Here is a 72,089-nt window from a genome sequence, read left to right as displayed (position 1 = left end):
CTCTGACTGATCAACAATCCGACTGAGTAGAATTTCGACTGAGCAAAGATACATATATCCGACTAAGCAACTATTAGGTAACTATTAGGTATTCTATCTGTAGTTCAACACACTTGCATAGACAAAGGAGGGTTTATACAAAATGGATAAGTCTAGGGCTCATGCAAGTTAGAAGTGAAGTTGTGTCATGGAGGTTAGTTCAGATAAAGGTGACCATCAGTATAGTATGCTCAGTGGGCAAGGTGGATACATGAAAAATTGGATGCAAAGGGTGGGCATTTGTGGACAAGTCTAGGGGTCATGCATACCGGAGGTAACATTTCCATGTGGATGATAGTTTAGATGAATTAGACAATTAGTACATTATGCTCAATGGGCAGGGTGGGATGTAATAAAAAACTTCATGCCAAGGGTAATGCCAAGGACTAGGATTCACTTGGGTCTAAGGTTGTGAGAGATGCAACCATTGTGCCACCTATCATGCATGGACATGAGGATATACTTGATGATGTTGATCCTTTGCCTGGATCTGAGGGTGTACAAGATGCTCAAAAGACTTCACACATCGATAATAAGGATGTAGAGCCATTGTGCCACCAATCATGCATGGACAAAAAGATGTAGGGGATGTTGCTAATTCTATCCGTGGGTGTGAGGGAGTACATGTTGATCCAACAACAGACTACAATTGAAGCATTAAATGATTTGGTTATAATAGATGCAGCCATTGTACCACTTGTGATGCAAGATGTATGGATTCTTGTGATGTGGTCTAAGGGAGTATGTGCAGCTAAGAGCACATGGAGTCTAATTGTATGGTTTGAGGGAGTACATGTAGCTAAGAAGACAATGAGAGCACAATAGGGGGGGCCAGTGAAGTTACACGCAAAAAAGGTGCAGTTAAGGAACATCTAACTAGAAATAGAGAAGAAGCACACAAAAGATTTCAAAGGAGGATAGATAAGCTTAAAGACCTACAAGAAAGGTTCAAAAAGTAGCCTACACTAGGGGAGGCAATACTAATACCTTATAAGAAAATTGCATTGGAGATTGTGCCACTAAATGTGCTCCCAACACTTCCACAGCAACGATCTACACTTGTGCTAGACCTCAATGGTCTACTTATTCACAATATTGAAACTCAATGGGGGGAGAGTCCATTAGACTATGCTAAGTGCATGAGATCACTTGCGTCCACCTCTCGCATTGTTTTCATTCGTGCAGAAATGGAGTCCTTTCTATATTTCTGATTTGAGTGGTTTAATGTAATACTATGGAGGTTCTCCAAGTAGAGGAAGGTGCTAGAAAATTTGAAAGATTGTTTCCAATACATCATTAGAGGTACACACGCATGTTTGGTCAAGAGAAATGTGAGAAGGTAGAGTTTCCTGTCGAACAAAAACCCATTATTTTAAGAAACTAGAAATGTGAGAAGGCAAAGTTTTCTCTTTAACAAAAACCCATTTATTTCAAGAAACTAGAAAGGCTTTGGGAAGAAGAAAAAAAGGTACAATGCAAAGAACCGTTTGATTACAAGTGTCCATGATTCATGCTATAAGCTTTTTAAGAACCCCACAAAGCACATCATTGACAATGCCCAAGTTGAAGAGCTAAACACATGAAATCATTTACCATTATCTAACATGCACTCTGATATTGTGGTTGTGGACTTGGTTGATGTGTCTAGACCATCAAGAGTACATCCCCAAGTTCAAGTTAGACATGCCCATGACATGGGTGGCGACATATGGACAAAGTACAAGGAGAATAAAAATAAGCATAGAAAAGCCAAGGATTTATTGTAGTTTCTTGTCTAAAAAGCTAATGTGCCTAGTTACCTAGTTAGAAACATGTTATATTTTGTATCTATGTCACATTTGAATATCACTTCTTTGTATAGGTAACATTTTGTTAATCACATTTTGTAACTATTTTGCAATTGTCGATAATACAAGACATACAATTTTCTTTAAAGATCTTGTTGGAATTAGGGTTGCAGGAAAGCACACAAAGCTTGGAGAAGAAGAAATAAGAATGCACACAACATACACTCTATTAGATTGTGTCAATGTACAAAGATAAGTTAGCCCTAGAATGATGGGCGTATATACAAGCCGCGGGAAAAAAACCTCCTAAAGAGGGAAAAAGTACCCCGGCGGTCCTAAGTGTGTTCACACACATCAATACCTATATATATGGCAACAAATCCCCCCTGGGAGTGATGGTGTGAACGAGAGTTGGCACTCATGTATAGGGAAGTGCCGTGCCCGAAGTAGATCAGTCCACAAAGGGGAGCAAGCCCAAAGCTTTGCGGAAAGCTTCAAACTTCTCACGAGGAAGTGCCTTTGTGTGAAAAGATCGGCGAGGTTGTCCTATGTTGGCACATATGCCAAGCTAATCTCTCCTGCTGAGAGTCTCTCCCTGACATAGTGATAATGCACCTCAATGTGCTTTGTGCGAGCAAAATTGGGTTTCTCACAACTGCCAATGCACTCTGACTGTTAGTGTAGATAGAGGTGGCAGACTCGTGTCCAACACCCAATTCACCATAAGCCGTCTGAGCTACACACACTCAACCGTAGCTGTGAAAGTTGCCCTATACTCGTTTTCACAACTAGAAGTGGCCACAGTAGGTTGCTTCTTGCTCAACCAAGATATGCATGAGCTACCGAGCATGAAACAAAAACTACTTGTGGACACTCTTGTGTCATAGCAAAACCAGCCCAATCTGAGTTTGAAAAAGCATGTAAATCTGGCGACAAACGATCCCCTTTTGGGATGGAGCAGCATGATAGGAACATTCATCTTTAGAAGCAAGCGATGAGGAGGGTAACCACCCCCTAAGTTCAAACTATTTAAGTAGTCAATTGCATATAATATTTTGTCATTCTTAAAAATAAGAAACAACCAAATCTGCACTGAGGTATTCTCTTGCACTCAAGGCTAATTCATTGATCTCATTGACCTCTTGATCTCATGGCGCAAGAATAGCGCAGTCTGCATAATCCTCCACTCTTTGAAGATATTTGTTCACCCATTCTACCAAACTCATGAGGAGTTTCCATGGATCAACATTTGTGGTGGAATTACCACTCCACCTTGATTGTTTGGATGGTCTTTAGAGTCATCTCCAATTTGTAAAGTCCATTTGACAAATTCTAGTTCCGTACAATCATAAGTACTTTGAATGACCCGCATGGGTGAGCTTTAAAACATTCATAGATCTCCAAATATATGGCCAGCACAACATTGCATCAACGATATCCTCACGTGATCCCTTTGCCACAACAGGTAAGATTTACCTAAATTCACCACCAAATAGCATAATCTTTCCATGAAACACTATCACTTTGCATAATGTCTTTTCCAATGCTTCATATACATACTAATGCATCATTGGAGCATCGTCCCAAATGATCAACCTTGCAAGATTAAATGCCTCGGCCACCAATGGGCTATTACCTTGATACCACATGTGTTGGAAGCATTGAGAACTAATGGGATTTTGAAAGGTGAGTGTGCATTACGTCCATTTGAAAGTAATAATACAGCTATTCCAGACGATGCACATGCCAAAGCAACTCAATTCTCTCCACGTAATCAAGATAGAAAGCCATTATAAAGATATGTTTTGCCTGATCCACTTGGTCTATCTTGTAAAAAAACACCACCATTGTTCAAAGAAATGACCTCAAGGATGGTATCAAATGCTCTTGATGATTGACAACTATTTAGACTCCTTTTCTCCATGGAAACAACCAAATCAGCTTGTTGAACAGAATCAAACATCATTTCTTCCATCAGTAAACCATTGTTGACAATAGCAACACTTGATATATCAGGAAGAGGAAACCCTTAAAAATCATGTAATCATTTTCCATATTGTTGTAAGAGGTCTTGCATGTGTAAAAAAACTTGAATCTTAGCTATAGAATGACAAACACAAACATCAGCACACCTTCTCTACAAGCCATGAAAAAAATCATCTGAAAGTTCGGTAGAGAATTTGTTCCAAAGTTGTCCGGGAGATATAAGCTCACAAAAAACTAGAATAATGAGACGAAAAGTTGATGCAGTCGAAATCTTTTTTTTTGAAAAAATAGCTCCTTGAAGAAACATATACCACTCCTCATCACTCTCTAACATTTCTCTGGCCTCACATATAGCCTTAAACAGGGATACAAGTTTCCATTCACTGTTCATACATCCTCAAAAGATTTATAGCCTTTACACACTTTGAGTAACATCCTTAAAAGATTTATATCCTTTACACACTATGAGTACATGCGTAGGTAGTATTGCTCACATGTACTTGGGCTAACATTATACATACGTCCAATCATATTTTCCTTTTTCTTTTAGTCCATGATCCAAGAGCTGTATTCCACACCCCCACTTGCAAGGGAAATCAACAGATAGCAAGCTATTTGTATATGCATGCAATAGATTAGCTTTAAACCATTCGATGAGAGTAGTTCTTTAGTTTCTATCACACGGATGATTACATCATGCAAATCATCATGGTCATTGAATATAACATTATTTTGCATCGGAAGATGAACATGCAACCTTTGTATATCACGCTTTTCATCATGCAAGTCATATTGGTATTGCGCCAACTTGCCTCTGTGAGCGTAGACACGTACCATGCATCTAGATAATGACTAACCTCATCAATAACCCCTTGTGTATCTTGCAACTCTATAGGATCTCTATCATGTCCTTTGTATACATACTTATATAAATATTTCACTACCATACTGGAAGAGCATACTTCTAAAAGATACAGGGAGGAAGAGAGCTTGATCTCTTGTTGCAAGCACACACACACTCATACGAACCCTAGAACAAAACACACAAGATGAGAGGCTGAAAAATGTTCTTCTCCATCCTCACAACAAAAAGGTTCTACTAAAAGATAAGGAAAATAAAACATAAGCACTAAAGTACCATGTACATGCGAGAAATAAAACATAAGCACTAAAGTACTATGTACATGCGAGAAATAAAACATATGTACTAAAGTGAGTGATCTAGCAAGATAAGTATGCCATAACTCAGTGGTGGACTAGGAGCTGGTGTAGTCCAGTTGTAGAATCACTGCCGAAGATCTATCATGTCAACATCCTACCAAACATGCCAGTGATGTAAGTAGTAGAAACGGTCACCCAGGCATATCATGAGTGTCAACTCATGTTGAACTTGACATCTCAACACTCCCCCTTAAGCTCAACTCCATCTCTAGGACTCCAAACATAGTCTAAAATATGTGAAGCTTCTCTTCCCCCAAGGCTTTCGTGAAAATGTCACCTACCTACTCCTCTGTGCTAATATACATGAGATCAATGGCTCTTGCTATTGCGCCCATCATCTCAATGGTGGAAGAAGGTGCCAACAATCCACTCCCAACATTGTGAGCACCACCTCAGTGTCACACATGTGGAGGTGGGACGAACTGTAACCACCTGAGAGCCATTGTCAAGAACAAGAAGACTCAGCACAAAAGGGAAACCATTCACTACAAATAGGACAGAAAAAATGGATAATGAGTATCAGGCACAAATAGAGTTAGATTCTTAGAAGAAATCTATGGAGAGTGCCTTTGTTGTATGCGCTCAATTGTTGGATAGTTGTGTTATGAAGTTTGATATATAGTACTCAGGGAATATTAGCATTACTAGGAAATTGCTCTATATTGGTTTGTCATGGAATATAACTAAGAGAAAGCTTGCCATTTCATTGTTGTTCTCCACAATTAAGTCTACAGTGTCTCTGTTCTACTAAATATGATGTCTATGTATGAGTGAGTGAGTGAGATAGTTGATGAAGAGCTGATGAGTGATGACTGAGAGAGTGAGAGTGAAGGGTTGTTCAATGGAGTGATGTTCTGTGTGTCCCCGTGAGACCATCGACGATGAGTTGGTGTTTGTACTCAAAAACTCTGGTGGGTATTAGCGAGAAACACTTGGCGATCTTATTGGGGAACAAACAAGCATTCTGCTAGGAAAAACCACCATTGAATAGAATCTCGCACCATCAGCTAAAAAAAAAAGTGTAGGACCACTTAGAACAAGTTTGAGGAGAAACCATAGCATTGAAGGAATTTTTCGAAGAAGTCAATATGGAGAACTTCCCACCATACAATTAAACCACCTTCACGCATGCTTCATGCATGTTTAGGGATCTAAGGATGAGAAAAAGTAATGCCTTCCAAGAGACCCTCTAGAAAGCTTGCATCTGGGAGTGCCTCACACCGTCACAATCTAGAAGAGAGTGCTGAAACTTTTGCAACCTCGCACGAGCAAGAAGCAATAAAAGGAGTGCTAAGAGCAAGAAGCTGGGCACAATGTAGGTCTAGAAAGCCCAAGAAATTGAGGCACTGGCCTAATGAGAAATTGCTGGTTTTTGAGTATCCATGCCTACATTATTCTATTAGATTAATTGCTCACTAATCTTATCTTAATTATAATCTAATCACTTGCTAATTATGTTGATTCTTGCATTTGATCCACCATAGCCCACTCTTGCTTGCATTTCAACATGGTATCAAAGCCATAGCTAATTATGTTGATTCTTGCATTTGATCCACCATAGCCCACTCGTGCTTGCATTTCAACATGGTATCAAAGCAATAGAGCTTAGGATTCATCTAGTTTTTAAGCAATAAATTACCTTACTAATCAAGATTAAGAGTTAATCACATTTTTTAGTCTCTTTCAACAAGCTTTCTGCACCCCCAGCTGGTGGAGGGGCTTGATCTCACTCCAGCCATCACATTAGCCAAAAAGCTTCTTACCATACCTAGGCACAGGCCCCATGCACCGGCTTGCAACGTCAGCTCGTCGAATCGCCCCTTGAAACAACCGATTTTCATCGATTTACAAGCATCGTTTTTTTGAAGGAAATTGCAGATCTTCTCTCCCACCAATGGAATTAAGCTCTTAGTCCCAAGGGTTTTCAAGGGTTATCTACAAGCCTATGATCTTAGATTTCAGAAATTCTTCTAGGAGAAGTGAAATCAAGCTCTACATCAAATCTGCAAAAGTGACTTTGGTAAAACAATGATTAAGCATTCAATGTTTGGTAGAATCTCTTGTTTTTGGGCTTGATCCTCTACTAGACTAATTGCTATTGATGATCTTGAAAGAATTTGAGCTCATTTGAACTCTAAGGCACCAACTTTGACCTCCCCATACAGTTTATTTTTTGCACACAAAACAGGGGATCATTTCACTAATCAATGTGATTAATTAGTATAAATCATTATATTTTGGTGCAATTGATGGTTAAAAATTACCATTCGGTATCTGATATAGGTATCTATCACTTTAGATTGCAATTCAGAGATGGTTGGATATCCCAACCATTCCTTACAAATCAGTTACCCTTGGCTTTATACATTTTTTGGTGTACTCATGCTTGTAAATATGTTGTAATCATCATTTAACACCAAAAATTTGATTTATAAAAGGGTAGACACTGCCCTTGAATCTTGGATTGGGTCAAGAGGTAAGACCCCCTTCACATCATCATCATCATGAGCACTGCACAAGAAATAGCTAAATTTAACGGCGGGGAGCAGTTCCATACATGGCAAACAAAGACCATGTATTTGCTCATGAGGAAAAATTTATGGGGGTTAGTTGAGGGAAGAGATGAATGTCCAGAGGAGATTGGGGAGAATGAGTGGAAGAGCATGAATGAGAAAGCATTAAGGCTCATTGCACTTAGCATAAATGATGAAATCATTCACCACATTGCAGAGATACAACGAGCTAAAGATGCATGGGATAAACTTAACAAATTATTTGGCACTCAAGCAAAAAATTCAAAGATAACTGGCAGCCATTAGGAAGAAGGTAGAAGATGAAGAGGCACTAGTAGTGCTTCTAAAGAGTGTGGACAAGGGGGAGTATGAGAACATTGTGGCAACCTTAAAGAATGTACCAGATTTGAAGCTGCATGAGATAGAAGGAGCTCTACTAGAGCATGAGAACAAGGTCAAAGAGAAGAAAGGATTGGACCCAACAACTAGAGAGGAGAAAGCATTCTACACCCGAGGAGGCCTTGCATGAGGACGAGGACAAGAAACAGGAAGGGGAGGAGGAAGGACCTTCGCTTGCCACAACTGTGGAAAGCCAGGACATATGGCTAGAGACTGCTAAAGCAAACCAAATGAAGAAGGATCGACATCGGGAAACTTCATTGGAGACTCCTAAGGTAGAGGAGTCAGAACATCTCTTCTGAGAGAGAAAGAGAGAGAAACCCCACAACCCAATGTAACCCACCCCAACAGAGTAAAACCACCTTTGAGCCACAAATGATGTCGGCCATGTGGTAGATGTATGTGTGAGCACTAGTCAAGGTCACAGGCACTTGTAGTAGCCTTGGACACATAGAGAGAGAGTGTCAAGGACTATGAGTTAGGGACTTTGTTGAGGCACTGGTCTCACGGGCTACCAAGTAAGAGGGAAACTTGGTATAGGGTCCAGGTGTGCTAGAATTATTCACTTGAGGGGAGGTGTTGAAATATGCAAGTGAATGGGTGTGTGGGGGAACAAGCCCTTAGCAAGACACTGTAAAAGGGAGTCTGTAATTAAGTGGATAGCAGTGAAAAAGTGAGAGGATTCTACTGAGATGAGAGAATCAAGGGTAGCATGAGTGAATATAGGGGTGTGGAAAGATTCTAGAAAAAGGTGCCCCATATGTAGGGGAGGTGGCACAAATCAAGGAGAAATCAGTTGGGATTAGATGCTTGGCATCTTGTGGATGTAAAACCTATAAATTGAGGCATTGGCCTAATGAGAAATTTTTGGTTTTTGAGTATCCATGACTACATTATCCTATTAGATTAATTGCTAATCTCATCTTAATCATCATCTAATCACTTACTAATTATGTTGATTCTTGCATTTGATCCACCATAGCCCACTCTTGCTTGCATTTCAACACCATGCTGAATAATATGGAAGGAGTGAAAAGAAGACTCCCTAGAATGGGAAGGTATGGAAATAGAGGCCGCAAAATTATTCAGGAAGGAGAAACCAAGGAAGAGCTGGTGGTTCTACAACCTTCACGTGTTATTATTGTCAACAACCTAGACACACCAAAGCAAAATGTGCCATGAAGAAAAATCATGATGAAGAAAGACAAGAAGAATTGATGTAGCTCACAGAGAAAATCTATCAAGCGCCAACATGATGCAAGTAGATGACATACAGAAGGAGATTCATGACATCATGGCAGCCACAAGGGCTAAAGCTAATGAATCTGGCATGGTAATGACCCTGCTGCATAATCAAAACTCACCCCAAGCCTGCAAGAAGGTAGTTGTGGACTAGGTTCAGAAAAGGTGAGAACTCAAACTACTAAGGAAATAGAGAAAAGGCAAGGTAAGCAAAAGGAGGATGACACACAAAATCATCTCGTAATTACCAAAAACAAGTGAAAGCAAGCATGCAGAGAACCTCAATAAGGAATGCCTGGAAGAAAACTATAAGAATACTGACTGGTTACAAACCAACATAATGTCAATGCTGCTGGATAAACAAGTTCAACTGAGACAAGTGCCGAACTTATACTCGAGGTTCAAGGCCAAAATTATAATGCTAGACATTAAAGGACTGAGCAAGGAATTGAAGAACTCAATAGAGGGAGAAACCCTCAAATGCAGCAATGTGCAAGTCGAAGAACCCCCAGTATCCAATGATGATGAAGTGGCCAAAGTCACAATAATCCAACTAAGCCATGTACTCATCAATGATGCACAGTGCTGAATGGCGGATCCAGAGTGAATGTCATCCCTGAGGAAGCTGCATTGGGATTGGGTCTCAAATGGGATCCCATTCCGTTCAACATAAGAATGGCAAATAACAAGGTGTAGTAGTACCTAAAGGAATCATCAAAATTGTCCCAATGAAAAACAAAAAAGTCAACATCAAGGCCAACTTAGTGGTTATTATCACATAAAACCACACCGATATCATACCACGTGTTGTTGGGAAGGCCTTGGTTGACACAATAAGGTAAAGGAGGAATGGGGTAGAAACATAATTACCATCAAAAAAGGAAAGTGGAAAGTGCATGTGTATCTCTCCAACACAAGGGGATCAGTGAAACCTTCTTAAAGACCAGTCCATGATGCTGAAACTTTCAACATGTCAGAAGGCTTTGATGACGACGAAGAAAACGTAATACTCTGTGAGAACTCGGATCTGGTGTCCTTATACATGTTGAATGTGGGTGAAGTAACAAGGCATTACGTAGAAGCAGAGGATGAAAAGAAAGAGGCATCGGATGATCAAATGAAGAAAGCAACAAATTTTGAAAAGACAAGGGGCTCAAAATTGAGCAAAACCTTGCAAGAAAAAGCCTTGGAAGAAATCAAATGGGCCCAGAACAATCGTGTATGAAACCTATTATGTGTATAATATACATATCTATTCAAAGAGGACTTAAAAAATATCTATTATGTGTATACTCTATGCATGCAGAGAGTTTTATGCATAAAATTATACATTGAGCTTTAATGCATAAGCTTAAAAATTGTATTAAGCTCTATGCATAAAGCTTAAACGCATTGAGCTTTAATGCATAAGCTTCAAGCATGCATTAAGCTCTATGCATGAATTAGTTCTATGCTTTATCTAAAATCTTAGGCATGCATAATCTTTAAGCTTAAAGCTTTATGCATGTATTAGCTCTATACTTTATGTATAAGCTTAGGCATGCATAAATATTTATACATAAGCTTTAAGCTTAAAGTTTTATGCATGCATTAGCTCCATGCTTTATACATAAGCTTAGGCATACATAAAGCTTTTACATAAAGCTCAGGCATAAGCTTTATGCACTAAGCTTAGCCATAGAGGCTTAATGCATAAGGCTCATACATAGAGCCTCATGCGCTAAGCTTAGGCATAGAGCCTTAATGCATAAGGCTCATACAAAGAACCTTAATGCATAAGCCTCATGTATAAGCCTCATGCATAGAGCCTTAATGCATAAGGCTCATTGCATAAGGGTCATGGATGCATAAGGGCTCATGCATAAGGCTCATACGTACATAGGCCTCATGTATGCATAAGGCCTACAGGAAAAACATATGCAAGAAAAATAATCCCCAGCACCCGACGCGCTACAAAAATAACAAAGAGCAAGGTCAAGAGGCTTACCTCTTACGCTTGTGAGAAGGCTTGTACGTGGTTGATATACTGGAGAAGAAACCCTAAAACTAGTCAAAAAAAGAAAAGTTTTTAGCTATGCATTAAGCTTTATGTATAAGGTCATACATAAAGCTTAATGAAGCTTATGCATAAGATGTCTGCATAATGTTTTATGTATAGATCTTTAATCTTAAAGCTTGATGCATGCATTAGCTCTATGCTTTATGTATAAGCTTAGGTATGCATAGATCTAAAAGCTTAAAGCTTTATGCATGCATTAGCTCTATGCTTTATGTATAAGCTTAGGCATGCATACATATTTATGCATGAGCTTTAAGATTAAAGTTTTATGCATGCATTATCTCTATGCTTTATGTATAATCTTAGGCATGCATAAAGTTTTTACATGCACTAAGCTTAGGCATAGAGCCTCATGCATAGAGCATTAATGCATGTCTCATACATATAGCGTCATGCAAAGAGCCTTAATGCATAAGCCTCATGCATAGAGTCTTAATGCATAAGGCTCATGCATGCATAAGCCTCATGCATGTATAAGGCCTAGAGACAAAACATATGCAAGAAAACTAATCCCTAGTACCCGAAGGTGTAAAAATAACAATGAGCAAGAGAAAGAGAGAGAGAGAGAGAGAGAGAGAGACATTAAAATCTTACATAAATGATTAGTGAAGTGTAGTGTTGTATTTGATATCATGGATAATATTGCTTAGGATGGATGTGGTAAGGAGATCATTTTTATTTATTTATGGAGATGGACAAGATATTAGAGATATTTATCTTGACGTTTGCTATAATATAGCTATCATTATTTACCATAATCTATGTAATCTACATGGCTCAATTGTAGACCCCCCCTCTTGGGAAGGACAAGCAACAACATCTCTAATGATCGAACTATTAGAGTGCACAGGGTATTATAGTATAAAAACTTGATTTTAATAAATATAAACTATTATTGATATATTTTTTTGAAATAGGAAATATCTTACTTTTTTGAACATAGATTATTGCTAAGTTTATATTGTCGAGACACTTACAAGAGCTTTGGGCTCCTTGGAATTCACAATCTAAGATTGCGGATTAGCTTCATATACATGTAATATTTATAGACTATGAAAAGCCTAATAAGTTAGATTTTAGATGCATAGGCATTGGACATTACAGAATTTTTTGATTTACTATCTACAAGCATGTTTAAACGCCATTCATCTCAAATATTGAGCCATCGAATGAGTTTTGTAAGATTTTATCTTTTAGCTTTTTTTTCTTTAAAAATTATATATTGTCAATAGCTAATGTTATTATCCTATATATATATATATTTTGGACAGACTGAGGCGAGGAGTATAGGCTTCCAAGGAGAGATAATCCAATTGCTCGAAGATTGCTTTAATGCTTTGCTCAAGTATGTTAAGATTGTCACCACTATATTGGGTTGGAATGCTAGATGTATATTTATGTCAAGTTTGGTGCTTTATTTTTAAAAAAAAAGAAGCTTTAAGAGCTCGTACATAGATATATATGGCAAGCATGGTGTGTTCATATAGAGGTTGCCAAGTTGAGGACCATGAGGCCTAAAATGGAATGGCCTGTCTCTACTCTCTCCCCCAAAAAAAAATTGTGTTTTTATGCAATAAGAATACTTTTGCCGGTAGGGTCACTGTAGCCTTTCAAGTACGCTCATCCGTAATAGGGTAGAATTTTCCATACCCAACAAGACGACTTTGTCAGGTATAAGGTGGATACTGCAGATCATTGAACTGTTTTTCTGTGCAATTTTTCAATCCAGCAGAGAAGTTATTGGAAACACCCTTAGGCAGCTAACCTCATTCTGATCCAATCAATAATACAGACCAAATCTTGCCGCCTGCCATCATGAGCTTGTTCCTCGTTTGATTGCTCCCAAGTGGGATGAATCCCCTCAAGAGGAGAGCCGCTCTTCCCCCAGCAAGCACAGTACCAATGAAGATCATTTGCTGCTATTCAAGCCGTCTGAGAAGGACTCGCATGTGGATCATGATCAGCAGCCAATAATTATTGCAGCTCCCGGAAGTACCCCAAGCAGCACAGTTGCTTTCAGAAGCTCGGTACTTTTGGTGAGGACGTGCTTAAATCTGGGTTGGAGCATAATCACAGAGGATTATGATAAAAAGCACCCACTGCAAGAAGGGCCAAAATCCATAGTAACGCCTCTCAATCGGTTGAGAGCGTCGGTGTATTCGATTGTTGCTGTGAGGAGGTTGCAAATCACTCTGCCCACACTGAGGGCCAAGCGCATCAAAGGTTTCAGCTTGCTCAAAAAGTTTAACGAAGTGGGCGGACAAATCCATGCTGCACCTCTTCAGATCAGTCTCATGTCCTACTGTTCGTAATCAAACTTTCGTTAAGAATTAAGCGCAATTATGCCAAATTCATCCCTCTTTATGAGGCCCTTGATTTGGTGTAAGCAGCAAGCGGCTGTAGGTATATTTCGGGGTGCCTGTGTACGTGGCACCTTGTAGGCCCGGTCACCTGATCAATGGCCAGTGAGACGGGCCCATTTGTAGACATATGTCTATAAGGTGTTATGGACATGTGTTTATGTCACAAGAGTGCGTGCGGTGTAATGGATAGGAGTTTCGCCTCCCTTGGCAGGGGCCTGGGTTCGAATCACACAGCAAACACACCGACGTGTGTTCATAACTTTTTTGCACGGTTGTCTGTACCACTGTCTGTACTCCGCTCATGCTGGGGCCCATGGGGTGCCACGTACACAGGCACCCCGAAATCTACCTAGAACCGCAGCAAGCAAGGTGAAGCTGGATGACATGTTGAATGCAGGCAAATGCAAAGCCTTAGTCCAAGGCCTCTCCTTTGGGGGCACTTATTTGGGTATGCTTACGTTCATTTTGGATAATAGCACCACAAATCATTTTAATAGATCACTAGGGATACAACACACTCATATAGTGAAGCTCATATGGTATACCACTAATGATTTTGAAGATGATATCAAAACCACTATTTCTTTGTTAATGGAGCTTATAGATATGGGGTTGGATCATTACCTTGCGCAGAGAGTGCACCTAAATAAGGCCCCTTTGTCCAGATACCCTTTACTTGCTGTGCACTTGATGTTGCAGATTGCAGCAGAGGCCATGAAGTTCTTACACAACCAGGGCATCATGCATACGGACCTCAAAGCCAGCAATGTGTTGGTGCTGCAGCCCTGATTTCACACGAGAGGGCTACTTCACCGTCAAGCTCTACGACTTTGGGCTAGCCAAAGTGAAGAAGGAAGGTGTCAACACGGCCAAAGTGGGAAGGTGTCAACACGGCCAAAGTGGGAACACGGTACTGGGGACGCCTATGATTTTAAGTTTGCTGCTGTGGCACATGTACAGAGATAGGTGTTGTTTTTTTATTCAGCATTAGTGTCTGATATATCCAATAATCATAGCCATGCATTATAAGTGTCGTGCCTTTTTCAACTTGCATTGAGCACCCTCTTAAATCTAAGCTCCATTGGGGCTGGTTTGGGCATGGTTTGGGTATGGTGGATCCAGCACAGTGGGGCCCATTAGTTGATGATGGGTGAATGTTTCTTTCCTAGAGGTTTCTTTGAATAGGGCCTATAGTTACGGCCCGATCTTGGTTTTGGTATCCGGCCTTGTGAGCTTACTGATCTACTCTTTGAAGTTGTGTGCTAGCCTCTAGAGCTTTCACCATCCTGAATGTTTTCTTAGACATGTAGTAAGGTTTGTGTGTGAGGTTGATGTTTTCCTATAGACATGAAGTAGGGTTTATGTGTGAGGTTGATCATCTCTATCTGTCATTCAGCTCAAACTTTTTGCTACTCATATTCTGGGAAAAAGAGAGAGAGATGGCTCCAAGAAAAGCAGGAAAACAACATGCAAAGACTAAGAAAGGTATATGATGTGAATAGCCAAGATTCTTCTGAGATTGTGTTTTAATGTTTTAGATATGCTTACTTGGGCTTGGTTTGTGTGTCTTACAGACAACAGGGGATACTCACTTAGATCTGGGTGTATTTGTTTGACTCTTAGTAGCGAGGAAGCTCAATCACGGATACCTGTGTCCTCACACGTATCTCCTGTTAGAGAGGAAACAGAAGCGCATAATTCTCTTGTTCATGTGAGGAGGAAGAAGCGCTAGTGTTAGAGAACGAAATGAGCTCACCTCCTCCAACTCACACGGAGATTCTTGAATCTAGTACTGGTCAAAGGGGAGACCCATAGAAGGCTTCTTGGAAAATCTATTGAATTGGGATTGCTTGGTGAGTTTTTTGTGCAACGCAATTCCTCTACCCCATTGGTCCCTTTATGCAGGCTGATTCCAAATGAAGCCATCCGTACAGTTTCTAGCCAACTAGAGGTGTTTCGTGATTCCTTTGACTGCCATGGTTATGTCGAAGCATCTCCTCCTTTTTTAGTTTCACTTACATGTCCTGGAAGCTCTATGTATTTTGCGGTCACACAAATAGACTTGCAAGAATGGGGACCAAACTGGGTGGTACAACATGACAGATTTGAGGATGAAATCAGAGGAACTGAGTGGGAGGATCTCAGTGGTGGTAAGAAGTTTCTTGTTTGGGATGGCAATCATCATGTGAAGGCATGGATGTCTCGAGTGCACGAAGGTATGTTCTTTTGAATGCCATAGAGTGATTTTATGCAACATTAAAAGTAATATATTGTAATATCTTTATTTTGTTTTCTCTAGCTTGGTCTCATAGCCCCTCACGCCATGTCCGGGTCAAATGTCAATTTTTGGTTGTGGACAAGAAGCAAGAAGGAGAATTGCTATTGGCTTTGCGATCTCAAAATGAGTAAGTGATCTCTCTCTACTAATTACGAACATTGTGAAGTCATTGTTAAGTTCTTGGCTCATTGTGACACTTTACAACAGATTGGTGCGCACTAGTGTTACACCCACATTGTGAAGTCATTGTTAAGTTCTTGGCTCATTGTGACTCTTTACAATAGATTGGTGCGCACTAGTGTTACACCCACATTGTCACATTAGATCTTCATGTTTCAACGATTTCGAATGGCAGACAAATCATCCATATTGGACTACCTTGGTGAAGACGTAAGGAGGTGGGCTTTAATGGAGCTTAGTTTGGAGCGACGAAGTGGAGAGCAATGGTACAATTCTCTAGCTACAATCTTGGCACAGCTTGTGTGGAAGGTAGTGTTTGCATTTCCCATCTTTTATTAATAAACGGATTATCAATGTTTTTTAATCGCGTGTGTGATAATGAGTCCTTTTCATTATATGTAGACATTGTTTGAAAATGCAGTGAAGCAAGCTATATCATGCATTGATAGACATGCCATGGGGTTGCAAGAATATGAGACAAAATGTGAGAAAGCCAGACGTGGTGTAGAGCTAACATTTCGAGATAGAGCGTACAAGATGCTCATAATTGCAAACCCATCCAATGGTGATGCATTCTTTCAACTCGTATATAACTATGATTGGTCTAAGAAAAAGGGATTGGTTGCTCTGACCAAAGAAAAGCTCTACACAGTCGCCATATCTCGAATTTCAACTCAAAGGTATGTCACATGTCAATAAACCTCCCTTAACATAAACTAACCTTAACATCTAATCTCTTATGGCTTTGGTATGATGCTGAAATAGGAAGACGGAATTGCTTAAAATGCTTATGACCGGGAGAGCAAAGGACAAGGTAATTTCGGAGATGTTTGGGGATAACAAAAAGACGTTGCTGCATATGAAGAAAGAGTTGTATTGGGAAGAGCTAATAGGGGATGTGGACTCTATTTTGGAGGGTTTATTGGTATATGATGATGTTATCTACATCCCACCATTTATGCAATGGGGGTGCAAGAGGAGCGATCGAAACACATACCATGGGCCTTCCATGAGGTGTGTGGGCAAAGATTGGAAAAGTGAAGGAAGGCCAAAAGCAACCTGAGGTGGAGAATGCTGCAAAGAGGGTTGTCTATAGGTATATATCTTCTAATGCCATTACATTTTTGCAGAAAATACATATACGCATTAAAAAAAATATTTTAGTGCTATTTGTTTTATTTTGGATATGTAGGTGGGTGCAGCTACTCATTGGCCAAGGTCTAATGGACAAAGAGATGGAAGCAATCAAAGAATGGGTGGATCCAAATTCCTCAAAAACAATGTACCCGAAGGAATGGGTTGAGAGAGGGGTTTCTGATTGGGAATATAAGAGATGTCCTTGATGGTTGGACTATCCTCTAAATCATGTGCCTCCAAGTGAGGAGCTCCTAGAAAAAGGTACTTTTTTACTTTCTACTAAATTATATGCATGTAAATGTATATGTATATGTATATGCAAACCTTCCTACCTATACATGCATATAATTCAGTAGAAAGCAAAAAAGGTACTTTTTTACTTTCTACTGAATTATATGCATGTAAATGTATATGTATATGTATATGCAAACCTTCCTACCTATACAAATACATACCTATACATACATATAAATATATATAAACTATCCATATGCATATACATATTAGATACATATACATACAGATATATACATATACAAATACATATGTAAACATATATGTACATATACATATGCATACATAAATACATACCTACATACATACACTAAATTATATACTAAATTCCTACATACATACAAAGTTCATGTTACATTTAAGATTTGGCATGTTAGATTTTAAAGAAACATTGTTAAGTTTTGAAGTTTATTTTGGGATATTTTAGAAAATGCAAAGGAGATGCTATCCAAATTTTTTAGAAATTTGTATATACATATATACATACGTACATACATAGTTCATGTTGCATTTAAGGTTTGGCATATCAGATTTTAAAGAAACGTTGTTAAGTTTTGATATATACATACCTACATACATATACATATAAATAGATACATATACCTACATACATATACATAGATACATACCTACATACATATACATATACATATGCATATACACATACACATACATGTACATATACATATACATATACATAGATACATATACATCTACATACATATACATATATAAAAAGGTCTGGGGATTTTTACCTTTTTACTAAATTATCTTTATCTATTTCTTAAAGAATTTAAGAATTGCCAATCTGAGCTTGAAAGAGAGCTCCCAACTCAAGAAGACTCTAGAGTACCTTCCCCGCAGCCAACAAACTTGACCCAGTCTCTAGTAGTCGGATCCTCGCGCGTGGCCCCAAAACCATCCACACCACTGTCTCACGAGTGCCACAATCACACCAAGAGCATACATCTACGTCGTCTCAAGTGCAACGTGAGAGGCGAACAAAGAGATGTCTTGACATTATGCATGATGTTCAAGAGGGAGACCCCACAAATGAAGATAAAGAGAGATACCCTCCAGAGCATCTTCAAGAGGGGGAGGTGTTAGGACAACGTGACATCATGGACATGACTAGTAAGAGTACTTTCCATCGCAAATTTATTTTGAGAAGTGTGTGCTTTTGAAATGCATCTCATTTTTTATCTTGTTTACTTGTTGCAGCAGGTGAGAGATGTTTTTCACACATATTGTTGGTAGACATCCACACTCTTTTGGAGGGCTCAGATAGGTAAAAAGAATAATTTCACCATGTAATTAGTTTTCCAAGCTATACTTACCAAAACCAAACATCATAAATCTTTTATGTAGTGTGGAAGAATTCTTGATGAAGATTTCCAAGGCTCTATCTCATAGAGGTGCTCCCTCATCAGATACAGTGGCTTGCCTCGTATGGGGGGCTGACTTTCCTACAGGTTTACAGATTGTTGATGTAGATACAGATGGGTGTCCCTCATGGAATCAAGTTTCTTCATCATTGATACGTGCCACACTCAGTTTTGTTGGTTTGTTTGTTGGCTAATGAGGGTTGGTTTGTGTGTTTGAGTCTAATGGATCAACTTCCTAAAATATATTCCATGGGAAAGAAAGTTGGATTGGTCATGCATCGAACAATGTCTGTTCATGTGGAATCAAGTTATTTGTATGAGAATGGAGAACGGGTAAGTCCTACAGGTTTACAGGTTGTTGATGTAGATACAGATGGGTGTCCCTCTCATGGAATCAAGTTTCTTCATCATTGATACGTGCCACACTCAGTTTTGTTGGTTTGTTTGTTGGCTGATGAGGGTTGGTTTGTGTGTTTGAGTCTAATGGATCAACTTCCTAAAATATATTCCATGGGAAAGAAAGTTGGATTGGTCATGTATCGAACAATGTCTATTCATGTGGAATCAAGTTATTTGTATGAGAATGGAGAACGGGTAAGTCATAATCTCTCAAATATTTTCCTTTATGTATACATGTTATGTGGTATGGATATCCAAACATAATGTTTTCTTGTTATGGTAGGTGGATACATTGGCGCTTAGTATGTTCTATCAAGTAAATTGCCATGTCCCTATTATTGATCGTGAGGCTGGGTAAAATGTTTCAAAGAAGTTATTCAATGCTCAACGAAATTTCATTTTTGAGAAGAATAAGAAGCATCCATTCCAACGCACGATGGTCTTGGAGTGCTACATTCAAGGTGGTGCAGAAAGATCTCCTATGTTCTTTAGGTGAGACAATTTTCATTCTGTTCATTTTCATAGCTACTTTTTCAAAATACTTAGATGCACGTTTATGATTGTATTTCATTGTAGGTGGCTAGTGGAGACCTTCTCAAGTGAAGGAGATGGTGTCTTAGACGTTTTTGCAGGTTGTGGAGGCTTGGGACGTGCATGCCAAGAGTTAAAAAGGCACTATATGGGGATAGAGAATGACATGGAGGTAGCCAAAACATGTCTGGGAGATTTCTCATTAGGTCGGGATGACACGTAGAAGAATGCTATAATTTGTGGATCAAAACACTTTGTAATCGAGATTATCATGGTTTGGAAGTTTAAAGATCGATATATACATTTTTTATCTTTAAAAGATTGTGTTATATATTTAAGTAAGTAAGAAAGTATGTATGTAATGTATGTATATATGTTAGTGCTGCATAGGTAGCTCTTGTATGTATGTATGTATATGTATATGTATGAGGTGTATGAATTTAGGTAGATATATGTATATATATAATTATATCAATAAGTATGATGTGAATCAAAAGACTTTGTAATCGAGATTTTCATGGTTTGGAACTTTAAAGATCGATATATACATTTTTTATCTTTAAAAGATTATTTTTTATATTTAAGTAAGTAAGAAAGTATGTATGTATGTATGTATGTATATATGTATGTATATAAGTATGTATGTATGTATGTATGTATATATGTTATATACATACATACATAAGTAAGTAAGAAAGTATGTATGTATGTATATATGTTAGTATGTAGGTAGCTCTTGCATGTATGTATGTATGTATGTATGTATGTATGTATGTATATATGTTAGTATGTAGGTAGCTCTTGCATGTATGTATGTATATGTATATTTTGTATGTGTATATGTATGAGGTGCATGAATTTAGATAGGTATATGAATATATGTAATTATATCAATAAGTATGATGTGGATCAAAAGACTGAAATTTATATTGTTGATCTTTCAAAGCTTATTATTTATATGTAAGTAAGCTCTTGGTCCTTTACAAAGCTCATAGTAAGTTCATGGTCCTTTGCAAAGCTCGGACTCCTTGTTCATTGCTCCAAAAAGCTCGGCAAAAAAGGCTCGCAAAAAAAAATCCCCCCTTTGAGTACCTCTCATGGGGTGGGAAAGTGAGCTGCTAGACAAGACATATCCAGAGAATGAGGAACCGTACGGTTGTTGTCAAATTATCAAAGACAAAGCAACCTTGGATGGTATCACCTAAACCTTTCACTATAGCTCCCCGGAGTGCTTCATGGTCTTTTCACAACCATGAGTCAAGGCAAAGCTAGAGGAGGTAGGATTATGGAAGATGACATAAAATATGGGGGGAGAATTCAACGAGATGAAATCATATTTCGATACCTCCATGGCGTCTACTAGAGTTTCTACACTTCAGTGAGGCAACAACTCCCATACTATTTTCCTCACCAAGCAGATTATCCCCAGTGGTATCTCCTAGAGTCTTCCACCTCAAGACATTAACTACCTTGAATTCCACCCACTAGTGATGGGATTCGTATAGTCAACAATAATGGAGTACTTTTTGATGAAATAGAGGATGTGGACTTCAGAATGTGTTGTAGAGCCCTATCATTGCTTCTCTAGGTGTGGGGAACTAATAGTGTTATGAGGATTAACTCATGGAATATTTTATATATTCCCATGTTGTGTATTTATGGATTTTTTTAAAAAAAATTCATGAAATATTTTATATATTCCTTGCTTTTTATGTTATGAATTCTCCTAGACGGGTTTAGATTGGGATGCCTTTATAAATCCAGGCAATTATAGCTTACTTATGCGTACACGGGTGAATCCGTACATGCATGGGAGTATTGGTTGCATCATATGGTTGCTTATATTTTTATTCAAAGGTCTGGGCAAACACCATCCATGGGCTAAAGAATGAATTGTTGGATAGCACAACGGCATTGGCAGTTGCCCAAACTGAATACCAAGCCTTGAAAAACCAAGAAGAAGAGGAAGTTATGTGCCTCCCAATAGACGCCAAAGCAATAGTGCTAAAAACAGGAAAGGCTAGACTTAGTAAGGTGTGGGATCAGGCGTTGCAAGCCCTGATAGAGATTCATGAATAGCTAGCATGCAAGCCGCAAACAGGTCATTTATGACCTGGATAAAGATGATGATGCAGACAAGGAGTCATAGCCTTAATAGCAACACCGAGCAGGCCAACAATCCCCCAAAACAAGTACCTCAAGAAAAGGAAATCAAGTGGATACTGATGACCATGATCTAGCACAAACACTGACGAGGTCCATCACTTGGAAGGTGGAACACTGGGAAAAGGAGGCCAAGAAGTTGGTGGAAAGAAATAAGGCATTACAGCAAGAGTTGTAGAACACCACACCCTCGAGAGAATACGTAGATATATTGAGAGAAGCCCTCCAAGAAAGAGAAGTGCAAAATTTGAACTAGACACCATCAATTAGCTGAATACACTAGAATTAAAGCTGCAACACTGTATGGAAAAGGAGAATCAGCTCTCAAAGAAGAAGGACCTGGAGAGTGGGAAAGCTACAAGACCGCTCTTAAAGAAGAAGGACCTAGAGAGTCAGCTCTCAAAGAAGAAGGACCTAGAGAGTCAACTCTCAAAGAAGAAGGACCTAGAGAGTGGGAAAGCTACAAGACCACTCTCCAGATTCAAATAGAGGAGGCAAGGCAAATTGCAGAGAATGTGCAACAAACACAGAAGGACCTAGAGAGTGGGAAAGCTACAAGACCGCTCTCCAGATTCAAATAGAGGAGGCAAGGCAAATGGCAGAGAATGTGCAACAAACACAGAAGACAAGGCTACAATGGAAAACAGAGCTACGGGAAGCAAAGGAAGAAGTGGCTAGACTTCAAGAAGAACTTGCAAAAGTAAAGACCGATGCTAAACTAGCCACTACAAATACGACAATGCTATCACCCAGAGTACCCATAAAAGAAAGAGGGGAGCTAGTGGTGGAGGTCTGGAAATTGACTAATGCAACCCAACCCTTCAACAAAGAGAACGAGCAACTCAAAGACCGGCTGGTCAATGGGCCAGCCTAGACAACCCTTTCTTTGAAGCTTCTCATGTAATGTTCTCGAAGCTATTAAGAGATAACAAGGAACTACCACCATACTTCCAAAATGCAAACAGGATTAGGCCAATACTTGTTAGAAAACCTCTTCCCTCGGAACACCTGTGCTCGCAATTCTTATTCTCACAGACACCGAAGGGAAGAAGGATGCTCCCACCTCGAGTGCAACCACCCACAAATATCAATGACTAGAAGTGGAGTACCAGAAACCCGAAAGTAGAAAAAGAGAAAAGCTCACCTACCGATGATCCAGCACAGTATGAAGAAGCTGCATAGGTTGAGTGGAGACCCATACTAATGGCAGAAAAGATAATTTTAGGGCAAACTCCACTCAGACCAGTGATAAGACTTTTTGATCAAAAGACACCACAAATCCATAAAGCAGAGGTCTAGGATACACATAAGAGTAGCCAGAAAAAATAAAGAGGATGTAGAAGCATGCAACCTACTCAGATGACATATGCATCATCATAAACAATACTCCACTAGAAATGTTCATAAGGTTTAAATAGAAATTTGTTAGGGAGATTGGTTCAAGAGCAGAGGGACTAGGCATGCCATGTGTTGCACCCTGCAGCTCATAGGTGGCAGAAAGCACCAACAACCCACTCCGCACGTTGTGAGCACCACCTCGATATCACACGTGTGAAGGTGGCGAACTATAACCAGCAAGGATCCGTTGCCAAGAACAAGAAGACTTAGTATAAAAGGGAAACCAATCACTATGTATGGTGACGAGAGGATAGTGCACTGATAGGCAAGAATAGAGTAGATACTAAGATAGATGAAGAGTGCTATTGTTGTACGCTCTCAACTGTAGTTGACAGTTGTGTTATGGAACTAGAGAACTGGAGAGTGCGATTGTACTCAGGGAATGTTATCGCTTTTGGGCAATTGCTCTGTATTGATTTGTCATATTCTGGAATGTAACTAAGATCAAGCTTAACATCTCATTATTGTTCGAAGTTTCTTCTATGTCTAAGTCTGTTGTATCACTGTTATGCTAAATATGTTGTCATGCCTCATGAGGAACAAGGTTAGTTATTGAAGCTTTTAAAACCTCATGAGGAACAAAGTCAGTTCAACGAGAAGATGGACGCAGAAGTCATCACCGACCGGACCCACGAGATGCTAGTTTGCATGCTTTTCAGCTCCATTTGGTGCGTACGTCTTTGACAGGTGCTGCCCTCTTGTGGTGGGAAGACCACCTTAGGCACCACTCGGTTACTTGCCAGGATGATTACCACAAGGTGGTCTTAAAGTAGTTCGTTCCTGTGGACTATTACCATGAGCTAAAGCAGCAATGGAAACACTGTCCAGAATCAGGGTGGGCATGTAATAACCGACTACCTAGCACGTTTATGGAAGCTTCTCCTCATGCTCCCACAGTTGGAGCAGGTTGAGCGCTTCAAGGATGGTTTGAACCGTCATGCAACAAAGATATTCGTGCACATGGACCCCATGATCTCTACGCGGTTCTTCTTGTTATGACCCTCAAGACGTGGGAGAGTCTAGCAACAGAAGGACAAGGAGATTCCAAAAGGAGTTGTTAAGGCCATGGAGGATAAAAATAGTTCTAGTGGGAGAGTGTCAGGGACACGGCTCTCTCAGGAGGAGTTCTAAGCCAAGCAACTAGCGGGTCAATGTTTCATGCTCAGAGGAGTCACAAAAAAGCACTGTTGAACAACCATCTTGGTGCCATGCTCTTCAGGGGTGGGGCAAGTCACTGAGGCTCCCCCACTTGCCGTGTCCTTATCATCCTTGGCCTTGGACTAGCTACCCTTGTCTTTGCCTTTTTGTTGTCCCTATTGTTGAGTCCCAGACTTGGAACTTTCATGAGAAAGTGTGTGAGATGTTTAGTGAAGTGTGCAGAGAATGAGCTGAGAGAGAGAGTGATGGGTGGCTCTATGGAGCTATGTTTAGCGTGACCCCGTGACCATATGGGAGTTAGTGAATGAGCTGAGAGAGAGTGATGGGTGGCTCTATGGAGCTATGTTTAGCATGACCCCGTGACCATATGGGAGTTAGTGTTTGTACCCAAAAACTCTGGTGGGTGAATGTATGTCTCCCATGGCATTGCCTGACGGGTCTGTTACCTGACGGGTCTGTTACCGCAGACTATTATCTTGCCTTTCCGCCCTGCTGTTAAGGAAAACAGCGGGAAACATATGGCATTAAGGAGGGAGAGAGAGAGAGAGAGAGAGAGAGAGAGAGAGAGAGAGAGAGAGAGAGAGAGAGAGAGAGAGCACCACAACTAGCATGAGGCATCATCAAACTCTAGAGAGAGAAATATCATGCATGCAAGACATGGTACCTCTTTCATCTTGTAGATAGGTTATATGGTACCTCTTTAGTCTTCCTCCTAATCCTTCACTAATCAAGATTAGCAAGGCTAAAACATTATGCTCTCCTAATCCATGCTAATCCACTAATAAAGATTAGCAAGGCTAAAATAACATACGCTTACATTATGCTCTCCTAATCCATGACTAATCATGTAAACAGTTATTCTAAGGCATGAGTTGTCTCTGGAAGAAGCTACGAACTTGATATGTGAGTGACATGATAAATTTGAAGCTAAGCTAAAGGCTAGCAAGAGCACCGAAACAATACATCCAATGTTAGCAGGTTGCAAAAGCTTTGGATATACTTAACCAAATTCTAAAACCTCAAAAGAGAAAATGGAAGGAAGTTCAAAAACAAACGTAATGTCCAAGATGTTTAATGAAGGATGGCATGTGTCTCCAAAAGAGGTAATGATACCTAATCTCATCACTAAGTAATCTAATTGATTGTGAGCAAATTAAGAGAGTATACCTAAGAGATATTGCGAGACTTATAACATTTCTATCTCAAAAACCTATTTGGGTCCTTGCTCTAGAGGAATCCAAGTCTTTGGATGGATCTCAAAGATTAGTAGGTAAATAACAACTTACAAGAGCAAGAAACAAAGTTCTTATGGAATAGTTGCCTACACAAGGACCAAGTGTCATTATGAGACTTGAAGGGAAGAAATTGGCCAATATTTTAATCAATATTAAGGGAGATTATTATAAAAAAGGGATGACACAAAGGCAACATTACAAGTTATTTTTAAGAGATGGAGCACTTGGGTAATGTTGCCATTGTGATAATTGTTATTACCAAGGAATGCTCAAAGGAATGGGGTAGATCTTTGGAAAGATTTTCATAGTCGAATTGGTCGATGATAGTGTTACCAAATTGATGGGAATTCTTCATGATTTGAAAGTCAAGATCTTCTCATTTAATTATCATCACACTTGTGTGGTGATGAGCTTCCAGAGCAACCAAACTCTTATAATATTATTCTAGGCCGACCTTTGTTCTACAAAAAATCATGTGCTTAAGGTTGACTTAAAAATAAGGAAGACATGCACTCCAAGGATATAGGACAGTATTTTTTCAAGTTTGCCAATCATATCATGAGATAAGAGAGATTTGTTGCTGTGGGAATCTCATATGAACCGCTTGTAGAACCTAGCTTTTGCGAGAACTATATGCATCTACTATCAATAATTGATGCTATGCCTAAGGTTGGATCCAACTACTTAGATGTGAAGGGAGATCTAAAAATACCAAGTACTTCTTTGAACATGATGAAGGCTAAATTATTGAGTAAAAAAGAAACAATATTTTAAGGAGCATGGTAACAAATGCTCAATGGTTGTGGTTTATTGAAGCTACTGAGGTTCATGTTAAATTCACTAAGGATTAGGGAGATGAACTCCAAAGGATCATGCACCCAAAAATACTAGTGTTTAAATATTACTGAGCAACTACACCAACCAAGGCCAACTGAGAGTGTTAAAATTTGAGCTTAGACACTACAACATGGTGTTGGCTCAAGAGAAAAAAGAAGTTAAGAGAATTTTGAGAAAAAATGAGGATGAGAAAGAACTTGAAATAAGAGATGGATAATAATGTTGAATTATTATTATAAACCAAAGTTACAAACTGATGGCATCGGCCCACCCGTGCGCTCGGCAAGTAGCTTTGATGGTGCTCTAGATAGACTATGGGCAAAAGATGTCATGCACATACAAGGGCACACAACCCAATGAAGATAGATCTAAAGCTATTGATCTTGTTATGAAATGAGGACTACCTAGTCTATATATATTATCCAAGGTTAGTCGTATATACATCTGTACCATCCTAATGAGCTTGTTCAGCAGTGGGTAAAATAACAGCAACAGTAGACCTGCTAGAACCTGCAACATCCTCAATAGATCCTACATCCACAGAACCTGGACGTACATCCATACCCTGCACAATGTTCCACACTCCTTTTGCAACCAAAACATGCTGCATCATGTATGCCCAAAGTGGGTAGTTACTGTCTCCATCCAATTTGTCTCATCTGCAGAGCAGACAACATGCGAAATACATCATTGCTGTTATCAGCCATGGCCACCACTGGCTGAAACTGATGCAAAAGCTACCTGTAATGAAGCAAAGGCTGAACAGAGAACAACTCGTGCTATGTAGCACGGTCCACAATAGAATACGTATGCCTGTTTTGCAGAAAACTGCATTGTCAAAATTTTTGCAAAAAATGATGAAAACACCTATGCAGAACTTGCAACGCAAAAACGGAGCCCGAAACGACCTCAGATGCAATTTTTGAGAACGCTAAATCCTATGGTCTTAATTGCAGAGTACAGGGACCTGCAAGCGCTCGTGAAAGCTCACCTCAATTGGAGAATGTGAGTCGGAGGTTGCCGACGGCGTAGCCCTGGGAGCCGATGCCTGCTCTGATACCAATTGTTGGAATTAAGGTTACAGGAAAGCACACAAAGCTTGGAGAAGAAGAAGCAAGAATGCACACAACACAAAGTGTATTAGATTGTGTCAATGTACAAAAGATAAGTTAGCCCTTGAATGATGGGCGTATATACAAGCCGGGAAAAAACCCTCCTAAAGAGGAAAAAAGTGCCGTCCTAAGTGTGTTCACACACATCACTGCCTATATATATGGCAACAAGGTCTTGGTATTTGAGCCTACCAATTACATGACAAGTACTAGCACCTAGATTTGGTGTGTGATCCTACCTCTGAGTAACACGGCCCTATGATGTTGCAAGCAGTTAAGTAGGAGCTTCAACCCTCAGTCCACATCAATCTCACTCAAGTGGTAGATTTATAGGCAAGGGTCTGTATGTTATGTAGACTTTGCACCATGCTAAGTAGCATATTAGTTCAGTTTGATTGGCCACACTCTTGGGTAGAAGAAAATCTTCTTGGGACACCTAGTCCTTGGGTTGCAGTGCCCATTTGGGCACTCAGACAACCTTAGATGGGTTTGAAAGCTGCTATGTTGTTGTCTAATATGATTCTAGTGAGGTAATTTGGCATGTTTGATTCATTTGGCTCATGCCTTGATTACACTTTCTGTCAAACGTAACATCACCCCACATATTCGTTCAGCTAAAACAGCAAAACAGGCTTGGGATATTCTAGCTGGTTTGTATGCAGGTCGTAACGAGGTAAAAATCTCTTACCTGCGTAAAGAGCTAGAATCGAAGATTATGCAGAAAGATGATGACATGAATGTTTTTCGTGCTGAGATTAAAGATCTCAAGGAATAGTTGATTTCTACAGGTGAGATTATTCCTGATCATTCTCTTGTGCAGACTATTCTTGATGCTTTACCTGAGTCATATCAGACTTTTGCTTCCATGTGGAGACTTGTTTTACTGAGGACAGACCTGATGTTGCCAAGTATGATACTTTAGTCAACAAGCTCTTGCAAGAAGCGTAGTCCAGGCAAAACAGGGCTAGGTAGCGTGCAGTTAATCAGGCATTTGTTGCTGTCCAACAGAGAAGAAGTGGTAAGGCATCTGTACATGATGCATGTTTGGCAGTTTTTCTGTTGACTCTCATGTATGGTATTTTGACAATGGTGCTACAAAGCACATTACCTCGCATCGTGTTCACTTGTCTTGAGGCTGTCCCTAATGGGAATACTGTCACATGTGCCAATAATGCTTCTTACCCAGTGAGGGCTTTGGTAAAATTATGCTTACTGCTACAAATGGCAGTGCTTTCACACTTTCAGATGCTTTGTATGTGCCAGGGATAAAGAAGAATCTATTGTCCGATTATTGTATATGGCACCTTGTTTCGTGGGCTGTATAGGCTCAATTCTTATGACAAGTGTGTGGAAGATTTAGCAAATGTAGTTTCTGATGAAAAGGCAGTTTCAGATGCAAAACTATGGTATGCTCGTTTTGGTCATCTGAACTTTGCTAGTTTGCTGCGTTTGGCAGAAATTTGAAATGGTTGCTTCATTGCCCTCTCTTGAGGCGCCATTGAAACATGTTTGTGAAGGCTGTATTTTGGGCAAAATGCAGCGTTTTGCATTTCCAAAGGATGGTTCTGTGTGGGCCAATCGTAAATTCTAACTTGTACATAGTGATGTATGTGGGCCTATGCAAACTCCGTCATTTGGTAAACACTTGTACTTCGTGACTTTCATTGATGATTACTTAAGGCATGCATGGGTATATCCACTAAAGGCAAAGTCCGAAGTGTTTTTGTGCTTCAAACAATTTTTGCTTATGGTTGAAAATGTATCCAATTGTACTGTGGGCACCATCCGTTTTGATCGAGGGGGGGAGTACATGTCTAAAGAGTTTGATGCATTTTTGGCTCGTCGTGGGATAAAACACCAATGTATAGTGCCGTATACCCCTCAGCAAAATGGTGTTGCTAAGAGAAAAAACAGGTCACTTATGGAGATGGCACGATGTATGGTCAAGAGCCAAGCTTTGCCACATGCATTTTGGCTTGAGGCTGTCATGTGTGCTGCATATGTACTCAACAGGTGTCCCACTAAGGCCTTGCAGTCTATTACTCCATACGAAGCTTGGCATGGCAGGAAGCCTTCTATCGGTCACTTGCGTGTCTTTGGTTGCTTGGCCTATGCTTTAGTGCCTGTGCAACAACGTAGAAAATTGGATGATAAGGCTGTCAAATGCATTTTTGTTGGTTACAGTGCTGAGAGCAAGGGTTACAAATTGTATCATCCGCAGTCACAACGTTGATTAGTTGAGATTTTGTTTTTGTGGAAGATGCTGTGCAGTCTTTGTTATCATGTAGCAAAGAGACAGGTGTGAGCTCACGGGATGTATTTGATACGTTGTTGCCTCTATTTACATGTGGAAATTCAAATGTAAGTCCTAATGAGGCAAATACTCAGCCTATGCAGATTTCAAACGACATCATAGATCAACCTATTTCTGATGGAGATTTACAGGATGTAATTCATGAGGATAGGGCTGAAAATGAGCAGGCTAGAGGTATGCCTAAATGGCTGGTGCAAACCTTGCGTGATAGTAAAATTGATACACCTATATCTAATCGTACTCGTTCAGGTTTTCAGCATGCCTCTTATGCATCAGATTGTTATGCTTTGGCTGTGTCTAGTATGTGTGAAGAGGAAGAACCTCTTTCATTTGATGAGGCACAAAAATTAAAAAATTGGTTGGCTGCAATGCAAAGTGAATATGATGCTATAATGAAGAATGGTACATGGTCTTTGTGTGATTTGCCTATTGGTAAAAAGGCCATTGGATGTAAGTGGGTTTTTAAGTTGAAACGAAAGCCAGATGGTAGTGTTGATCGCTATAAAGCTAGACTTGTTGCAAAGGGTTATGCTCAAGAAAAGGGCATTGATTTTGATGAGACCTTTGCTCCCACTTGTCGTATGACTACCATTCATAGCATTTGTGTATTGGTAGCTCATAATGGTTCGAATGTACATCAGTTGGACATAAAGACTGCGTTCTTGAATGGAGATTTGCATGAGGAGGTGTATGTGTCATAGCCTCGTGGTTTTGTTCAAAGAGGGCAGGAAAACAAAGTGTGCAGGTTGAAAAAGGCTTTATATGGTTTAAAGCAAGCTCCACGAGCTTGGTATGAAAAGATACATGCATATTTGACTGCACATGGTTTTCAAAATAGTCCAACAGAAAGCACTTTGTATGCTAAACGTGTGGATAATGTATATCTAATCATTGCTCTCTATGTCGATGACATGCTGCTCACAGGACCAAATGAGAGCCATATTGCTGATTTGAATGCCTCTTTTCAGATGTCAGATTTGGGGCATTTGCATCATTATTTGGGGATACAATTTAAGCAGTGTGATGGAGGTATTGCTTTGTGTCAAATAAAGTATATTAAGACATTGTTGCGGAGACTTGGCCTTGAAGACTGCAAGCCTATTGCTACTCCAATGGAGCGAGGCCAGACATTCAGTTTGCAGTCTCACAGGTGAGCAGGTTTATGCATAGCCCAGGGTCTCAGCATTGGAAGGCAGTTAAACGCATCTTTCGCTACTTGAGTGGCACCATATATCTTGGGTTGTTTTATCCCAAGGGGGGATCGTTACCGCCAGATTTACATGCTTTTTCGGACTCAGATTGGGCTGGTTACTATGACACAAGAGTGTCCACAAGTGGTTTTTGTTTCATGCTCGGTAGCTCATGCATATCTTGGTTGAACAAGAAGTAACCTACTGTGGCCACTTCTAGTTGTGAAGCTGAGTACAGGGCAGCTTTCACAGCTACGGTTGAGTGTGTGTGGCTCAGACGGCTTATGGTGGCTGACTTGGGTGTTGGACAGGAGTCTGCCCACCTCTATCTACACTGACAGTCAAAGCGCATTGATAGTTACGAGAAACCCAGTTTTTCATGCTCACACAAAGCACATTGAGGTGCATTATCACTATGTCAGGGAGAGACTCTCAACAGGAGAGATCAGCTTGATCTATGTGCCAACACATGACAACCTCGCCCGATCTTTTCACAAAGGCGCTTCCTCGTGAGAAGTTTGAAGCTTTTCGCAAAGCTTTGGGCTTGCTTCCCTTTGTGGACTGATCTACTTTAGGCATGGCACTTCCCTATACATGAGTGCCAGCTCTCGTTCACACCATCACTCCCAGGAGGGATTTATTGCCATATATATAGGCAGTGATGTGTGTGAACACACTTAGGACCGCCGGGGGACTTTTTCCCTCTTTAGGAGGTTTTTTCCCCCGGCTTGTACGCCCATCATTCAAGGGCTAACTTATCTTTTGTACATTGACACAATCTAATACACTTTGTGTTGTGTGCATTCTTGCTTCTTCTTCTCCAAGCTTTGTGTGCTTTCCTGCAACCCTAATTCCAACAGACCTTCACATAGAGAATAAGGACTTTGTTAAGAAGAGTGGATAATGATTTCAAATTACAAATACAAATTGATGGTACAACTGATGGTGCACCCATGTTGGTATACCCATATAAGATTAACATGAGGGTGAAGCTAATCGATACAATCAACATACAGGGGTGGAGCATTCATTTCCAATAGCTTCAGTAAGAAACACGGTTCAAGGGCGATCTTAAAATTTTTAAGAAATGGAAAGGTAAACAAATTCAGAATTTCATAAAACTACTCAAGTATTGTTGATCTATATTCATTTACACATGGTTAAATTCAGAATTTCATGAAACTACTTGAGTATTCTTGATCTATATTCATCTACGCATGGTCAAAAGTATGAAAGAAAAACACATGTCTAGACAATTTATGACTTTTATAAATTTTAAAAATAGAAAAATATTATAATAGCCTTATGTTAGAGGGAGAAGTATGCAAAAATTATCTCTTTAGTTGATGAAAGGTACATGCAAATGGATTAAATACATTCATAACAAAATGTGTATTGTATTTGTGGCATGCTTAAGAAATTGTTCAAGGTGCTTTTAAAGAAAAAATTTTAAAAAATAGTTTTTACATAAAAATGCCTGAATGATGACTGTGAAAAACAATGTATTATATTTTTTGGTGTTTTTTTTTCCAACTAATCTTGTATTGAGATTATTTTCTTGGAAGAAACTTCTTCGAGAAGTTATAGCTAAAAAGAAATGATTTTTTTACAAAAGCTAATCGATACAATCAACATACAGGGGTGGAGCATTGATCTCCAATAGCTTCAGTAAGAAAAACGGCTCAAGGGCGATCTTAAAATTTTTAAGAAATGGAAAGGTAAACAAATTCCGAATTTCATGAAACTACTCAAGTATTGTTGATCTATATTCATTTACACATGGTCAAATTCAGAATTTCATGAAACTACTTGAGTATTCTTGATCTATATTCATCTACACATGGTCAAAAGTATGAAAGAAAAACACGTCTAGACAATTTATGACTTTTATAAATTTTAAAAATAGAAAAAATATTGTAATAGCCTTATGTTAGAGGGAGAAGTATGCAAAAATTATCTCTTTAGTTGATGAAAGGTACATGCAAATGGATTAAATACATTCATAACAAAATGTGTATTGTATTTGTGGCATGCTTAAGAAATTGTTCAAGGTGCTTTTAAAGAAAAAATTTTAAAAAATAGTTTTTACATAAAAATGCCTGAATGATGACTGTGAAAAACAATGTATTATATTTTTTGGTGTTTTTTTTTCCAACTAATCTTGTATTGAGATTATTTTCTTGGAAGAAACTTCTTCGAGAAGTTATAGCTAAAAAGAAATGATTTTTTTACAAAATCTTTAAAATCCATAAAAATGGCTTTTCTTCTACTAGTGTTAAAAGTTCCCTATCTCAAGAGAACCCATCTATATCACAATGTGCTTGCACTTACACTGCACATTGTGGAACCTTACATTCATGAATTCCATACAGACAAACATTGCTCTTTAGGTTCATGCTCATACATACGATTTTTTACAACTAGAGAAATGCTCCTTTTCATCACAAAAAATTCCAACAATCTAAGCATGATGGGGATAATAGTAAACACCATGAAGAATTAGGTGATGTCAATGTAGATGTGGTCATCACCACCACAGAAGCATGTGTTGATCAACCATGACTTGATGCCAGCTTCATGTGTGGGTGAAGCACGACTTCAATGTCAACTTCATCGATGAAGATCATGATGCTAATAAAGAATCCTTTGGTGATGCCCAACTGGATGAGTCCACATAATTTGCAATGATAACATTTGTAATAAAAACACTTGAAAATGATGATCCCATTGACCCTATGTGATGACCTTTTAACACCACTAAGGTTTTAAGAGGTTTCTTTATAGAAAAAAGGTTTTAATAAATTTCTACTCCTTGTATTCAAAAGAAAATCAAACTAAAAACTTGTTTTCTTAAAGGATTTGCATTACAAGTATAGGAAAAGCTATCTTTGTTATACGAGAGGAGAAGGCATTTATAGAACATTGTGTTAATGTAGGAGATGAGCAAATGTTGGGGATGAGAGAGAACTGTTGGCAAATGGCATCGATGCTAGTTGAATGTTATTCGTGCGAGTTGCCCACCACAAAGGAAGGAACCCTTGCATGCTTTAAATACTAAGGGCAATGCTTACGAGCTATTGTGGAAGTCAACTAACATGTTCTAGCTTCCCGAGCTTGTGGGTGAGAGCTAAAAAACTTTCCCACACTTTTGGAATAGCTTCATAGTCAAGTTAAATGCTGCTTAAATAATTTAAGCTTATTGAGCCACACAGTATCTACCATATAGATTTGTCTATTAAAATACTACTAAAGGTGCACCATTGCACACACGAAGATGCTAGCACATAGAGAGTGCAATAAGCTATGATTGCCACTAGAGATGGTTTCTTGAGTCTTAAAGAGGTCTTATTATGATGACTACATCTAGAAAATAGAGGATAGTGTAGATCTTGGAAAGTTGAAATATATATATATATATATATATATATATATATATATATATATATATATATATATATATATATATATATATATATATATATCTCTCTCTCTCTCTCTCTCTCTCTATTTGAAAAATTCACAATCAAAGCATGTTTAGCTAGCTAATCCTACCTAGCTTGGCTCAATTCTAAGTTCGAAGTCAATGAGAAGCAAAGGAGGATTAGAACATAGGATTAAAGCTACAATTGCCACTAGAGATGGTTTCTTGAGTCTTAAAAAGGTCTTATTGCAACTACAACTACAAAATAGAGGATAGTTTAGATCTTGGAAAGTTGAAATCTCTCTCTCTCTCTCTCTCTCTCTCTCTCTCTCTCTCTAAATACTCTTATTTTGAGCTTGTTTAACTAGCTAATCCTACCTAGCTTAGCTTAATTCCAAGTTTGAAGTCAACGAGAAGCAAAGGAGGATCATAACATAGGATTAAAGCAACAACTAATTACTCTAAAAGATGATGCCTAGTAGCAATAAGTAAAATCAATAATGTGGAGACACTTGCCTCCCCTTAATCCAAAAAATGGAACACACATGCTGACCTGATATTCTAACACTTTTCTTTGTGTGAACCTCTCAAGGGAGATCCCATGGAGCCAAACAATCACAACAAGCAATGTGTGAACCTCTCAAGGGAGATCCCATGGAGCCAAGCAATCACAACAATTTCATAATTGCAATGACCAAGGTATACACATTACTAATCGAGTCTTTGGTGATCCTCCTTAACAGAGATAGGAGTATACATCTTTCACTATTTTTTGTGAATGGATTTAATGTTAGAATAAAGGAAGTTGTAGGAGCCTATATTTAATAAACGAAGTTGTAGGAGCCTATATTTAATTAAATCACTTTTAAGCTTTATAGTCGATTGTTGGCAATCTACAACATCCTACAAATGTTGAGAAGAATCAATTCGATGAGCATGTGTAATGTCATGGTGGGTATGAGCATACGTATGGGCATGTAGCTCCACACTTTTAGATTCACGACGATGGATTCATATTAGTTAGGCATCACTTTAGCTTAGGTAAAGCAATAGTGTGTTTTACATAAAAATAATTCACTTCAATGGATGTTATTATGCACAGATCATTTGTTGATTGAGTGGGCTGCCATGAGATGAAGATCCTTGTGCGAGCTCGTGTGTATAGAGTGTCGAAGATGGACTCTTGGCAATCAAAACATTCCACCCGCAAATTGTCTCCATGGACAACCCTGCCAAGGGCTAGTTTGCAAATCAAAGGTTCTTGTTGGGTTTTGATTTCACAAGGTGCCAAGGCGTGGGGCCATTGCCGGAGATGTCCTCGACTCCTCGTCACAAGTGTGTGGATGCAACTCAAAAGAGTCAAGGCAACGTCATAGCCCACCGTGAAAAAATAGTGCTCTACCATCATAGCCTAACTTGGATCCCACGCCATTGTCACGTGGCTTTTTTTACAATATGCATAAATATGTGCCTCTTCCTCAAGTATCGTTCATTTCTTTCTGCACTTGACGCCATGGCTACTCTGGGAGGAAAAAAGCAAGTCGGACATACACCGCAGCTCGTCGATGTCGCCAAGTTTGCTGTCGATCAGCACAACACCCGCCAGGTTAGTCCAATCATTTACGCTATTTCGTGTTTTCTCCCATCCAGGGTTAGGGTTTCTGTGTATTTAGGTTTAGGTTATAATGAGAATCTTCCCACAATGGATGTCAGGAAACCCTAGTTTTATGCGTTCTTTGTATAGCCGTCTGCCGATTTCAAAACATTATCCAAGCTGTAAACTGTGATAAATTCACAGTGAGAAGCCTGCCCTCAGGGAAAGAGAGATTCTACGAAGAGCGTTGAAAGGTGGTTATCCCCATAAGGCTGAACGCACGTGATAAACTCACTGAAAGGATGTTACGTCAATTAAAAAAAAGTGTTTTTGATTAGTAATATAAGTAATGATTATTTGTTCAGTACAATTGTACAAAACACGAATCTTATTTTTGATTTATTTTAAATAATCATTAATTATGCAGTACATTTATGCAATAAAAACGAAACTATAGAATGTAGGCTGGGTTAAAGATGGAAAATCTGATACACTGGAGGTGAATAGTACCCAGCTGTCTCCTAGAAGATTCATTCATCAAGAACAGCAAGGGTTTCATTGCTAATGATGAAACACTCAGGGCTTGTGAGGCATGCCACTCACACGAGGGCGAAGCCAATCAATTACTATAGGAGTGAAGAACCTAGCAGACAAACACAAGGCACCCATCATTTCTGGTATCTTTATGTTGCATTCTATCTTCACATCACAATGGAAGGCCTTAGGAGACTCTTTCTTCTTTTCCCATCATCACGATCCTACCTCATGGCATCTTATTTTAGTGTACATATCGAGATGAAGTCTAGATTTGACATTTTAATTTATTTTTGACCAGATTCACATAGCTTGGGTGCTAGAAGGGGACCAAAAACATATCCAAACAAGAAATGTGGTCCTCATCCCTGTCTAGAGATGGAACTAGACAAGTCACAATTATTGCCTTTCACTACTGTAATAACGGGCCAGAGAGTACCTTGGAACCAATTAACTGTAAACAAGATTAAGATCGCTAAAAGCAGCACAACCCATCTAATTTTGCACTGCCAGTGTACTCCGAGCACAAAGCCAAGCGGATCAGGCTTTGGGCCTTCCACCTCTACTTAACAACAAATGAAATATCTCCATGGTATATCACAGTAGGGGTCGAAGATGGGCCAACCCCCCTCCCTTTAGATTATATTACCAAAAGGAGTGTCAAGCCTCCAAGGGACTCCTCGGAGGACATACTTGCAACAAGACTCCAATAGACGTGCCGACCAGTCTCTACCCCATGACGTCCCATACCACCATGAGGCTACCCTCATGGGCCTCAAGATTGCTGCCGACTTCGGTTGCATGAAGCAAGTACACGTCTGCACTAGATCTAGGCTCTTAACCGCAGAGCTCTCGCATAGCCTCGTGAGACTCTGACGGACTGACCGACGTTGGCCACCCTTTTGTACGCTTTTGGCTGGTCAACCGGTGACCGGGCATCCACACATGGGTGCCCACCCGTCAGTCCATCCCCAGCCCAGCTCACCAATCTGCTTGCCTGGCTCCAAGCTACCCCAAGCCTCAAAGCAGTCTTGTGTGCCTGCTGCACACGGTAGATATACTCGGTGCACATGACATACTCCCCTTTCTCTAAGAGATAACTCCTGAGCTCAATAAAAACTCAGGGTAATCCCTCTGAAGGGTAGTCAATGTCTCCCATGTAGCGTCCTCAACTCGATCCTTCCACCAATCACATGGGATGGGGAACGGGGATGGAAAAGATTGAGAATGGCCATTCCGTGTGACTATAGATCGTACCCTAACAAAGCTATTTTGTCCATACGATAGAAGTGAAAGAGAACTAAAAGAATTTTCGGGGTCTTCCCAAAATCTTTGCCCTTCTCCAAGCAATCTAGAAAAATCGCGCTCTGATACCACTGTAACCGATTGGGGACTTGGAACAATAGACAAACACTTTAGATATGCAAACAGAGTATGATGAAACACAGTAGAAAGCCACAAAAATATAGAGACACCGCACTAAGCCGGAACAGCCAACCCCTTCTTTATTTAGTAGAAGCTTTTACAAGAACTCAAGGTGACGGTGCATATAGCACCAGGTTTTCCACAAAGCATCAACAAGGCTTATGCCTAGACCTCTATCCAGAGCCAAGATAAAAAAAACCACCAATAATTGTCCAAAATTGTCTCAAAACAGTTCACGAATCAGCCCCGAATCTTGCCTGTTGCACGGCCAGAACCGATAGAGAGAGAAAACACAAGTAGCTATCACATGAATCAGATGTATGGCTGCTTTTTGGACAGAAGGCGGCCAGATTTGGAGGCAAAAGACTCTGTTGACCAGCCTTGGGAAAAGTAGATCGTAGGCGGAACAACCCACAGCTGTACAACTAGCTGCTGTATGGCCTCGTCATTGGAAGACAGGCTGAGGATAGCCAGCAGTAAAGAGAGCAGTACTGCTACAGTTCTGTGTGCAGCCAAAGGAGAGAGAAAACAGTCGTCGACTAGCTCAAAAGATGGGAGGAAACTCCTGTACGGCCTGTCTTTGTAAGTTGTAAAGGATAAAACCAAAAGCAATATCAAATTGGCGAATGAAAGTGAGGGCTTTGTTTGCGTAACCATAAAATCCCCGTTCTCACCTTGGTTCTATTCAGTGTGCGGGCTTGCCCCAAAACACTAATCAAGATTGGTGAAGGGACCAAATAGTGACAACACATCATCTTCAAACTTCTTAGGTAAAAACTGATCATAAAATTGCTTTTTGAAGTCTTTCCATTTCTTGGGAGATGTTCCCTCAACCATGAGTGCACCTTACCATGCATTGGCTCTCTCTGTAAGCTGTAAAGGATGACTCCAAATAGTTTTCAAAATCAAAAGCAATATCAAATTGGCGGATAAAAGTAAGGGCTTTGTCTACCTAACCATAAGCTCCATCATATGGTGTAAGCCACACCGTCCTTCCTCCTCTGAATTCCTTAGCTTTGCGTGTACCTTTCTTCCCTTTCTTTCCATGCTATGGAGAGGGTGACTTAGAAGGGGAAGAAGAAGAAGATGAGAAGGATGAAAGACTTGATGAAGAAGATGGTCTCCTTGACCTTTTCTAACCATGTCGACATTTCCCGCAATGAGAGTGGGCTGATTTGGAATGGCTCCTCTTCCTTCCATGAGAAGGTGGAAGACTGGGTGATCTCTTTGATGAAGACTTTCGATTTTCAGCCGCATCCTCCTTGGTTGATGCTCATCCCCTTTCTTCACTCTCTTGATCTTCTTAGATAGCTGCTCAAAAATTCTCATCAAGTCGGGATCTTGGAGAATAGTGTCCAAATTGGTCATAGTTTTTTGACCATGTGGGTCCTTGGGTCTTCTTGAGTTTGCTTTCCACTTTTGGTGGCTTGGTGGTGAGTGCTTCTCCTCCTCCTCCTCTTGAGTTATATTAGATAAAAATCCTTGGAGGAGTCTTGAGTCCAAGTTCTTAGAGGTAGAGAGCTCTCAAGGTGATTGTGAGAAAGAAAGAAAGATTTTATTAACGTCTTCCAAAAGACCGAACTCGGCCTATGAGACAAATCGGAGTACCTGTATGGGGTATCCTCTATCATCCCAACAAAATGAAAAAGTACTGAACAAAAAAGCTGAATCTGGGTGTGCAGGGGATGGAGCTCTACTACTAGGAGAATGCAAAGCTATATGCATGGAGTATACAATCATGATATGCAACCTAGCTAGCTCCATCCTGTACCATACTGGGGGTATAAAATGGTATACATCAGTGAAGGGGGTGTCCATAGCTCCCTGAAGAACATGCCTGGGTGTGCTCTGAAGCGAGCCAGTCGCTCCGCACCCTCTCTGTGAAACTGAGCTCTGATCTCTGTCATCTCTCTCTGGTATAGGCGTGGTGTCCGAAAGCCAGGTGTCCTCTGTCTCCTGCGGGCTCTAAGTGTCTCTGCTCTTGGGAGAGTAATTCCTTGCCGTGTAGGGGCTGGGATGGGGATGGATCTCTAAAAAAATGTAGTAATTTGTGTCTGTCGCCCCCCCTCTGGAGCTGTCTGAGCCTGTAATAATGTCTCTCTGTGGCGCTGTATGTCTAGAATGAATCTCCCCAGTATGCGCTGGTTTGCTGCCTCAAAGATCTGGCATAGGGAATGTGGCTCTCTGAATAAAATGGGATATCTCTCTCTGATGGCTGTATATGCTTTGCATCTGCATACATAATGCTCCTCACTTTCCACCTCCTCTCTGCACAATCTACATACCCTCTCCTCTCGGGGGATCCGTGCTGTGATGAAACTCTGAGCTGACCAATAGCCACTCGGGAGCCGTGTGGTAAAAAGCCCTCCATGTATCTAGGAGTGATACTCATGAAGTGATCTCTGTAGTATAGCATCTTCGGTGGAAGAGGCTGTGTAGGCGATATCCATGTCTCTCGTGTATAGAGCTGCCATAGATCGTGTCTCAATACTCTGTTCCTCTCACTATGAGAGAGACGGATATGTGGTGCATCCCTGTCATACTGGAATGGTGGTAGATGATCCATGTCTAGGCCATGCTGTGAGAACCAATGTGTGACCTGTGCATACCATGATCCTCTGTCTCTTGCCTCAGCCAGTTGTCTAGATGCCTCAAAAGCTCTGTATGACAATCTGTCCTGTGGCATCTCTTTGAATCTGTCTAGCAGGCATATAGTTTGAAATATGGCCTCTACCATCATAGGAGGCGTAGCAAACTCTGCTCGGATAATGTCATGAGGTACTGACGGTTTGCTGCGTATCATGCGTGCTATCATGAGGGCTTGTGGTCTCTCTATCTGTGTCCACCAATGGGTAGCAAGGCCTGGCGCCCATACTGCTGCTCCATACATCAATGCCGGTGTGACTAATGTGTCAAATAGCCACCCCTTCGTCCGGGGCTCCTGAAAATGCGCCTGGTGGCACTCTCTCTCTAGCATAGCCAATGCTGCATATCCCCGTGTCAATCTAGCTCTGGTTGCTGAACCCATGGTGAAGCGTGTGGCTGCTGCAGAGAAGGTAACCCCTAGGTACACGTATGATGTCACCACCTCCACCTGGCATCCTGCGAGAGTGAATGTCAGCTGACTCCTGCCTTGTCTCGATGTATGAAAGACCATAACCTTGGTTTTCCCAAGGTTCACAGTAAGACCTCTCTGTGTGCAGAAATCATGGAGTGCATGTAGATGCTGCTGTAGACCACCTGAAGACTCAGACACTAATACAATATCATTAGCACATGAGAGTTTGTCGACTACTGTATGTGTGCTGCTGTGCGCAGTCAGCAGCTATGCTGTAACATGCGGAAGCTTCGGAGAAGATCAGTAACTTCAATGCTCAGAAATCAGCACTCCTTTCGCGACGGAATTAACGCACAAAACTGAATGAAGATGTGCAGAAAATAGAGGGAGAGAGGGAGAGAGGAGAGGACACAGTATTGGGTCCCAAATACTCTTTGTAGGGCCCCCACCACGGATGGTGTATTTGCTTTATTAGAATGATGTAAATCTGAAAAGAAAATACTCAAATCTTGACCTTTCTTGGCTGAGAAATCTCTGCCCTTGACCTGCAGTCCTCCACCCCTTTGCTTTAGCAACCTCTTGGCTGTCCTAGCCCTGTTTTTTTTTTTTGAGAAAAGATCCTTTCATTAGTTAAAAAAAAAAACGCCCGTAGGGCTACAAAAGATCCTCTCTTGCTCCTAAGAAAAACAGAGCAGAGAACAAAGCAAGGTAGCCAGGGAGACTCTCCCTAGGTGCTGAAGAGTACAAGTATCAGTACAAAGAACTGAGGGGCTATATCATACAATAGGAGGGGGGAAAAGCCAAACAGGTGGCCTGCAGTGCCAACGGGGGGACCCGCGTGTAGGGTATAGAAGGGGCCGCTGCGCCAGGTGGTGTGAAAGGCCTGGCTCCGCAAGATCGCCTCATCCGAGTCGCCCCGGATGCGGTCATATTGTCCTCGCAAGGTGTGGATCAACTCCTGCCAAATCCCCCGAATAGTCTCTGCTGGTGGCTCCAGTCTCCCCTCAAAGGCCCTGAAACACTGGGCTCTCCAGGTGAACCAAATGGTGAGGCTGCTGAGGAGCTCCCATCGTAGATCCGTCTCCTGTGCCCAGCTGGCGGACGAGAAATCTGGTGAAGGAACAAGGCGAGGCTGGCCCCTAATGAATTTGATGGCCTGGCTGTCCTGCTCCGTCTCATAGCCCATAGCAGGCCCAACCGAAGTCGACCAAGCAGCGGCACCCCACGTATACATACCCTCTGGAGAGAGGGGGGCCAGAATACGCAGCATCTGCAGCCAAATCTGCTGCGCCTGAGGGCAGTCCCATAGGCAATGTCTCTATGTCTCCATAGGGTGGCCGCATCGGACGCAGGCCGCCGGAAGACTGCTGTAGACAAGCCAGGTGCCAACTTCTGAGCCCCTGTGGGCGACCAGCCACTGGAAAGTCGAGATTCTGCGGGCTTGTCGACTAGCCCAGAGCTGGGCCCAAAAATCCTCCAGGAAGTCCTGTGAGAGTCCCTGTAGCCGCCAGTGCCCCGCTGCAGCTGGAGAGACCATCCTCCTCGCCGTCAAAATATGCCGCCCCAACCGAACAATATACTGAAAAAAGGTAATCTCTGTGGCCTCAAGGGATGCATAAGGATCATGCCACTCGTACTCACCAGGATCCCATTGGAGCCGGGCCAAGGGGTGCGCTGCATATGCCCATATGCGCCAATCCGGGAGCACATCTGCAGGGTTTGGGTCAATATGCCACTTCCGAGAAGCGGCGGCCACTACCCGTATCCTCTGAAAGGTGCACTCTGCAACCAAAGGCGACTCCACCTCCACTCTCTGAAGTCTGCCCTCATCCTGAATCTCATAGTAGAGCCATCTGCCATCCTTAGTGCAAGCTCTGACAGCAAACAGGATCTCCAACTGTGTAAAGGCTCCCATCCACTGTGGGGCCACTAGCTCGATAGGTGTGAACCACTCCTCTGTGAGTGCCTCTTGAATGTCATCCCTCATAATCAACCCCCTTCTGAAGTGACCCAACCTCTCCACCTGGATCTCCTCTGGGAGACTGCAGAAGGCCTGCCAGTCTCCAAAGCTACGTGCTGGGCCTGCCGCCAAAGGTCCCCAGGCTAGACGAGGCCGAGAACCCAGCATATGACCCTGCTCTGTGCGAACCGCTGGGCTCCAGATGAGCGGTTGTCTGGCCCGCTCCTCAACACAAGAAGGAGGTTGTTGAGAGAGGCCCGGTCTCAGCAGCTCCCAAGCTCTCAGGATGCTCAAGGCAAATCTGTCCTCCCATCCTCTACTGAGGCCTGTCCTCATCATCTCTATGAAGATCCATCGAATCTCTGGTGCCCAAGTGCCCCCTGCTAGGGTGTCCTAGCCCTGTTTTGCTTGAGCACTTGGTGAATTGTGAGATAACACAACTGAATTATGGCTCACCTATTTATACTCCTCCACAAGAGCAGTCGGCCAGCATCATATCCAGGCGGCCAGCAATAAATTGTCCCATGACTGAATATTCAGCATTTAATGCTGGAAAATTCACATAAAAAACTGCGCTTCTTTCCCTAGTTGGCTGGGCATCATGCGCCTGAAACACAAGGGCTGGGCACTGATTTGCAAGTACACTGGGGCTGGGCAGCCTATGGGCTGCCCCATACCTGCCCTACAGCCATATAAATGCTTCATGTACTGTCGGCTGCCCCTGGCATGCCCCTAGGGCTGTCCTACAGCCCCTCCATGGTTGGTGGGTTCAGCCAGGGCCTTCCTGGCCCTCATGGGGGTGGTTTCACACTATCCCCATGCCCACACTAAGACTTGGGGTAGCCCTATGGGCTGGCCCCTATTCCTAAAAGCAAACCCTAACTATCTACACAATGATCTGGCATCCGGTACCATACCAGATACACAGAATCACTGACATCATTCCAGAGCGAGACTCACAGCGCGGACTGGCACTGTTTCATGTGCAGGACAGTGCACACCTGACCTTGGACGACTGGGATGGATCCCTGGTTGACTCGTCTCAGACTGGGCTCACATGGGACGAGTTTACCATCCCAGGTCCTGCACCTTCTGTACAGATATGTCTACGTGGCATCCAAGTGCGGGATGCACGTGACATCCCCTTCTGCTTAACTTGACGCTTTGGGAGTCTTCTTTCAGCCCCAAACACCACTGGAAACAATCTGATGCAAAACACAGACATGAAGAGAGAGAGAGAGAGAGAGAGAGAGAGAGAGAGAGAGAGAGAGAGAGAGATGCTGGAAATTCAGTATATTCTGATGGTACAAAAAGGTACCTAAATCTGCAGCCCTAGGCTGCCTTCATACAAAAGGTGATAGACACCCAAAAGTCTAGTCCTAATATGGACCCTAAGGACCCAACTCATAAAGAGTTGAATGAGTACAATGATGAGCATCCTTGCCTATTTATAGGCCTTTTGATTCCTTGGAGAACTGGCCGACCAGCAGTCGGCCAGCAATCTTGGCATTTAATCAATAAAACGCAGCGACCCTTTGATCTGAACCAGTCGCCTTTGATCTGGTCCAGTCGACCACTTTTGTAATCAGCCGACATCGCATGTGTTCCTACCTGGTTCAGCCGAGAGCGCATCATCCTTGCTCTGGCTCCAAGTCCAAGCTACTACCTCATCTGCACCTTGATGCTCCTAAATTCTGGTTCTAACTGTCTTTTTCTGGCCGCCTCTTCTGGATAATCTCTGAGAATGTCCATGGCATATTCATGCACATGACATCCCCCTCTACTAAACTTGATGACGGAATTCCAACCTGTTTTTGGATGACTGTCATCATCTCACTTTATTCCTGGAGTCCCTCTGTCATCCATCCAACTCTGGCAACCCTTTTCTTTGAAACCCCAGCCCGGTCTCCAAAACTACTCTGTCACAGAATAAGATCTATGCATTTGTTCCATCTAGTCCACGATCCATTCCTGCCCTGACTCTGAGCATTGTCTTGGTCTTCATTCTTGAGAAATGAGTCTGGCACTCTCACATCACCCCTTTGGAGGATAATCCTCCCTTGGGACCGTTGCCCGAGAACCTATCTGGCTCATAGGATTGCCATCCCCTTTGGCTTTGTGGAACACCACCAACAAACCTCCTGGGAGCTCTTCCCGATTCTGTGTTCCTTGCCTTGGGCTTCATATCTGTGTACTTTCTTGTACCTTGGACCTGTACACCATCATATGGGACTGATTCAGTGTTTAGCTTTGCTGAGCCGGATGCTCTGATACCAATGTAACACGCGGAAGCTCTGGGAGTCTTCTTTCAGCCCTAAACACCACTGGAAACAATCTGAGGCAAAACACAGACATGAAGAGAGAGAGAGAGAGAGAGAGAGAGAGAGAGAGAGAGAGATGCTGGAAATTCAGTATATTCTGATGGTACAAAAAGGTACCTAAATCTGCAGCCCTAGGCTGCCTTCATACAAAAGGTGATAGACACCCAAAAGTCTAGTCCTAATATGGACCCTAAGGACCTAACTCATAAAGAGTTGAATGAGTACAATGATGAGCATCCTTGCCTATTTATAGGCCTTTTGATTCCTTGGAGAACTGGCCGACCAGCTGTCGGCCAGCAGTCTTGGCATTTAATCGATAAAACGCAGCGCCCCTCTGATCTGAACCAGCCACCTTTGATCTGGTCCAGTCGACCACTTCTGTAATCAGCCAACATTGCATGTGTTCCTACAGGGTTCAGCCGACAGCGCATCATCCATGCTCTGGCTCCAAGTCCAAGCTACTACCTCATCTGCACCCTGATGCTCCTAAATTCTGGTTCTAACCGTCTTTTTCTGGCCGCCTCTTTTGTTAACCTATGAGAATGTCCATGGCATATTCATGCACATGAAATATGCTTAGGCCGTGTTGACAGTCGAGTTGCAACTGCTCACTACAGGGCCCAGGCACACAAATGTTGTGCAAGGACGTGGTGAAGCGGGTGTTTTTAGGCAGGCAGCATGGCTGCAAAAGCGACGAGTTGTGCATATTCAGCAATGGGGGGTGCACATGTATGATGGCGGGCTGGACAGGTGAAGAGAGGTGGTGCTGTGCGGAAGCACCAGGGGAGCTATGCAAGAACCTGGACATGAGAGTTTGTCGACTATTGTATGTGCGCTGCTGTGCGCAGTCAGCAGCTATGCTTAGGCCGTGTTGACAGTCGAGCTGCAATTGCTCGCTACAGGCACATAGATGTTGCGCAAGGACGTGGTGAATCGGGTGTGTTTAGGCAGTCAGCATGGTGACGGGGAGAAAACAGCAATTAGGGTTTAGAGATCATTTTTGGGAGACATACACAGAGAAGCAAGGGAGAGAGAGAGAGAGAGAGTTGTGGGGATAAGTCAACTCATGAAAAGCATGAGTGTGTGACTCCCCTATCACACATGTATATTGCACTAGTACACATAGTGCACTTAGTACATTAAAAGTACTAAGTGTACTATGTACTATAACTTATGGGCTTGTACACACTATAAGGGTGGGCATAACGCCTTTACCCCAACAACCTCCCACTTAAAGGCAAAGTGCCCTTAAGTAAAGGAAAAGAAAAAATCAGCATGTACATAATAATATACAAGGCCATATCAAGGCTGAAAGTGGCCTCATCCAATGCCCATCAAGTGTCTGCAATGAGCAAACCGCTCCGGAGGCAAACTCTTCGTCAACAGATCAGCCGGGTTGTCATCCGTGTGAATCTTAACAAGCTGAATTTGCTTGTTCTCTATCACCTCTCTGATGAAGTGATACTTCACATCCACATGCTTCGTCTTTGCATGAAAGACAGGGTTCTTTGCCAACTGGATGGCACTCTGACTGTCACAATGCAACAATGGAATATCCCCTGTATAACCCAAATCAACCACTAACCGAGATAGCCATAATGCCTCCTTGCAAGCCTCTGTGGCTGCAATATACTCGGCCTCTGTAGTAGATAAGGCTGTGCACTTCTGCATCCTGGATATCCATGACACAGCACCTCCTGTGAATGTAAATACATAACCGGTAGTAGACTTCCGGTTATCTGGATGACCGGCATAATCCGAATCCGTGTAACCATGCACTAATGCATCCTGTTTGCCAAAGCAAATGCACAAATCCTGTGTGCCCTTCAGGTATCTCATGACACCTTTCACTGCTTCCCAATGCTTCTTGCCAGGGTTGGCCATGTATCTAGAAACCACTCCCACTGCAAATGCAATGTCCGGCCTAGTAGCGACCATGGCATACATGAGACTGCCACAAGCTGAAGCATACGGAATCTTGGCCATATCAGCCCTGTCTCTATCTGACTGTGGGCTGTCCATAGCACTGAGTTTCACATATGGAGGCAAAGGAGTACTAGCTTTCTTCCCCCCGTCCATATTGAACCTCTGCAAGACTTTGCCAATGTATTCCTTCTGAGACAAATACAACACATACTGATTTCTGTCCCGAAGTATCCGCATACCCAAGATGTGATTTGCATCACCCAGATCCTTCATATCAAAGGTCTCATGCAGCCTCTGCTTCAAAGCATCCATCTCTTTACGAGATTTCCCGGCAATCAACATATCATCAACATACAAAATGAGAATCAATAGACTGCCATCCAAAGCTTTCTTGGTGTACAAGCAGTGATCTATGTCACTTCTCCTGAATTTCTGAGATTTCATGAATGTATCAAATTTATGATACCATTCTCTTGGTGCCTGTTTGAGCCCATAAAGACTCTTTTTCAGCTTGCATACAAGCTTCTCCTTTCCACTCACTGCATAACCCTCTGGCTGCTGCATATATATCTCCTCATGGAGATCACCGTGAAGAAAAGCAGTCTTCACATCCATCTGAATCAAGTCCAGATCATCATGCGCAACCAAAGCCAACACAGCTCTAAGTGTGGTCATTTTGACCACTGGAGAGAAGATCTCATCAAAGTCCACACCATATTCCTGCTTGAAGCCCTTAGCCACTAACCTGGCTTTGTATCTTGGCTTTGCATCTGGTGCAACTTTGAGCCTGTATACCCACTTGCATGGCAAAACCTTCTTGCCTGCAGGCAAAGGCACCAACTTCCAAGTTCCATTTTTATGCAGAGAATCCATCTCTGACTTCATGGCACGCTCCCATAGAGCTTTGTCTGCCCTCTGTAAAGCCTCTTTGTAACATGAGGGCTCTCCACAGTCAGTAAGCATCAAATAGTCAACCCCTGGAACAAACCTGTCAGGGACTCTGGAGGGTCTAGTGGACCTCCGTACCCAATGACCATCATTTGCAGGTTGCTGTCCAGCCTGCATATCACCCATTGGTGGCTCCTGTTCCATGCCATAAGGCTGAAAAATCATGCCCGGTATATCCTCCAACTGTGGTATATCCATAGGGATATTTTCTGCCAACTCTGGCTGTCCATTTGGACCATTTTCAGCACCATTTAAGGGCTGGTTTTCCTGCTGTAATGGCTGATTTACAGCCCTTTGATGTTGTCCATGATGTCCATCATCATCAAAGATGACTCTGCCAGGCTCCTGTTGCCTTGCAGGCTCCTTATACATGCATGTTTCATCAAAAATGACATCATTGCTGCGTATGATCTTTCTATTTATGGGATCCCAAAGTCTATACCCCATTTCACCTTTGTCACCATATCCTAGGAATATGCATTTATGAGACTTAGGATCAAGTTTGGTGCGCATTTCCCTGCGTATGTGCACGTACGCAACGCAACCAAACACTCTCAAGTGCTTGTATGACGGAGGCTTCCCTGTCCATACTTCTTCTGGCACTTTCCCACCAAGCCTCGTGTTAGGTGACCTATTTATAAGGTGAACGGCTGTCATAACAGCTTCAGCCCAAAAACCATGAGGTAATGCAGCATGTGACAACATAGAACGGACCTTCTCCTGTATGGTCCTGTTCATCCTCTCTGCTGTCCCGTTTTGTGGAGGATCATAAGGAGTAGAGAGCTCCCTCTTGATGCCTTTAGCATCACAAAAGTCCTGAAACTGTTTGGACGTATACTCTCCACCATTGTCGGAACGCAAAGCCTTCAGTGTTTTGCCAGTTTGATTCTCCACATGAGCAACAAACTTCTCAAACACTGAGAATGTATCACTCTTCAAACGAAGAGGATAAACCCACACCTTGCGTGTGGCATCATCAATGAAAGACACAAAGTATTTTGCCCCTCCCAAAGAAAGCTGAGGCATCTCACATACATCTGTATGCACAAGCTCTAACTGAGCATCTTTTTGTCCAAGAGCTTTCTTGTGGGGGCACTGTAGTTGCCTACCATATATACAATGCTCACAAAATTGAAAACTTGAAAACTTTAGAGAAGGCAAGTAACCCAAACGAGACAATTGCTCCATTCCCTTGACACTCATGTGTCCCAACCGGCTATGCCACATAGAGATTTCCGGCAGCTCGGTTGCATTTACATTAGCATGGTGACAAACACCTGCATGCATGAAATAAAGAGTGTCCACCTTAGAGCCTCTGGCAACAACCAGTGAGCCCTTACTAATCTTCCACTTTCCACTACCAAATGTGGTAACATAATCAGCATCATCAAGCTGTCCAGTAGAAAGCAGATTCTTCTTGATCTCAGGCACATGCCTGACATCATGGAGCATAAGCTGTGAGCCATCTGAAAATACAAGCCTCACATCACCTCTGCCAAGAATTTTGCATGCATGGTTATCACCCAAATAAACAACTCCTTCATTGCCAGCAGTGTACCTGACAAACAAGTCTCTGCAACCTGTGACATGAAAGGAGGCACCTGAATCAATGATCCATGAGTGCATACCATGACCACCTGTAAGAAGTGAATGGGCATCAAGTGAAGACGTAAAGAGGACCTCATCCTCACTGCCACCTGCATGTGACACATTGATTTCTTCGATCTTGACTCCACTTTTGCCCTTTGGCTTTACATCTTTGGCTTCATCCTTCTCTTTGTCTTTGCCTTTTCCCTTTTCTTTCTGATCATTTTTCCATTTGTAGCATTGCTTTTTAATGTGTCCCTTCTTGCCACAATAATGGCATTCCAAATCCTTTTTGGAGCGAGACTTGCTCCTTCCCCTTTCTTGGCTTTTCCCCCTTTGCTGGGATCTCCCACGTGCATTCATTGCATTGGACTTTCCCACAGAGTTGTTTTTCCTGTTCATCTCTTCTTGAAGAAGAGCACCCTCAACATCTGCATATGACAGCATAGCATGCGAATTGCTAGTGGCTGTCCTGAATGTGTCCCAACTCTCTGGCAAAGTGCATAACAAAAAAGTGGCTTTGAACTCATCGTCCATTGCCAACTTTTGATTTATAACCTGGCTGACAATACCATTAAACTCATTGAGATGGGCTGTCATAGAAGCCCCTTCCTTCATCTGAAGGCCTATGAGTTTCTTCAACCAATACACTTTGCTTGAGGCACTTTGTTGGGCATACAAGTCCTGCAATCTCTGCCACATTCCCCAAGCTGTCTTCTCTTCACGAATGCTGAAAAGTAATGAGTCTGACACAGACAACATGATAGTAGATCTTGCCAGCTCATCCATATCTTCCCACTCTTCAGCTGTAAGAGAAGCGGGCATCACACCCCTTTCTTTGATAGGCTTGTGCTGCTTTTTCTGGAGCAACACATTGTAGCACTGGGTTTGCCAAATATCATAGTTATGCGAGCCTTCAAGCTTCTTGATGTGAAGCAATGAAGAGCTCTCACCTGTGGTTGCCATAGCAATATGCAACCTTTAATGCCTGACTCCCTGCAAATGTGCAAACACTGCACCCAAGATGTGCAAACACTGCACCCAAAGCACACAAAGTGCTCACAAATGTTCTCCCAAGCTTTATCTCCCACTGCGGAAGCAAGAATGCAACTTTTCTCCCACTTTATGTGATGAAAACACCAAAATCTGGTTGCTGCAGATTTTGGACAGCACCTTAAATGTGCTCTTTTGCCCTTCCAAAGTACTGTACAGCAGTACCAAGTGCTCACCAATGATGTACCAAACCTGTATCGGCAATTTCAGCAGCTGAATTTGAACCTTTTGATCACTCAAAACAATGTACAGCCATGCCAAACCATGCACAAAGCTGTGCCAAATCTGTACCAGCAGGTACAGTAGCAATAAATGCTCTCCTGGCTGTCCAAATGAGTGAAAATCAGATTTTTACAGTCTCGAACACTGCATAAAACAGTTCCGAACAGAAATTGGGCAAAAGCCCCTTGACTGCAAGCTGATTTCTGAGGATTCAAGGCATAAATGTCTTGCCTGCTGCTTTGCCAAGCTCAACAAGCATACAAACTTGAAAAGCCCCTTGATTTGAGATCAATTTCTGATCATACATGGTACATTGACGCACGTAAAGGCATCCAGAGTGTTCACGATGCTTCCCCCTGGCCACATATACATCAAATACATGAAAGCCCCTTGATTTACAGGCACATTGAGTGCTTGTAAGGCATCAGCACATTAACCACAGCATCAAATGCGATTGCCTGCATGCAAATCAACTCAATCGGCACAAAAGCCCCTTGATTTGCACTGCAATTTGCTGCGATTTTGCCCAAATGTGCGATTTTTCACGTCATACAGCATGTATGAGTGCTTAATTGCACAATTACATCAAAAGCCCCAAATTTCGACATCCAATTTCCTGCAAATTGATCCTGATTGTGACCAATGTCACCCAATTTTGCCAATTTTGCTCAAAAAATTGAGCAATTGGGCACCTGTATCTGCTCAATTGATTACTGTACTTGCTCAATTGCAAATCCCAAAAAAAAATTGAAGCAGAATACCTTGTATTTTTTTGATTTACTCTGATTTGCAGGCGGGTTGTTGAATTTGGTGCTGCTGCAGAAAGATATTGATGCTGCTTCACTGCCTGCCAAGACAGTGCTCACAAATGGCCACCAACATTGGATTGAAAGTGAGCTCCTCTGCGAGAGCTTGCAATTCTGCCAGCAAATGAGCTACCTTTTCTTCTTCCAAGCCTTTTGTGTCCTTAAGCTCCAACACAGGTGGCTCACGTGGATGGGGAAGAACGTTGAATCACGGTGCAGTCACCTCCAAGAGCACGTTGTTGTTTCGTAGGAGTCGCAGCCTTCTCTTGTTTCGCCTAGCGCCTGCTGCCTACCGTGTAGCGCTATAGTAGCCAACGCCGCCTTCGCTTAGTGCTCGCTGACGTATTCGCTGTCTCCGCCTACTGCTGACGCCCGCCTGTGGTGCTGCCTTCGCTACACTCGCCTAGCGCCTATACGCCCAGCGCTAATGCGCTTTGCTCACACGCTTCCGCTGCTGGGCAGTCTATCCTCTTCGTCAGTCTTCGCTTGGCTGCTGGGCAGCTGGGGCAGCCCACGCTGATAGCTGGGCAGCAGTGGAGCCAGCCCACGCCTACTGGCTGGGCAGAGACCAGAAAAGATACAGCAGGCGAACTAGCATAAATTCAGCAGGCGACCAGCATCAATACGACCAGAACAGAATGAGAACCAGCAAAAGGGCAAACAATTCTTGATGAGAGGGAGGGGAATCGGTGACCAAGGCTCTGATACCAGTTGACGGGGAGAAAACAGCAATTAGGGTTTAGAGATCATTTTTGGGAGACATACACAGAGAAGCAAGGGAGAGAGAGAGAGAGAGAGTTGTGGGGATAAGTCAACTCATGAAAAGCATGAGTGTGTGACTCCCCTATCACACATGTATATTGCACTAGTACACATAGTGCACTTAGTACATTAAAAGTACTAAGTGTACTATGTACTATAACTTATGGGCTTGTACACACTATAAGGGTGGGCATAACGCCTTTACCCCAACACATGGCTGCTAAGCAACGGGTTGTGCATATTCAGCAATGGGGGGTGCACATGTATGATGGCGGGCTGGACAGGTGAAGAGGTGGTGCTGTGGAAGCACCAGGGGAGCTATGCAAGAACCTGGCTTTGATACCATCTTGGTGTTTTATGGTTAGGGTTCAGCGATGGTGGCTTTGATACCATGTTGGTATTTTAGGGTTAGGGTTCAGCTATGGTGGCTAAAACAGTGAAGCAACCATGGTTGAGTGAAAGAGAGAGTACAAGACAATGATTGCACAAAACTCGAGTACTATATTGATGTGATTGTTACGATATGCAAGTACAATGAGTACATTTTATAGCCCATGGGGCTTATCTTTTGAAAGTACAAGGAGTGAGTACATTTTATAGCCTAGGGAGCTTATCTTTTGAAAGTACAAGGAGTGAGTACATTTTATAGCCCATGGGGCTTATCTTTCGACTAAGTCACACTCACATGGAGTTGACACATGGCACTATTGTTGACATCATTGCTTAGGTCAAACCACATAAAATATCTAGATATTATGTGTCCCTCTTAAGAGGTGGTTCACACACAAACACGCAAACACTTACTAAGAGTGTAGTTTACATGCCAACAATATTTGTATTGGGATTTAAGGCTTGCTTTCAACACCCTCCTCAAGCGTTATCCTAGTACATACTTCCTTGGATTAATCTAAGCCTATGACTTAGTTTCATTGGAATGAGACGACTGGTGTAGTCCTTGATGAAGAGGTGCTTTGTTTCATTGAAATGTTATGACTGGTGCAGTCCTTGATGAAGAGGTGCTTTGTCAAGCAGACTTCTTCTTTGTTGTTGAGGGTTTTTAGAAACCCCACTCTGCTTCCAACTTTGCAAAGTTTGCTTCTTCTTTGCAGTCTTCTTCCTCTTGGGTGACATTTGCTTGTGCTTTGTGATAACAATAATTTTCATGGTGATTTGTCTTACCACAATTCTTGTAGGGCTTTTTTGAAAAGCAGTCTTTGTCGGTGTCGTTGGTCTTGCCACAGATTGTGCACTTTTTACCTATGAAGTTTTGCTTCTTTGTGTATCTCCTCCTGTTGCTTTGGTTTTGAACGTCTCCCTCTAGGGATTCTTCTGGCATGGACTTGATAAGCAAAACTATACGGCCACATCTTGCTCCACTTTTAGCTTTGAGTGGTGCACGTTGGTTCATGAGGGACTTCATCTTATTCACATGAGCGTTGAAACTCTCATGTGATTGTATCATGAGACCATAGAACTCAATTTGCACAGAAGAGTTCCCCTAAGCTCCAAAGAGCTTGCCCAACATCTCATAAGCTTCCTTAGAAGTCGGGAGATTTGCTACATGATGTACGAAGATGTGGATAAACCTAGGGCTATTGATCTTTGACCTTCTAGGTTTTTAGTGTTGCATCTTCCCCTTCTTTGAGCATCTTTTGTTGGAATACGCAATGGATATGAGACAGAAATATGAGAGCACACGCAGCAGGGCTCCACGTTGAAGAAGAGCACACGTAGGAGAGAGACACCAGCTTGAATTTGAATGCAGAAGAGAAAACGCAGATGCATAGGAGAGATGTGTGAGAACTCTGCTATATACACATGAAACCGATACAACCTGGAGTGGGGGACCAAGACAAAAACAACCGATAGCCAACAAATGACTCTAGAAACCCGGTCGGCTAGTAAAAAAACATGGAGTTGGCCAACGCAGGATCGCCCCATGACCGGGAAAAAATGAGAAAAGGCTCTGGGTGGGCACACCCACAACAAAGGTCCTCATTGTACAGATAGGAGATGATTGCTAGCACTCCCTCTCAGCTCTTGGATGTGAAACCAACCCCAGTGAGTTGGGAGTGTTGCCGGAGCATAGCTTGAGGTAGAGACTTCGTGAAGAGGTCCGTTGCATTGTCCTCTGTCGAACAAAACTCTAGCAAGATGTCATTAGCAAAAAACTTCTCACCAACAAAGTGACTCCGGATGACCGTGGGACGCTAGTGGAAACCCAATCTTGCCAAGTAACCTTTGTAACCTCACCACCTCGCAACAAGCAGCATCACAAGTAGCCTCGTACTCTGCCTCTGTAGAGACAAGGTTAAAGTTGGCTGCCTCTTGTTGCTCCATGAAATAGCTCCTGAGCCAAGGGTAATCCGTAGCCTGATGTAGATCTCCTCGTGTCTGGATCTCTACCCTCCCAATGTGAGTCGCTCCAACCTTGGAGTTTGACTCCATCCGTCGTTCCCCCTCTAGTGGCACAGAAGAGTCCAAGATCCTTCGTACCTTGTAGATAATGCAAGATCTACAATCTTGCATCCCAATGAGTCTTCAAAGGTGTCTGCATGAATGAGCTCAACAGCCCCACGGGAAAGCTCAAGTCCAATCTGGTGTTTAGCAGTGAAATCAATGAACCCACAAGCTTTCGATACAAGGAGGCATCAACCTGCTCACAAGGATCATCAAACTGTAACTTTTGTATGCCAAGTCCCGGGAATTTGCTGAAGACCATACTAGGCCTTCTGAAACTTGTAAACCATCCCCTTTGAACCCGGAACCTCAAAGCCTCGAGGTTGCTCAACAGACACCTCCTCTTGCAAGTCACTATCTGCCACTTGTATGGCTTTCCTACAAGTTCCCTGGGAAGAGCTTCCTCAATTGCAGCAGGCCCTTTGTCCTGAATGATACGAGACATCAAAGCATAGTTCACCTGTAAAGGTTCCTTTGATTGACGGATGCAAGAATTGGAATGCTCCTACCTATTGCTGCCAACATCTGGCAAGCCATCCACCGTCCCGCAAACCTGTATCCTGTGCCGTCAAAAAAGTGCTCATGGCCTCCGCCACAAAAAGAAAAAGAAAGGGCGCCAAGGGGCACCCCTGCCGCACCGAGCGCGAGAGCTGGAACCTCTCTCCGTGCACGCCCTGTATCAGCACCTGGCTATGAGCCGATGTGTAGAGTGCAGAGACCCCACGGATCCACTGAGGGGGGAAGCCCATCCTCTCCATAGTGCCTTCCAAGAAGGCCCAGTCCACCCGATCATACGCCTTCTCGAAGTCGAGAAGGAGCACTGCCAGATCCTCCTGTCGAAATCTAGCCAGAGCCGTAGCCTCCCAGAAAGAGAAGATGTTATCTAGGATGCTCCTATCTTGGATGAAGCCTGTCTGCGTGAAGTGGATGATGTCCGGAAGGTGAGGCTGAAGCCGCCTGCTGATCGCCTTAGCTAGGACCTTGTAGGCCGTGCCTAGCAAGGTGATCGGTCTCCACTGTCTAATCTCCAGTCTGTCTCCTCCCTCTTTGGGGATCAAGTGAATCAACCCCTCTGCCATGCTGTCCGGCATGTCTCCCGACTCCATAATCTCCTGGAATGCCAATCTGAAACCCCTATGCAAGAGACCCCAGTACCTCTGGAAGAAAGCCACTGAGAGACCGTCCTCTCCTGGGCATTTTCCCCGAGGAAGTGCCTGAAGAGCCTCCTCCAGTTCCGTGTCCGAGAAGGGGGAGAGAAGGGAGTGCTGCAAATGGGCCGGCACAACCGGTCTCGTGAAGCTCTAGACTGCCTCCTGAGCCTCTCTCACCCTGTCATCTGCTGGCTCAGCAGAGAGCAGATCCCTGTAAAAATCTGTGGCTATCGCCCGAACCCTGGGGGGATCCACCACTACCTGGCCATCAGCCTGCCGAAGACGCCTGAGACCCTCTCGTCTGAAGCGAGGTCCTGTCGCCTCAAAGAAATCTCGAGTCACTCTGTCTCCAGCCTGTGTCCAAAAAGAAGCCCGAGCATGGAATCGGAACTCCACCCTCCTCTCCTCGATGGATCTGATCTCTGTGTGAGCTGACTCCATCTGCTCTGAAATCCAAGGGCTCGTAAGATCCCTCTCCTGGAGTCTCTGAAGGAAGCTAGACTCCTCCGCAGGCTCCTCTCTTGCTCTCTGAAGGCCTCCAGACGGTCCAGGGCAGCCTGTCTGAGCATCCTACTGATCTCCTGCAAACCCCTGGCAAGATCGCTGGCTGCCGATCCTCTCCTGAACTGCAGCTCCTGCCAGACCTGCTCAACTCTGGTCGCAATCTCGGGCTCCTCTATGAGACAATCTGGAATCCGAACGCTCTGGCCTCGCTCTCCTCTCGTAGGGTCCTCGATCTGGAGAAGCACTGGAAAGTGGTCTGAAAACGAGGAGCCTGCAAGTATGCCCATAGTGCCACCTCTATAACAAGCCCACTCATCAATGTAAAACCTGTCGATGCGGGAAAGGTTAACTCCTGTGGCCCGTCTATCCGAGCGCGAGAAAGATAAACTCCCCTGCAACCTGCCAAACTCCGAGAGAGTCCACGGATCCTGGCCTCTCACCTACAGCACTAGTTCCTCCCAGGCAGCGAGCTCCGGCCCATGAATGGTCTCCTGGCTGCCCCCCATCCTGTCCTCTGCATCCTCTAGCATGTTGCAATCCCCCCCTAGGCACCAATGGTCTGCCATGGGGAGGGACTGCCTAATGGTGCTCCAGAACCCGGCTCTCCCGGTCGCCCCATTAGGGGCGTAGAAGTTGAGGAAGCCAATGCGGTCTTCCCCAACCCGAAGGATGATCCACTGCGCTCGACCCTGGACCAGAGTGCTAGAATCCACAACCTCGGATAGAAGCTGCTCGCTGACTGAGATGCATACTCCACCCTGGTTCCCCTGGGAGCCATATGCCGGTGACCAAAAAGTGTGACTCCTGCCTGGCAAGATCTTCCCGCAGGTGCGGGTACGCCCGGCAGAAAGGTGGTGTTCCTGGATGAAAAGGATATCTATGGGTCCTCCAACGAGAGCCCTCTGGATCTCCTGGCGAAGTCTGCCCCGACCAATGTAGCAGCGATGTCCACCGAGACCCTGGATGTTCCATGAGAGGATCCTCATGGATGAGCTATGGCAAGTGAAGCAGCCGCCACTGGCTCAATCCTCTTCAGCCGGCCCGGATGATCTGCCCTCCACTCTGTGAGTCTTGGGCGCCGGCTTGGAGGGAGAATAGTCACTGTCTGTTCGGGTGCGGAGTCTCTCCAAAAAGAGGGTGACCTGTCTCTGTGTCCAGCCCCACTCCGCCTTCGCCCTGTCCAGGGCATAGGCGTGAGACCAATCCTCTGCATATATGTATCTAAAGGTAGACTGCACCCTCGGGGCGGCATGGAGGAGAATCAGTAGCACCGCCTCAACTGAGGTATGGACCGGATCCGCCCGCCAATCTCCTATACCAAACAAGCTCATGCGGGCTGAGTGTAGTCGGGTCTGCAATAGGTCCGTGAGCCCCAAGTCACTGAAGTGGTGAGAAAACTCCAGTATCTGATCACGCAAAACTTCCTCTACAGAGTTGCAATCCCATGCTGTGTCTGGGGCAACACTGAGAGGAAAGGAGAAGGCCACCATGCTGCTCACCACTGAAGGAGAACGAGAGGGATGGCACACCACGCAAACTCGCAAGGGCGCGACCAGTGTCTCGAACGGGCCAGCATCCAGCTTGAGCTTGAGGCACCTGAAAAAACCGTAATCCACTGGGAGCCCCATCACTCGCGGGGGCCCCCCAGGGGAGGCTGGAGAGAACTTTGTGGCGGGCGAAGCTAGGATCGCCATCTCCACCGGCCCGGAGTGGCGGTGGAACAGCCGCTGGACTGAACTCTGGCCTACCCAGCTGCGTTGCCCCGAGGTAGTGGGTGGTCTGGCGGAGTATCCTGGAGAGGCCGAGGGAGGGATGGTGGCTCGCGGAGAGGAGGGGGGAGAGCGAGGAGAGGATGGAGAGGCATCTGCCAGAGGATAGGTGTCAGGGGGGGCCGCCGGAGGAGGCGGGAGGGGGGGGGCTAGGGGGGGAGAGGGGGGTGTGGAAGGAGTGCTCTCCGAGTGAAAAGAAAGGGAAGCCGGGGGTCGCAGAGTGCGGCCCGGGATCCTCAGGAATCTGCTCCATGGAGGGGGCGGGGCCCCCCGCGGGGGGAGGCGGGAGCGGGGTCTCAACGGGCACTGAGTCTGAATCCTCGTCCATCGGGGTGGGACCTGCTGGCCGCCTATCCCTGACTAGAGCATAAGTGCGGGTAGGTGCCTGGACGCCAGCCGGAGTCGCCTGTCCGCCAGCTTGTGCTGCCTGCTGGCGTCTGCGACGGTCCCTGCGGGCCGGGTGTTTCCACCGGCGAATCTCCTGCCATCCGCCAGCCTCTTGGGTCTGCGCGGCATCCTCTGCCGGGGCTTGCTCGTCAGATGATGGCGCCTGCTGGGACGAGCCAGGGATGTCCGGTCTCTGAGGTGGATGGCCACCCCTCGGGTCTCCTGCAGGGGGTCCAGAGGCGGCAGAGCGTGAAGGATGAACCCCCTTGCGGGGACAGGTGCGTGCGAGATGGCCCATCTCCCGACAGGTGTAGCACTGGCCGGGGAGGCCCGAATACTCCACGCGCTGTATCAGATGTCCTCCAGAAAGACAAGGGAGGAGGATCGTCTTCGGGGGGGACTCCGATGACGAAACCACAACACGAATGGCCGGGAGTCCTGCTGCTCGAGCTATCACTGAAGTCGCTGTTTGAGGCGTCTCCACCACCTGCCCGAATGCCTTGCCAATGGATGACAAGAGGGGCAAGTACTCCCTACGGAGTCCAGGAAAGCAGATAGTGATGGGAAAACCTGTCGCGCCTGCTAGCGGGTCAGAAGCGGGGTCGAAACCGTGAGTCCATCGCGCCAGGAACGCCCGGGATGAGCGGAGGGCAATGGGGCCTCGAGCCAGCACCATCTAAGCTGCCTGGGGAGACTCTAAATCCACCTGGTAGTAGCCACGTCCCAAAAAATCGACGCTAACGATCTTGGCAGGCACGCCAACGAGGCAGCCTTGCAGAAGGTCGCGAAGCTCTCTCCGCATCGGACGGCTACCCACTATCTTGCAGACCAAGGAGGAGGCCTCAAGAGCGGATACTGTGGAAACAAACAACTGATGATCTGCAGCTGTGAACTCCAGACGGAGACCGGAATCGGCAGGGGTAGTCGGAGCGGCTTCCATGGAGTCCTCGAGAGGGAAAAGGCCAGAAACCGGGGTCACCAACGGGAGGGACACAGCCCTACGAGGAAACGGAGAGGCGGAGGGTTAGAGGATAGCGGGGGGGGGGAGCGGGGAGCTGAGGCGGGGGAGCTAGCGGTGGGGGGAGGGGCGAGACGGAAGGGGAGGAGAGGGAGAAGGCGGGGGGGGGAGATCCGCGCAGCGGAGGAGAAGGCGGGGGGGGGGGGGGGGGGTAGAGACGGCGGGGGAGAGAAGCGAGGTGGAGGAGAAGGCGGGGGAAGAGATGGCGGGGGAAGGAAGCGAGGAAGGAGGCGGGGGGGGGGGGGGGGGGGGGGGGGGGGGGATGGCGGGGGAGGAAACGAGGAAGGAGGCGGAGGAGGAGAAGGCGGGGGGGGGGAGAGATGGCGGGGGAGGATGCGAGGAAGGAGGCGGGGGAGAGATGGCGGGGGAGGATGCGAGGAAGAAGGCGGGGGAGAGATGGTGAGGAAGGAGGTGGGGGAGAGGACAGAGGAGAAGGTGGGGGATAGGCGGGGGGGAGAGGGGGGGGCGCGACGGCGAGAAGCAGCGGGAGGGGGAGGAGGCGGAGCTCGCAGGAGCAGATCCAGGCGATGTGCAACACCGTGGTTAGCTGACTGGCCTACTGTTCTACCAAGGACAATGTGGCTAATCTCTTCACCAAACCACTTTCGAGAGCTACTATGGAGGTGTTACTTAAGCATGCTGGTATTGGAACGCCCCTCTGGCACTGAAGAGGAGGTGTTGGATTATATCATCTCCAGAGGGTCTACATCATCGTTTTCATGCTTGTATTGGCCATTTATGAGACCCTGCATTGGCATATCTTAGCAAAGATTATTTAGCATTTTTTCTGCCATTTTTGGTATTTTTGGAATTTTATGTAGCATTTAATGCTACAGCCATGCTCTCGGCCTGCTACAACTGGCCGACCATCATTCTGAGGTAGTACATAAGGGCTGGCTCCCTTTCCCTCAATCCATCTCATTTTTCAGCATTCAATTGAGGTCATTAGCAGTTGCTATTGCTTCTTACCATTGTTAAGAACCTACGGGCTTTCTTCGTGCTCAGATTTCAGCAATAAACATCAGCTTCTAGCATTTACAGGTCTTGTATCTGGGCCTACATTTGTGTTTTATATTTGCTTCACTTTCTTTCACATAACTGGTCATTGCGCCTGGTTGGCACATGGGACACCTTGCTAGAGCTTATCCTCATCGTTAGTCCAGGAGGGCGCCTCCAGTATATCCCTCTTCCTTTCCTTCTCCCTCCTCACTCTCCACCCCCCCTCCCTCTTCTGTTCCGGCTTTCCCCCCTGCAACTCCCTCTACTCCAATATCATCGGAACCCCATTCCCGCCCCCATCCGCCTTGTTGGTGCACTCTTGCTACTCGCTGCAAGCTGTCCGCGCTTGACCTGAGAGGGGGCAGCAGGCTAGTTCGCCAAGTGTTGGATTGTTCACCCACCAATAGGGAACATGAGCTGGGTTTAGACCATTGTGAGACAGATTAGTTTTACCCTACTGATGAGCGGTGCCGCAGTGGTAATTCAACTTAGTACGAGAGGAACCATTGATTCACATAATTGGTCATTGCGCTTGGTTGAAAAACCAGTGGCGCGAAGCTACCATGTGTAGGATTATGATTGAACGCCTCTAAGTCAAAATCCATGCTAGACGCAGCGCTCTCTATCTCGGTTTGCCGATCATCCATCGTTTCTTGGAGCCACTAGCATTGACCATCATTGCCTCTCCAGTGTGTGCTTTCATGACGTGAGTCACACCTTTTGGTCCCATGCTTTTGGCCCCTCCGGACCTAGGGTTGGAGTATGTATTTCAGTTAGCGAGCAGCTATTACCTATTGTTGTCGACTCAGGCATGATTATCAATAGGAGAGCTCAATGGGTGATCATCAAGATTGGTGATGACAGAGTGGGATTTTTGAACATATATGATATACACGTCAAACGTCGCGGCAGACAGAGCCACTTTCTAGAGTACAGTTCGCCAGTCCCTCCCACAAGTAGATTTATGTTGCATCGGTGGGGATTTCAACATGTTAGAGTCGGCAAAGGATAGACTCGAAGGTGGCATGGCTACAGTTTCAGACATAGAGTACTCGGCCTGGGATGAGTTGATTCTAGCTTTGAGGGGACAGGACCCTTAAAATATATCGGAGTTCAAATGTAGCCTCCGGAGTCTGTCCTTCTCGAGATCTGATGGGGAAGTTCGAAGCGGAGTGGGCTTTCTAAACACCCCTCAACAACAAAGAAGAAGTTGGCTTGAAAAGTATCTCTTCATCAAGGGCAACACCAATCATAACATTCCAGTGAAACTAAATCATAGGCTTAGATTAATCCAAGGAAGTATGTACTAGGATAACGCAGTAAGTGTCTGTGTGTTTGTGTTTGAACCACCTCTTAGAGGGACACATAATATGTAGATATTTCATGTGGTTTGACCTAAGCAATGATGTCAGCATTACTGCCAATGGCCATGTGTCAACTCCATGTGAGCGTGACCAAAAGGTAAGCCCCATGGGCTACAAAATGTACTCTCTCCTTGTACTTTCATATCATAACAATCACATCAATATAGTACTCGAGGTTTGTGCAATCATTGTCTTGTATTCTCTCTTTCACTGTCACGTGCACCCCGCACTTGGATGCCACGTAGACATATCTGTACAGAAGGTGTAGGACCTAGGATGGTAAACTAGTCCCATGTGAGCCCAGTCCGGGACGAGTCAGCCAGGGTTCCATCCTGGTCATCCGAGGTCAGGTGTGCATTGTCCTACACATGAGTCCAAGGTCAGGTGTGCATTGTCTTGCACATGAAACAGTGCCAGTCCGCGCTCTGAGTCTCCCTCTGGAATGATGTTAGTGATTCCGTGTATCTGGTATGGTACTGGATGCCAGGTCATTGTGTAGATAGTTAGGGTTTGCATATAGGAAAGGGGCCAGCCCATAGGGCTATCCCAAGTAATTGTGTGGGCATGGGGACAATGTAAAACCATCCCCATGAGGACCAGGAAGGTCCTGGCTGTACCCACCAGCCATGGGTAGGCCATGGAGGGCTGTAGGACAGCCCTAGGGGCATGCCAGGGGCAGCCGATAGGACATCCAGCATTGTGATGGCTGTAGGGCAAGTATGGGGCAGTCCATACAGGCTACCCAGCCTCCAAATAGCAAGTATTTAGTGCCCAGGCCTCTAGAAGACCATGCACCTAGGGCCCAGCCAGGTAGGAAAAGATGCGCAGCATTTTCTAGCATTTTCTAGCATTTAATGCTGTAATTTCCAGTCGTGGGCTGATTTATGACAGCCGACTGTGCTAGAACTGGCCGACTGCCTACACTGGAGTAGTATAAATACCAAGGTCCAAATCCATTTGTGTTATCTCATAATTCACCGAGAGCTATAGCTAATCAAAGGGCCAGGATAGCCAAGGATAAGCTAACGCAGAAGGGGTGAAGGATTGCAGGTCAAGGGCAGAGTTATCTCAGCCAAGAAAGGTCAAGTTTCTGTATTTTCTTTTCAGATTTGCATCATTCTAATAAAGCAAATACACCATTCGTGATGGGGGCCCTACAGAGGGTATTCGGGACCCAATACTGTGTCCGCTTCTCCCCCCCCCCCTCTCTCTCTCTCTCTCTCTCTCTCTCTCTCTCTCTCTCTCTATTTTCTGCACATCTTCATTCAGTTTTGTGCGTTAATTCCGTCGCGACAAGGGTGCTGATTTCTGAGCATTGAAGTTACCAATCTTCCCCGAAGCTTCCGCATGTTACAGTGGTATCAGAGCCTACTTCAAGTGCAAAGATTCAGTAGAGAAACAAGGATTTTTTCTCGCTCATGTAGTTGGTTTTGAGACGCCGGTGGACTACCCCTTTTGGAGTGACTCTTGTCCCTCGAAGGACGGTTGGTTTTCAGCCTTCGGACGTCTCCCACACACATAGTGGATGGTCAGATTGCGCTCCGGAAAGGAAGTGCATTTTCTTGCTATGGCGAGCTTCGACGACGAGAGAGACCACGAACCTTGGGACCAGAGTGCACCGGGCAGCCCAGCTAGGTCCCAAGGCTACCGCCTCGGGGAAAAAAGGCCAGAACCAAACGGGGTCTTCCCCAGGACAGAGCAGGGGAGCCTGTGGCTCCAAGAACTCGAACAATGCATCTAAGCTTACTCCAGACCAGAAAGCGGAGGCAGGCAAGACAGGTGGCAAGCTAAGTGTTGAGGAGATTTCTCAGTACAAGGAGGGTAGATGTTTCTTTTGTCATACAAAAGGACATACTCCTCGGGAGTGTCCTAAGAAGACTCCAAAGACCGCCGCCACAACCTCCACAGCTTCCGTGGTGAGCCCAGCTCCCACACAGACCCCAGTGGCTGCCCCTAGTTCTTTAAATCCCAATGCTTCAATTGGAGCAATTATTAGCCGGGAACTCGAAGATAAGCAGAAGGATGCCCATGACCAGGAGTATGAGCGCAACGAATTGCTCAAGTCCTTTGGCTACATAGGTGGCCAGAGAGTCGTCTTCTTGTTTGATAGCGGCAGCACGGAGGATGTGGCCACGAAATAGGCCGCTAGGCGTGCCCGTTTCGTCCCGACTTCGGTGGACAAACAAGTTGAGGGTTTTAGTACAGGCATGACAACAAGCGTCAAGTATGAAGCTCTAGGTGCTAAATTAGTTATTCAGGGCGTAGAATTTGTAGAAGCAGACATAATTTTGGGCATTTAGTGGTTTCACAAGTTTCTTCCTGATGTCAAGTGGGATAAGCACACGTTTCAAATTAATCGGAATGTGTCAAACGCCCCAGTGACCATTAAGTGTGAGCCAGGAATTCTGAACTTTTCGCTCATAAGCCGCGTTTTTTTTAAATGTTGGGCTCTTCCTTTTTTTTTTTTTTTTTCCGTGAAATGGTGTTTTATATTATATGTAAAATGTACATCAGCCACATGGCTCACACAGAACCTATGGCCCCAAACAAAACTCCCACAAAAGATCCTCTAAAGGATCATGACCATGCAAACCTGTACACTAATAAGAAAGCCTCCTAGCCAAATAAGCATCCCAGATAAAAGCATCAAAGATGAGCCAGCCGAGCCGCCGTAGACCATAAGGAAATAACATCTGCATCCAGTAGCTGAGCTGAGAGAAGAGAAGAAAACTGCCAAAGCAGCAAACCGCGGATACGTAGAATGTGCCCATGTATTCCAGACAAGGAATCAAAAATGAACCCATTCCGTGTAGTCCAAATATGCCAAAGTCCTGTCCATCTAAGGAAATGGAATATCACAAGGTGGCTGTCTGAAGTAATGTTGGGCTCTCTCTCTCTCTCTCTCTCTCTCTCTCTCTCTCTCTCTGTGTGCGTGCGACCTGTAGCCCAAACATCCTCTCTCTCTCTCTCTCTCTCTTGCACGCGATCTGCAGTCACCTCTTCTCCTCCTCCTCCTCCTCCTCCTCTCCCCCCCAATTTCTCACAAATTCCCCAATATTCCCAATTCCCTAAATTCTCAATTGCCTAATTTTTGATGAGTCACAATTCCTCAACTCCCCGATTGCTAAGCTTTTACCATATTTTAAGTGCCTAGCTAGCACTACGTAGGCCTACAAATAATTCTACAACTGCAAGTTCTAAACCATTTTATTGTATTTATATAGAAAAACTACGAAATCTTCACGTTTTTTAGCCGAAAGACAAAATGTTTTGTCCTGAAACGTCAAAAACCCCAAAACGTTTCTGGTGACTATGGTTGGCTGCCAGCCGACAGCCCCTTGTGCCTTCCCACTGATGATTATAATGTAGCTGCTGAAGCTATGATGGTGTGCTGCTGATGATGATGATGAGATGATGGTACGGATGCCTGATCTGATGATGATGCTTGGATTTGTGCTTGGGAGTGTCCTCTGGTGGCAGTTTTCCATTTTCAGCAGTCTCCATCGTGAGGCTGCAACCGAGGCGCTAGTACAGGCACACCATTGTTGTGTGTGGACCCTGTACGGACGACGGAACTCTACTTTTTTGTTTGAGAGAGATTGTATATTTAGTTACACCATCCAGTGGGTTTAGGCTGCTGGGATTCGAACACATCTTGTCCTCAAGTTCAATCCCTCTACCATTTAACCTACATGCCCCCTATTGCAGTAGTTAACCTTTGAAAGGCAGACAGGTCTTAGAACTAAGTAACTTATTTTTGCTGTTTTTCTTTCCTGTTTTTTTCCCTTGCAGAATTCACAGCTTTCTTTTGTCCAGTTAGTGTCTGCACATAAGCAAGTAGTGTCTGGGGTGCTGTACCATCTGATTGTGGAGGTGGAATCTGGGGGTCTTAAGAATTTGTACGAGGCCAAGGTCTTGGAGAAGGCATGGCAGAATGTCAAATCTTTGGAAAGTTTTGTACCCCACAATGCAGGTATGGTTTCCATGGCTCCTGATGGTTTCTAAATTCTCATGCTTTGTTTAAGGCATAAATATCAGGTTTGTATGATAGATAGGGTGTTGCACTTGTGTTATGTACTAAGATGGATATGTATTGAGGGTAATCGTTTTCATGGATGTGCAGGAAACTAGATTGGAGATGCTCATAGGCTCAAACAGGCAGGCCTAGGAGCTGAAGCATATGCCAGATAGTGTCGTCAGCCTGAATCGTATTATGATCACATGTATACTACAAACAGAAGGATTCTGAAAACTCACAATTTTCGGTTATGTTTATACATCAAGCGATGTGGAATGATTTCCTATCTTAATTTCATATTTGGCTAACTTACATGCATATGATGATATTTGACATCGTGTACTGTGCCTTCAAGTTCATACATTCCCAACCAAAATTGTTCATTCATACTTTCCTTGTGGAAGTTGAGGCCTTTGTATGAAAACATGATGAGATGCTTATGTCTACTCTGTGTTATAAGCGTGAATGATTGAACTGGGACAAGTGAGTGATAAGGGGCCAGGGCCATTATTGGATTTTCTGTGGGATGATATAATACAGCATGTCTGGCTTGCAGAGAGAAAGAGACATAGGGCTGCCGCTTGTTCTTGGCCATGTTGGCGTGAACGAAGCTCAGAGAGGGTATTGCTCTCAGTCATGGCATCCCTATCGGGAGACTGGACGGTAACAAGGGGTGGGGCCGCCATAGGTACTCGAAGTGAAGACGCTCACAGGGCAAAGGAGAGAGAGGAGCTTAAACCCTAACCTGCAAAACTCCTGCGTCTAAAAATGGGCAGGCACAAAGAAGAGGGAAAGCGGGGCGATGGCGAAGAAGACATGGAGGGCATGAGAGAGACATAGCATCCTCTCTCATTCTGCAAGGCAGTGAAGAGATCGAACAAGAGTAGACCGAAGCAGCCCCAAGCTGGTACCAACGTCGCAAGGTCAAACAGGGTGGTGATGGAGATGGTGCTGACGATGAGGCCGATGGGGGTGGTGATGATTGCTGTGTGTGTGGGAGGAGGGGGGGCAAGGGGTGACGAGGCGGGCTGACCCTGGGCGGCGGACGGCACCAAGGGCAGGGTGGTGGGTTTGGCCTGTGCAACGCTAGGCAAAGAGAGGCGAAGGCGTTGAGGGTGTGGTGGCTAGGGCAGTGGTGGCGACGCTGGGCGGCGAGAGCTGTGGATGGAAGTGAAGTGTGGGTGGACACAACGCTGTGTGCACCAACTGTGGGCCAAGAGGGGAGGGCACTGCGGGCATGCAGGGGTCCTATGAGGGGGGCAAAGGTGGCGGCTGTGCAGGGTGACCAGGGTGGAAGGAGGGGCGCGCCTGCCGGGGGAAAGGGTAACCTAATTTTATTTTTTATTTCTCTCTTCACGTCTTTTAAATTACTGCTTCTCTTCTCGTTCCTCCTGCCCCATAAGTGGCCACGCCGTCTTTCTTGTACTAGGAGAAATTACTAGTGTTGATGTTGGTCTTGAGCTCCGCTACCTTCAGCCTGGGTGAAGAGCGGGTTGTGAAGTGTCTCGCCTCGAGATGCCCTAGTGCAGAGAAGATGTTTGTATGGCTCTTTGCATGGCTGGCGCTTGGGGAGAGGCGGCTAACTACTGGGAATTGGAAATTGGATTGTGCCTCAACCAGGAAGGCCGCCATGTGCTGGAGGCTTGGTTAAGATGCGAAACGTGGGCGCCCGTTGTGAAATGCCATGCTTGGGTCTGCATGCTTGAAGAGACCCCTTGCATGCCTTGGAAATCATGAAAGTTTAAGTGTTGTCATGATGGTGTACTGGCTGCGCTTGGCAGGGTACGCTCCTTTGGGCCAAAGCCTGTTAACGTGCTCAAAAAAGCATGTCCATAGAGAGTTAATTAGCACAATTTTTTGATGTGCTAAACTAGATTCAAATATGACCCATTGCAAAATTTCCTATCATCCTATATATCATTGGAAAGCTATTAAAATAAAGAATCTTGATTTGATTTGTAAAAATTTTACCACATGCCTATTTTTTAAAAACTACTATTGCTAACAATCGCAAAAGGCGTAGCATGTTAACATGCTTCCATCCCTCCATCACATGTGTCGGGAGGCTTTAGCGCCCCCTCTCCCTCGTGCGGCTATATATGTTGATGCAAACGAGCCTTTGCTATGCGGAGGGTACGATGATAGGGACATGCTGAAACCTAGCTATTCGTACCCTACACGAAAATAATAGTTTAAAAAAAGGAAGAGAAAAAAGCAAGAAAAGAGGGTTCTTTTTTTTCTTTATTTATTTATTTTTAATGGTAACAAATAAAAAAGGAAAAAAGAAGAATGCAAGAAAAGAAAAAGAGTTAAATAAAAATAAGAAATCAAAATAATTTAAAATCTAAAAAAGGGGAAATTTTTTTGAATTAACTTGACAAAATAAGGGAGATTTTTTTGAAAAAATAAAACTAAAATTATTTGGGAAAAAAAAGTGTGGAAGAAAGGAAAAAGAAATAGCGCCTTGTTTTTTTAATGAAAAATTATAACAATAGTAATCATTTGTCCATCCATGATGAAAGCTTGGACGCTCATTGCAGCCGTCTTGTTGGCGCACTTGATTGAGCCGTGCCTTTCTAGTTGCAGCTTGTGAGTTGGTGTTATACCGGACGCACATAGGTTATCTTTTTGAGCTCTGGGATTGCTTGACGGTGCCACAAAAGTATGTGGGGCTTGGCACTATGCGTGGCTTTTCTTCGATGGAAACAAGGACGGGTAGGGCCATTGTACATGGTAAGGTATTGACGCTTGTTGCTCGGACTCCATGGGCTCTTTCGACTTTTTTGAAGGTGGTGTCGACACGAGTCAAGGTGGAAGCCACTATTGTGCATTCCTGCTTAAGCTTTAGAGTTGGCATTGGGAGGCATGGCTTTGGGTCTTCACACACTTTCTCAACGGTGCCACAAAAGTGTGTGGGGTTGGGCACCATGGGTGGCTGTTCTTCAATGGGAATAAGGATGGGTAGGGCTATTCCGAATGGGCAAGGTATTGTCTCGCTGCTCAGACTTCATGGTCTCTTTCGACTTTTTCGAAGGTGGCATCCGCACAACAATTAAGGCGGAAGCCATTACTATGCATTCATGCTTAAGCTTTAGAGTTGGCATCGGAGGCATAGCTAAGGGTCTCCACATCCACTTGGATTTGACATTAGAGGGTGCATTTGTGGGGTCCCGGGGCACGGGTTTCTTTGATTTTGGCACTTGATGTTGCGTTCCCTTTATAGAATTGTTGTCCTTTGAGCAGTTTATTGGGACACAACGAAGTGTCGAATTTTGAGGTCGTATTGGTTTGTGATGCCATTGCTTGGATTTTTTTGCCTTTAGGGTTTATGCAGGGAGCAAGCTGGCGATATGAGCCCTAATTCGGTTCTCCTGGGTGGTTGCCTTCATCCAACTCGCCATTCACGTCAAACGGGAAGGGAGTGACATCGTCTGGGAGCCGAGGTGATCCAGCGCCGAAGCTTACATCATCCAAATTCCAGAGTCAAGCAACAAACCCGGTCTGGAAGGTGGCAAGCTTACGACATCCAGCATCTAGCAAATCCGGTCTGGAAGGTGGAGATTGCATACGGCTAGGGTTTGTTGGTTTGATGGCGGACTATCTAGCTAGTGCTGATGTTATCGAATGGCTGATGTGCTCAGGAGGGTAGTGGAAAGTTCGAGTCAAAGCGCACGGTGCTGCAGTGAAGGTAGACAAGGTGGCAGTGCTAATGTGGGCACTATAGAGGTGGCAAGGTGGAGCGGCGGGAACCAACCAGAGTGACGACTGAATCCGATTGGAGCCGAATTGCAAGCAGCGTGTGGTAGCATTCCTGATACGGTGTCGATCCGCTCCAATTTTGAGGGTTCCGCAGTCAGAGTCTGAGAGTTCCCGTGCTTGACTTTTGAGTTTGAGTCGTCCGACTAGAGTAGTAGTTGTCAGTGCACCATCATGAAGAAGAAAATGGATGGAGGATCGTGTTCCCAGGTTAAATCCATTTTGCGGCTCTGTGGGTACGATTTCATTTCTTTATTGATATTTCTAACAACCGTTTTACCTACTCGATAATAGATATATTGTCTAGAATGACAAAGATTTCCTACTAGTACCACCTACTCGTAAGTAGTGCAATACATTCTTGTGGATTTCTGCTATTTTGGTATATTGCATCATCAGTACAAATGAAAGTGACACAGCAATTGCAATTGCGTCTATATAAACCACTAAGAGGATCATAGCAATCGCGTCTATATAAACCACTAAGAGGATCATAGCTGAGAAGTCGGGATATAACAAGGGTCCTCTATCCGGCTGTGACAAACCATATTAAGCATAACATAAATTTTTGAACCCACATCCATTAATTTCTCTCCGTTATGGAAGTGTTGATGATACATTAAGGTAGCTGAGTATTGTGTGGGTTGGATCTTGGTATAGCACCAAGCTTTCATTGCCATGTGCGTGCTTGGTCTTGTGTTGGCATAATTTGTTATCATCTTTGTTATCATGAAGGGCCTATGTGTTTCATCCTCATTTCCTAATTGATGTGATGGGAAGAAGAAGAAGAAGTGTTGGTGATATGTTAAGGTAGCCCAGTGTAGTGTGGTTGGATCTTGCTATAGCACATCTATCCACATCCATCCATTCATTCACATGCACATCTACCACTTCACATCTCATTCTCATCCATTTACATCACATCACACCCATTCACATATAATGACATCTCATCACATTCACATCCACATCCATTTACATCGCATCACATCTCATCACATCCACTCACATCTCCTCACATCACATTCACATCTCATAACATCTTATCACATTCATTTACATTCCTTAAGCTTCATTAATGAGAACTAATTCTAAACTTCTGTTTACTCATTGGATCCTCGATCCTTCCAGGGATTCTAGATTCCCTTTTTTTTAATAAGAATTATCCAAGTTCATCTATATCGCCTAATTGACATGATGAGGAGGAGGAAGAAGAGGTGTGACATTTTCTTAGAGAGGGATCATAAAACAAAAGTGTGTTTATATCTGTTTGTACTTTGTACTTTTTGCATGGTGAATTTAGTGGAGGACCTTTATAGCCCTGGAGAAAGTCTCGTAATTCAAAAAATTAGACAAAACCAGAGGCAAATTGAAAGATTTTTGGATACTCTAGATGTTGCCTATGACTATCATGAGAGGGGTAGACACAAATCATGTTCTAGCCACAAGAGGATAGCTTTATTGTAGTTAGCCGTAGATGAACTAGAGTAGTTTAGTCATACCCATGCTAGGAGGATGGCCAGAAAGCGAGCACGAACAAGAGAGTAGATCAGAGAAATATGGATGTGGCCCCTCCCATGACTCAGGACGACACAGAGTTAGCAGTTTCCTGATATTTGTCCCTCCTTGTGAGCAATGTTGGGTAATTACAACAAAGCAACATTGAATTGAAGGCATTTCCATCAATTGCAACCCATAAGGCCTACAGTCTTTACTCCCTACTCAGCAATCCTAAAGGTTGACTTTGTCTTCTCACTAACGCGGTATCTGACATTAAAAGCCTGCACATGCCTGCCATTGTAGAGGCTTCAACATTGAGCCTATGA

General features: G+C 43.8%; 1 protein-coding gene across 1 annotated transcript; it reads left to right on the top strand.

The window, feature by feature from the left end:
* Positions 1 to 36,106: 36,106 nt before the first annotated feature.
* Positions 36,107 to 66,900, top strand: LOC147636341 (cysteine proteinase inhibitor A-like). The gene is made up of 3 exons (XM_086801140.1): positions 36,107 to 36,247; positions 66,282 to 66,462; positions 66,613 to 66,900. Exons 1-3 carry the CDS (start codon positions 36,107 to 36,109, stop codon positions 66,618 to 66,620), a joined length of 330 nt encoding a protein of 109 aa, XP_086657266.1. The 3' UTR covers positions 66,621 to 66,900.
* Positions 66,901 to 72,089: the final 5,189 nt, after the last annotated feature.

This window comes from Cibotium barometz, chromosome 8 (genome assembly GCF_041138505.1).
Source record: "Cibotium barometz isolate CiBa-2024 chromosome 8, ASM4113850v1, whole genome shotgun sequence".
Lineage (NCBI taxonomy): Eukaryota > Viridiplantae > Streptophyta > Polypodiopsida > Cyatheales > Cibotiaceae > Cibotium > Cibotium barometz.
This window is presented reverse-complemented; position numbering and strand designations above follow the sequence as displayed.

What these genes read in the sequence shown, in the direction of transcription:
- LOC147636341 (XM_086801140.1), top strand. Translation starts at nt 36,107, where the DNA reads ATGTGCCTCTTCCTCAAGTATCGTTCATTTCTTTCTGCACTTGACGCC. An exon ending in ATCAGCACAACACCCGCCAG is followed by an intron (nt 36,248 to 66,281) that starts GTTAGTCCAATC and finishes TTTCCCTTGCAG; the next exon opens with AATTCACAGCTTTCTTTTGT.